Consider the following 61,058-nt stretch of genomic DNA (forward strand, 5'->3'; position numbering starts at 1 on the left):
AGACAATCGCCGAAAAATTAATGTACTTCCCCAATGTTAATAAACAATATTGCCCTTTCCGTAATAATTCATTTTAATGATTTTAGTCTACGTCAAGGGGTAAGAAAATATGTTTATTATAATTATTAATTACTAAATTAGTTCATGGTACCTTGTCTTAATGTTATCTCCTAGTAGGTTTATGTTAATTATAAGTTAAAACAAATGGATCATGGAAAGAAAACGAAGTAGTAACCCTGCGGGGCAATCATTTACATTTACCTAACATAACCTATCAAAATCTGCTGTGAAAATAAGACGAAATCTACTACTTCGTTTTCTTTCTATGATACAAACAAATTGACTGCTATAATTCTAATTTAAAATCAAGTATTAAGGTGTCAAATTATATTGATCGAATTTCATTTAAAGCAAAGCAAAGCTTTAAAAGCGTAACTTTTGTACATTTGAGGACGAATCGTCCGTCTGTACGTACTTAAAACATAGCCCTAATAGTATTATCTATTGTAAACTTTGAATGATAATCCATTTAATACATTCTGATTTCTTACTTATTTGACAACAACTTTTTGTACAATATTTTTTCGATAATGATTACTAGGACAACATTGTTCAATATTATGAGCGAAACACTCTATAATCAAATCCTAAAAATGAAAGCATGTCCTTTTACGGTATCCTGTCTTAAGACTAACAAATTAAAATTAATTAAGTTCTGACACTCTACAAGAGTAATTGTTCATTTGTCCTCTATTCGGATTTAAAAGCTTTTATGGATGTGGTCATTCTTTTATATATTTTTTTGTTTCAGATATGTTAACAAACATTTTTATTAATAATCAATAACTAGAAAAGAAATAAAGTCTTTAATTTGTAAAAATGGGTGTTGACTCCGAGAGAGTAAAGGTGAAGATAGAGACTGGCGGAGATGACTTTGAGGATGGTAGTGGCAGTGAGAATGGGGATGAGAGGTATCTATCTATCTATCAAGCTAACTATCTATCTATCAATCTAACTAATTACGGATTCGTGTTAAACAGATCTATAGTATAGATATATATACAGACAACTACCTCCCTTCATTTTCAAAGACCTCTTTCGTCTGCTTCTAAATTATTTTCTGCTACTTAGCTGTGTTAATATAAGCGATACCATTGGTAGATTTTCAATGACCCAATAGGAAGGTTGCACAAGACGATTGCGATGAGGAGATACAGTTATTTAACCCTTTCTCCCTCTAGTGTTTTACTCTAATAAACCAACAGCGAAATAAATTTGGAAAAAAAATCACGAAACATTTACACCTGTCGTCGGGGGGCAACACTTAATAGAATTGACGTTTTTTTATCTAACCCCCACAATTATTGTTTTATATTTATTTCGCTTGTTGGCTATACCTTATTCCTGTACATATCAAACTAATTATCTATTTAGCTGCTTGTTTAAGTTAAACTAATAAAGCTTGATCAAATGACAGAAGGTCAAATTCTGTCAAGATTTTCTGTCTTTTAAACTATGCCCAGACTTTGGGTACTTAAATCTGCTCATTTCTAGATATTTCAGGGATCTTAAGGGATAAGACTATGGACTACAAGACTGAAAGACAGACCGACGGACCGAGTATGTTAAATAATTGATCTGTAGTAGTTAGAATTATGTTCACAAAAAAATAGCAGAGAAAATCACATTTTTTTTTCTCCTTAGCGTTGACTTACAGACTGACATACGGACGTACATACAAAGTGAACTATAGAGTAGCTTCGCTACTAAAAATCTATTTTTCCATTTCAGAATGACCTGGGGCAGCCCGCTCCAATTTTTCTGCACAATCCTGGGGTTCTGTGTGGGGCTGGGCAACATCTGGAGGTTCCCATACCTCTGCCAGAAAAATGGAGGAGGTAGGAATACGAAACCGATTAATATCCGCTGGATTTAATCTTATAATTGTACATTTTATATCCGCGGAAATCTGTTTATAATATGATGCTAAAAATAACTATTCCAGCATGGCTTAGCAACCGATTAATATCCGCTGGGTTAGAACCGGTTCTCAGTCATACTAAAAAATCATGTATCGTATCGTATTATAGACAATTCTCTACGAATAGTAAAATGAAAAATAGTAATATAAATACCAGTTTAAAATCGGAATTAGTATATAATACGATACGATACATGATTTTCCAGTATTGATAACAAGAACCGGTTCTAGTCCAGCGGATATTAATCGGTTACTTGAATATGAATTATTAAAGTTGTAGTTATTACCAAAAAACTGCTGTTTTCTATACTTTCTTAGTATTATATGCATCTCTTCTTATAAATAGGCATGTCTATCTCAAAGGTTAGCTATACCTACTTTCTTGCCATTTAACATAGAATTTTAGATAACTAGCAAATAAATAATTATTATGCTTTCTAAGATGTACCTAACTATTACAGGAATCATCTTGCCAAGTTTAAAAACGAAGGGACAATTCTAACATGTCGAATGCATTAAACTTAAAAGTAGTAATGCTTCATTTAAAAATACTATACAGACTACCATAAATAATTAATATCAAATTATTTAATGGAAAGTTTCGTTTGAACCTGTCTGCTGAACTAAAATATGGAATTCAAAATGTACTATGCATGTAAATTATGAAACTAAATCGTTTAACGTGCGGGGAAAAATCAGAAATATTGGCATTGGGGGAAAGCTAAACATTTCAAATAATTCTAAGATGAAAAATTTACCACAAGGTCCTTATCCTATAATATAAAGTAGTAAGCTTTTTTTGTCTGTAGCGATGATCTCGCTAACCGTTGAACCGATCGGGTTCTCCTGAACAGGGTAGCTTCTCATAGGTCCCGGGAAGGTTTATAACTATTTTTAGGCGAGGATACCACCACCCTCCATAGAAAAATCGCCCCTAAAACCCCCACCCGAAAAAAAAATAAATGAGTTTTGGGATTCAACTCTCTCCTCCTCAAGTGCCCCTAGAGGCCTTTAGTTATCCTTTAAAATATGACATGAATTTTAATAAATGTTAAACGCAATGTGTTAGTTGTGAGAGGAGGGGGGGGGGGGAATATCCCATTGTGATCAACCAATCTATATCTAAATATTTTTCTAGTATTGCTTCGAGACTGATAAATATCCGCTGGGTTGAAACCGGTTCTTAGCCATATCGAAAAATTATGTATAGCAACGTATTACAAACGAAGAAGAAAATCCCCAAAAAATCAGCATGTTACGTCATAAAAACGATGGATTATCCATCCCTTTTTTTAAGGGTTTTCTTTCCCACTCCTCCTCTCCTCATCCCTCATTTTTATGACGTCATTGACGGACTTTCCTCGTCCTCATTACAAACAATTTTTCACTAATACTAAAATAAAAATCATAAGATTAATACCACTTTTAATTACCGTGCATTCGGCCCCTCAGGGCCTACAAAACTAGTTTTAATCATAAGTTTTTGATTTTAATATCCTCAGAAAGCTGTTCATAATACAATGCAGAAAATAACATTAAAATGTAATATTCTTAAATAAATCATGAAACACAATTTATATTTTTAAGTATATGCCTATAAACCTGGAACCTGCCAAGCCTTCAAGCTCCAGGTATGATCACGAGCAGGCAGGCAGGCGGTTGTCACATGACAACATTTGTAAATGTGAACGACACATTATGACGACAACAAAATACTCAAATTTCTCAGACTTACATTCTAATTCACAACAGCTTTCAAAGCTTATATACAAGCAGGGATGGAGGGATCATTTGGCTGTTTATTACACTAGTACCTAAAGTCTTATAATAACATTTTCCTATTCGGTGGCTTAACAACGACTTATTGAATTTTTATTGATAGGTTCATTTAGTATCCAAACATTTCAACCACTAGTTGTAATCTATGGAAGGGGTAACTTTTTGCATCATCATTGGGGATGTACATCAATCTATCAGTCATTGTCTTATCCCTTTAGATCCCTGCATGAAATATATCCTAAGAATTAAGTTTGAAATTCTAGGAATTCTGCTTTTGATGTAAATGTAATTGAATCTGCAAAAAGACTTTCTCTCTCTCTGTCATTTTCTTTTGTGTTTATTCGGAACTACTATATTAATTTTTTAATCATTTAGCTAGTTAATTAAATTATTGGCGGTTGTGCCCCTTGATGCCTCTAGAGTCACTCTAAAGTGGAGGGAAAGTGGATATGTCGACCCACAATCATAATTTTGTTGTGGGGTGGGTAGCAAATTTTGGGCGATTTCTCATGGGAGGGTGGAGGATACCTCTTTTAATACTAGATAAAATACTTTCTGGACATATGAAAAGTTTCACTGAGTCTAACCTTTTGTTAATAAGCTTTTTTTATTTAAAGTATTTTGTCTAAGACTTTTGAAATCTAGCATTACACAAAAATGTTATCCTTTTATAAAAGTAACTTAATGCCTGTCTGTAGAAAATGTTAGAAATAGAAGCTTACATTACAGCTTCTTATATGTCTAGAAATGGTTTATTACTATTTTGAGAGAAATCACTTTTAGAAGAAGAAAAAATTTATTGTCTTGATTCAATTAAAGTTTACCTCATCGTTGCATTGCAAAGTGTAGCCTTAAAAAATCTATTTTGTTACCAAGCACATTCCTTATTGAAGCTCATATGTAATGGACAATAGACAAAAAGAATAGATTGATTCATAACCACTGCAAATCTGATCTATTCACATTTTCTACTTTTCTACGTGTGTATGCTGTCATCCTTGTTATTTTATGGTTAAATAATGGATGTAGAAAATTCGTGGATATTATGACAGGGGAAAAATTGTCGTCAATTTAGTTTACTATTTCCAATGTCATTTATTGACCATTTTGTTTATCCAGTAGGAGGGGAGGGGATGGAGTAGGAAGGTGGGGGGATGGGTTATCATTATTTTATCCCACTACAAGTTTTACTATATAAGTATCATTAAAATCTGGTGCAAGATCCAAGTAGTTATAAATCAATTGGTTAAATATAGATTAATTCTATTTAAAGCCGCAAAATATTTCAAAGAGAATAATTCAAAATTATATTGATAGTGTGGTATTCGGCAACCGTGAGCCATGCCTATGGCAACCCTGACCTGGGTTCGGGGAAGGGCCGAGGGCCCTCCCCCGAGTCCTGGGGAAGGGGTCTGCCGACCCCCTCCCTATACCTAAAATTAATGATAGATTCTGACAGCCTTATTATGGTTAAGCTGTATTGTTAATTCCCCCCACCCTTTCCAGGGATGGGGGATCATTATTGCCCAAACTGACTATTGTATATGTATTATATTGATTCTGTTTATGATTACTTATTCCTATCTGTGTATTTATTGTTTGTTGTATATAACTTTAGTAAACCTTAGACCCTGAATAAAGGAACAACTGAATAGACGCTGTTTATTATTTAGTGATTGCTAGAGAAGCATAGCTTCTCTATAATATATGTGTCCACATCTGTTCGCACTGCCGTAGTCATTTGAACTCTGGTGTCTGCCATTTAACCTAGGCGGATACCACAACTTTTGGTGACAGCTGTGTGAGATTACGGCAAACCACAAGTGTAGAGCAGACGCGCAGCTGAGGCTAAGGTACTCCCAGCAGTGAAACTGGCAAAACTGACACAAGCAACCTGAATTACCCACCCTGGATAGCAAGGTCTAACTCTGTATCCGGCAGTTGTGGAAGCGAAACCTAGCGAAAGACCACTAAGTGTGGCGGAACCCGAGCTGCGGAGAGTAGCGAAATCGGACAAGAAACTGCGGAGAGCAGCGAAACTTGACGGAGAACCGCGAGAAGCGCCGACATCTAACGGAGGATTGAGCGCTCAAGGGCTGAAACAGGCCTGCGGACGGGCTGAAACAGGCCAAATAAGTGCAAACGGCTGAAAATAGGCCAACATTTACTGCAAGAGATAGCAGGATCCGAACCAGCGGCGCTGCAGGAAGGGACATTCCCTGCCGCCACCAGCCGGATTCGGATACACGGCGCTGCAGAACGGGACATTCCCTGCCGCCGACAGGCTGAAACAAGCCAAATAGCTGCGAGCTGTGAGCAAAAATACAAGTGTAGTGTACCAAGCAGAAGAAAAACTACGTTAACTCCAAGTATCCTGAGAGGCTACAGCGCAGCCACCCATCTAGAAAACAGATATTATATCACATTTTAGGGATTACCACCCTAGTGTGAAAGCTGAACAATAGATTTATGAGCAAGGCTTGGTAAACAAATTTGTTGTGTATTGTGATAAAGCCAAAAATAGAACAGGCTTGGTAAGCAAATTTGTTGTGTATTGTGATAAAGCCAAAAATAGAACCTAGATGTAATATAACAATGCATTGATAAACAATCTAACCCCCCAAGCCTTCAGCACAACAAATACACCCCTTATCCCAACGGAAGGGGAGGGGCCCACCATAAATTGAAGCAAATACAATTGAGGTGACATAACAATAAGCTCAGGATTAAGGAAAAGGCACAATTACCTCACCACCCAGTTACTTCAAACCTACAGCACCCCCCTCCCCATAGGGGGGAACGGACGGTTTTACCCCGTCCCCTCACGCGCTCCCCCTCCTACCCACACTTGAATAAGTCCGCCCACGGTGTGGAGATAGCGACTGGGAGAACAGAGCGCCATTTACGGATCGCGCAGCAGAGCTTGGGACGCACAAAGAAATTCAATGGACGAATAAGACAAAGCGGACCAATGAGGGAGCAGATTGAGGGATAGGTGCGCGTTTTACCTGTGTGCGCAAATCTGACGGCGCGTAGGCGCGTTGCAAGGAAAGGAGATTTCACGCACACACACACACACATAGGAGCGGAGCATAGCATCCAACAGAGATATTTTTAGAAAAAAAGACTTGCAAGCTCCTCCCTCCTATCTATAGTGTGATAAGGAAAACCAAATCAGTTCCTGACAGCAGTTCAGACCCTCAACAACTATCTACACCTACCAGCCTACTCTACAACTCAGAAGTTAGTGACAAGTACTCTAGGTACACCTAATTTAAATCTTTGTAGTTAAAACTACCAACCTAGTGATAAACAGTGTTGGCTGCTAGGCTAGAAAGCCTCAAGTGTAAACCACTTATAGTATTGACTTAAAACTTCGTGTCCCGCCGCTGAACCTTTGACCCGATGGAGCAGCCACAAGCGCAAGGAGGCGACCAGCTCCAAGGATGGCTCCAGGATGATCCCCAGCCGGCTCCAGCCGAGTACCGCAAGCTGATGCTGAGTAACCTGCCGGAGTACCGAGGACCGCCCAAGCAATCCTGGAATTCCCACATCCGGAGATTAGAAATGTCATGGGCGGCTTACCGTGTGCCCCCCCATGACACACTAAATCGCCGCAACGCCCTTTTACTATCCCTGGCGGGGCAAGCGGCGGAGATGGCCTCTCATCTGTTTGGCGAGGCAGGCCAAGCCTTGACATACGAACAAGTCAAGGCCGAGTGTGAATTGTTATTTCGTCCAGCCTATGAATCTCAGACCCTGAAGCAAGCCTTCAGAGATTATAGGCAGCACTCGACAGAACCTATACAAGCATACATATCCACAAAGTGTGCATTGTATAGGGAGGCCTATAGCCACGAGGACCTTGAATTATTGATAGACAAATTAAATCGTGGCATTCGTAACGCTAATGTGAAACGTGAAATGATGGGTCATGAGATCGCCTCGGTACCTGAGTACACAAGGCGAGCCATGTTTACCGTGACCATGATCACCAAGCAGCTGAAGGAGGGTGTGTGCCTAGTGGACGCCACCGACGGGCTCACGGGATCGGCCAGCGTCCAGTTGCCCCAATATGATGAGTCGGAGCCAATGGAGATTGGCGCCTTGGCTCCGGGTCTCCACCAGATGGGGAAGGTCGCCCCAGATGACAAGATTCCAGGCCGCTGCTATCGCTGCCATGGGAAGGGCCACCGAGTCCGAGACTGTCCTACGCCTATGGAGGTCAGCCTAGAAGAGAGACGCACCCAGCCACGCCGTGACCGTCCTGCCAAATGTGAACGTTGCCATTACGCAGGCCATACGGCGGCCGAGTGCAAGGCTGACTGGGACCAGGTAGCCGGCCGGAGACGCGTCGCTGACAAGGGCGCTCCCTCAGGAAAGCCCAGCAGAGTAGCCAACATGGAAGGGAGCGCGCCCCCAGCAACACTCCAGCAAGCAGCCGCCCCCAACGCAACGGGCCGAGCCGAAGGAATGCCGCAGTTTGGAACCATCCCAGCTAGGATCAACGTACTGGGAGAAGCGGCTGAACCCAACCGGGTTGGCCTGGGCTTCAGCCTCAACCACTTGGGACCGGAGTTCGTGCAGCCCACCAACATTGCAGAGCCAGAAGTCCTGAGGCCTCAACCCTTCAGCCTCAACATGATGGGGCCTGCCAGACCGAGTCTACCCAGCAAGAGTGGAGGGGCGCTACCAAGCGTCACTGAGACAGTGTACGGGGAGGCCCTGGCGGCCGCTAAGCAAGAGAGGCAAGAGGCGCTAGCCAGCGCATCGGAGTCGATGTATGGGGCGCCATCCGGCGCCGCCACCTGGGAAGGACAAGAGGTGCGCCCCCGCACCCCCAAGCTGATGTCTGGGGCGGCACCCGCCGCCGCCACCTGCGATGACTGGGGGGTGCTATCCAGCGCCCCCACCCTGGTGCCTGGGGCGACAACCGTCGCCGCCACCGAGATACCTGGATCCTGGAACGAGCCAGCAGCCCCAGAGGGAGGGGTGACATCTGTCACCCCCAGTCAGCCAGCGCATCGGAGTCGATGTATGGGGCGCCATCCGGCGCCGCCACCTGGGAAGGACGAGAGGTGCGCCCCCGCACCCCCAAGCTGATGTCTGGGGCGGCACCCGCCGCCGCCACCTGCGATGACTGGGGGTTGCTATCCAGCGCCCCCACCCTGGTGCCTGGGGCGACAACCGTCGCCGCCACCGAGATACCTGGATCCTGGAACGAGCCAGCAGCCCCAGAGGGAGGGGTGACATCTGTCACCCCCAGTCAGCCAGCGCCACCAGCCAGCAAGGAGGGTCCAGCTATCCATCAGCCAGCGCCACCAGCCAGCAGGGAGAGCCCAGCCATACACCATCCAGCGCCCCCTGCCAGCAGCGGGAACCCAGCTGCCCACCATTCCCAACTGAGCCAGGATAAGTTAAATTTGACAAATGTATTGTATCCAAAGTATTGTAACCCTCCAGCCTTGCCTGTGCCTCCCGCACCAGAGGCTGGGGAGACTGAGATTTGGGATTATAAGGACTTGCCTGTGCCACATGCACCTGAGTTCCTAGGGCAGGGGAGGGATGTAATACAGGGCGAGCCTGTGCCACACGCACTCCAGCCCCATGCCACTGGGCATGCCATGGACAAGGGAAGGGACCCCTTGGGGCTAGGGGAGCCGACACCCAGGCAGGCGCCAGTCGCCTGTCAGTCTGTCATTGGGGAAGGTATCGGGATGCCCCGGGCACCCAAAGATAACGCTCAATGGAAATTTATATCTAGCCAGGAGCAGCCTAGCAGTGTCCAGCCCCGAGAAGCAGCCGTGGCCCGAGCCGAGGATCCCCAGATGCGTGCGCGAGGTCGATGGCTGTCTGGTAGATTCTCACACTGGTGGATGGTCCTGTGGGGCCTACTGCTCGCAGCTGTGTGGCCTACCACTAGCTATGTCCTGGTAGGGTGGGACTGTGCCAACCCCACCCATGTCACTGCCTACAACAAGGAGAAGATGTGTAGCAAGGAGCCGCTACACCAGGAGGTGCCCTTGGGCCATGAGATACATGTCCTGCAGCAAGTCAAGATTAGGGAAACCACGGGATATAGCTGTCAACTCACAGTGTCCCAGTGGACATTTAGGTGTGGAGTATGGGGCCACCTCAAGGTGACCTCGGTCCCCACCCTCATGTGGCCAACCAAGATTGATCCAGAAACGTGCCGAGACCTGGCCAGGAACCGCGTCTACACTCTGCCAGGCAAGACCCAGCCATTGACGTTTCAGCTGAACCATCCCCTGTTCTTCACCCTCGATATGGTGGGCGCCTTGGTCAACAGCCCCGAGGGGGTGGGTTGTGAAGGGGAGGACGTCCATTTCAAGGGCCAGCTATACCGCAATGAATTAGTGCTCCAGGAGCGACGGCTGCTGGTCAAGGAAGAGACCTATGTAGTCGAGAATGGACGGGTGGAGTCCCAGTCTGACCACATGACCCTAGAGTGTCCCCATTCCGAGCTGTCCTGCATCACTGGAGAGGCCACCTACGTGTGGGACCACCTGGGGAGAGATTGCCCCTTGAGGCTGATCCGCAGCCTCCAGCCTAGCCTGGTGATGGATGCGTTTCTGGTTGACCATCAAGCCCAATTCTTCATCAACATGACTACCCCCACCTCAATAGTGAACTGCGACTTTGAGGCCCATGCCACCAACCACCCAGCATTGTTCGTGGCAGCCGACCCGGCCGCGGCAGCGCTGCCCAGAGTATCGGCCAGGGACGTGGATGTCCCCCTGCAGGCCCAGATACATGCAGGTTACATCGGATTTACCCTGGAAACTCGAATGAGAAGCACCGCAGCAGAAGAAGTAGCGGCCAATTGCTGGAAGCTCCAGCAGCTAGACCTGGTCCATCCGGTGCGTGTCCAGGGGAGCACGTTCTCTGTGTTGAGGGGAGATGTATTGCTCCAGCTTACCTGCCAACGCAATAAATATGTTATCAGGGAGAGCAATGAATGTTGGGACAAGGTGCTGGTGGAGCCCACAGGATTTGTAGATGCCGTGACAAAGGTGTATAGCGGCCACGCCACCAAAATTCCCTGCTCCTCCACCTACCCCCTAACTGTACACGCTGAGGAAGGATGGATAGAGCTAACCCCCGCACCTAAGAAGAGGCCGCCCCCGCTGGATACACCCAAGCAGCTGCTGACAGAGCCCTTGGATGACTTCAGTTCGGGAGGCTTGTATTCGCAGGCTGAGCTGAATGACTGGCAGCAGCTGCTAGCGTTCCCAGCGTATAAGGCCGCCATGCTGACCGGCCTGTCGTATGGCTCATGCGTCCAGCAAGGTAGCTGTTCAGCCACCGGAGACCATGGGATCGTGTCCTACGATATTGACCGACTGGCGGAGGAAGGAGAAGCAACCCTGGATGTCTGGGCTGCCACCTTTCCAGGGATGGGGGATCATTATTGCCCAAACTGACTATTGTATATGTATTATATTGATTCTGTTTATGATTACTTATTCCTATCTGTGTATTTATTGTTTGTTGTATATAACTTTAGTAAACCTTAGACCCTGAATAAAGGAACAACTGAATAGACGCTGTTTATTATTTAGTGATTGCTAGAGAAGCGTAGCTTCTCTATAATATATGTGTCCACGTCTGTTCGCACTGCCGTAGTCATTTGAACTCTGGTGTCTGCCATTTAACCTAGGCGGATACCACAATAGTTACGGATTTATTTAACTACAAAGCATAAAGGGTTTTTATATAAAAGCAGCGTGAAGGAAGGATTAATTGCCTAAAACCATACCGAAAGAAATAAACTCAGTCGCTTGCGTCATCATAGAGGACAGGTTTAAAAACCTTACTAATTTATATAATAGGATAAAAAAATTTTATTGAAATACTAAAATATTAGCTCAAGAGGATATATTCTTACTCCAATAGTTATTGTACAATGTTAGATTTGTATAGTTTAAATTTATTTTTAAACTAATATGGGGTGCTGCCACTTTTACCACTATCAAAAATACAGCCACTGTGTTTTTGACAAAAAGTGGGTGTGTTTTTGTCAATTTTGTTTTTAGTTGTAGTTTGACATTTTTTTTATCCACTGTAAAAATTACACCTTTACTACTGTCATAAACAATATATTTTTGTCGTTAAAAAGTGGGGGAAAATGTTTGCAATGTAACATGTACTTTCAAACAGGACTCGGCAGTAGCTCAGGTTTAAGGGCTGCTGCAAAAGTGCAGCCAAAATAGTAAATTAGTTTTGTTATATTAAAAGTAACAGGATATGTGTCTGTCAGTCTGTGTGTGTGACTACAGTAGGATCTTGGATCCCCGCACAAATTTACTTTAAAAAAATGAATAAAAAATGAATTAAAAATTGAGGGGGGGTGGGGGTTGGAGTCGACTCCCCCCTCCCTCTTCACGTGCTTCTTTATGCCTCTAGAGGCGAATCCGCTAGTATACATAAAAGAGGAATGCCTATATCTTCAAATCAAGAATTTAAAGAAAAAAATGCAAATATTCGTGTGTTGAAAATTAATGTTTTTTTGTGAACAAATATGATCAATAAAATATTAATCAAAATATCAAGTTACACTTAGACCATAAATCAGTGAAAACAACTTTATTACTACTGTCCAGCAGGTTGGGGTACAATTCATATTTGCATTTGCGCAGCAAATTTAATCTAATAATATAGAAAATTATTTTATTTTGTCTAAAAATCTTGGAAATTGTGGGTCTGAATGGGTTATACTTTTTAGAAATCTTTGTAAGTGTATTAAGACGTTTTTTTCTGAAATCCTCCGCACTCCCCTAGGTTAGGGGCGACACAACTATCTAGTTCTAGAATCTACTATTCAAAACACTTTGTCTGAACGTATGAAACTTTAGGGGAGAAATATGGTTTTCTTGGCTGTTAATTTTAAAGCCAAATGGAGGGAGAGGAAATAGCGCCCAATTTTATTAAAACAAAGAATTGGAATTTTGACATTTTAAACTTTACAATGTGTTTGATATTTATGAATAGATAATTTCGGTAATTTATGGGTAAAAAATGAATTAAGCTTCCAAATACATACCTATACTCAAATAATTTTTCTATAGTGTTTAAAATAAACCCAAAAGGTCATTCATCGTTTCTCATTTTTCATAAATTTCAGTATGCTATGTTTTGTGCTTTGAAAAATATTGAAGTTATTGAGCATTTTTGACCTGCGGTTACGAAACTGCTTATAACGCAAAAATGTAGCTTTACATTTAAACAAGGATGACAACATCCATAGGTAGTAAAGAACACTAAGATTATGGATTTTCAAAAGTTAAAATTAGTTTAAAAACAGATGTTTAGTGTATACAATAGGAAATATAGGAACCTTATGTACACATGCAGAATTGTATTTTGTAGCATAAACTGACAGACCAACGGACCAAGTAAATTAAGTGCTAGATACTCATTGGTGTAGGGAATCTTCACAAACAATTTCAGCCTTCTATCTCAAATAGCCACCGAAAAATTACGGACGGGCCGAGCGACCTAGATTATAGGTAAGCCTTGCTGTTTAAAATCAAACATAACATTCATGAATAAAATGACGCTTTCTAAATATGTATATACGATTTTAAAAAATATGTACAGCATCAAAAACTTTGTAAAACAATCATTATTTTGTCCAAAATTGCAAACTTAATTGAGATCAGTGATTTAAAAAGATTAGACAATGACCGATAAGTTAATGTACATCCCCTATGGTGATACACAAAATTACTACTTGTTTAGATGACAATTAGTGATTTTTAACATTTTGACACTCAACTTAATGAACCAACCAATCTTGATTCAATAAAAGTTCCCAAAGTTATTAAGCCAACGAATAAGAAAAGGTTATAATAAAACTTTGGGGATAAGAAAAAGTTAATTTTAAATGAAATTCTTTCTTTTTAATGGAATCAAAATTCCCTATAACATGAATGACATATTTGAAGCTCATTTCTAAATTTCTAATACTTTTAAAATGGACAAAATTCTTGAAAAAGGATTAGATTTACAGTGGTGAATTAAATTATAAGCGAAGCTTTTATACATTTAGAATGCATACATCTTCTAACGTTCAATTAGGATTGATTAGCGAAGCATCTCTATAATAAAGACTTTAAATGCAAGTAAATCCATATCAAGGTTTATATAAGTAATTTTGGTATAAATTTTCGATTTTTTAATTTGTTAAGCTCCGCATTTATGGATGTTGTCATCCTTGTTTTAAACTAAATAGAAATACGGCTATACGGCATGTTAAAATTTTATGCCCATCAAGGGCGTCCTAGCTTTTTGATTTAGGGGGGGGGGGGGGATTTTTTAAGGCGGGGGGGTTATTTGTATTTGGGAGGGGTAAAATGGTAAAATTCGTTTGGAGGGGGGGGGGGGGTTAATCACCTCTTTACCCTCCCCCATTGGACGTCCTTGATGCCTATAACTTCAGAAGTTATGTAAAGCATGATTCAATTTTTAAAACCGAAGCTTTTCTATAATTAGGATCTGTCCGTCCGTACGTCCGTCCGAGATAGATAGCTTTTATTCGTTAATTTAGGCATGTTAGAATTGTCCTATCGATTTCAAATTTTGCATGATGATTCCTGTAGTAGTTAGGTACGATTTAGAAACCGTAGCAACTCTATAATCATTACCAGAATGTCCGTACGTCCATTTTAAACATGTAGATTTTTCTACTTTTTTAACAACAAATTTTTATGTGATCTAATTATCCGTTTGATCTGATTTTTAGTATATTGATTCCTGGGACAACAAAGAACAATAGTATAAGCGAATCAACTCTATAATATTAATCAAGTCCTAAAAATGTAAGTATCAAGCAGTTTTCCAACAAATTTACTTAAATTTTGCTTCGACTCTTTCGATACTTTTATATTCTGATTATTCAGTTCAGACACTATACAAGTGTTAATGTTCGTTTGTCCCACCGTTTCAGTGCTTCGCTTTTATTGATGTTGTCATCCTTGTTTATCTTTGCCTTACAATCACAGGAGCGCAGCTTCACTATAACTAAGGACTGTCTGTACGTCCCTCCGTCAGAATAAACTAAGCAAACCTCGCTCTTTATGGATAACTATACACCAGGGATTTTAAGGGATATGTCAATGAAGGTAAATTGTTGCACATTCCCAATGATGATAAACAAGAATGCTCCTTGATCAAAATTATTGATAAAAAAGTTTGGACACTGCTAGTTTGGACCCTGCCAATAACAAGTCAATAACAGTACCCAAAGTTTTTAAGCCAACAAATAAGATAAATGCAATTACAAAATTATTGTTACCAGTATAATTTACAGTCCAATGTCTCCTCCCTCCCTGCTATACAAAGATTTTTATAGCTGCCCCTTTCTAAAGGGATTGTGCATGAAGTGCATACCATAAGTTTGCATGCAAGCATAAATTACAATAATTAATTTTGTATTACAATAAATATAGCAATCAGTTAGGCACCACCAAAATAGTCTTAAATCAGTTTATGTGAAATCAGGACAGCTATAAAAGTTGCATATATCCAAAAAAATATGATTTTTAAGTCTTGATATTTTTAAAACTAACTGGTAGAAAATTAAAATTCTTTCAAATATATGTCCTATAAATGTAATTTACACTACAGAACTTAAATATATGCAGTTCACTAAATTTAGGTTTAAATGCACTTCGTTCAACTACCCCTTTAACATAATAATATTCTTTCAACGTACTTTAATATTATTACATAGCAACAATTTAATGTTAAAACAAGGATGACAACATCCATAAAAGCGAAGCTCTGAAACGATATGACAGACGAACATTAACTTTTGTTGAGTGTCAGAACTGAATATACAAAATATGAAAATATAAGGTTTGACAAAATTATACGTAAATTTGTTGCAAAACTTCTTAAATACAGAATTCTGTTTAAGGACATACTGACATTTTTAATACTTGATTATAGAGATGCTTCGCTCATAATATTGTACCTTATAGTAATAGGAATCAGTAATCAAAAAATCAGATCAATCGGATGATTTTATCACATAAAAAATTGTTATTTAAAAAGTAAAAAAATCAACATGTTTAAAATGGACGTACGGACATTCTGGTAACGATTATAGAGTTGCTACGCTTTATAAATCGTACCTAACTTCTACAGGAATCACCATGCAAAGTTTGAAATCGATAGGACAATTCTAACATGCCTAAATTAACGAATAAAAGCTAACTATCTCGGACGGACGGACGGACCGACCCTAATTATAGAAAAGCTTCACTTTTAAAAAGAGTGAGAGTGACACTTTTATCTGTTCTTGTTTTCACTCTGCAAAACATATTATTGGTAAAAAATAAGCATTTTTGTAAGTTGACCCACATTACAATTGATAACAATCTATAATACAAAGCAGAATGATGTCTGTCCGCCTGTCCCTTAAGATCTCGGTAACCACTGAACCGATTGGATTCTACTCTTCAGAGAATACGCCTACTGGTCCTGTGGTTGTTTTAGGCTATTTTCTTGGAGGGTTGGAAAAAAAGAATTTTTACGAATTTTTCGAATTTTGCAAATATTGCGAATTCGCCATTTATTTACGAAAATTTGCGATCCATTCGTATTTTTTTTGGCTGGGTAGGTAATAGAAGATGTAATTATGCCTCTTGCGGCAAAGCCCCTAGAGGCTTGGGGTGAAGCCGCTAGTCCTTATATAAAGTAATAGCATGTCAGTATTCCGAAAATCAGATGAATAGGATGATTATATAACATAAATAATTGTTGATAAAGAGGTTAAAAAGCAACATGTTTTAAACGGACATAAGGACTTTCTGGTGACGGTTATAGAGTTGCTACGCTTCTTAATTGTATCTAAATGTTCGAGAAATCATCATGCAAAGTTTTAAATTGATTGAACAATTCTAACATGTCTAAATTAACGAAACAAACGTACGGACGAAACAACCCTAATCATTGAAAAGCTTAAAAACTACCCTAATTGACTTTCTTAATTCAAATTGTATAAAGTTACACTTTATTTTTAACAAGAGTAATTTTATACATATTGCATATCAAATGAACAATCAATTTTCGCATATTCAAAACTGGCTCGTACAGAGGATTTGCGTGGGATACACAAAGATCCCCCCCTCCTTGAAGTATATAATTATAAGAGGGTTGGATTAGTAATTTATATTTATTGAAAAGAGTCATTATAGAGGTTAATATAAACTGAAATATTATGTTTTTTTTCACCTCCATCTCCCACTTGTTTTTAATATATTATATTTTTTTAGTCATGAAATATTAAGTTTTGCCTTGAAAGAGTTATTTATATGTTTTTTTTCAGGGCACTTTAGTCCAGACAAAATAGTTATTGAGCGGCTTAAATCTTGTAAAAACTAAAAAGGAAAATGCTTCACGCATACTTCGCATGAAAGAATGTTTTCTTCTGTCTTGCCACGGATCTTTAGGGATAAGACAATGGACGATAAAATGATGAACATAATTACCCCTCTTGTTAAAATTAGGTTTGTATAACCCAGTCTATTCCCAAAGTAATTAAACTAATAAATGCAAAATCGGTTTTAAAAATCTGGTGGATAATTTATTGTACATTGTCCCCTCCCTGTGTCTTTGTAAATTAGAATAGAAACACAGCTTCATATCAGGCATCTAAAGGGATAATACAATGGCCGATAAATTGATGTATATCCCCAAAGATGAATCTCAGAATTACCTCTTCTGTAGATTACAATTAGTTTTGGACACTTAACTTAATGAACTAATTAATCCATACTTTATAATAGTCCCCAAAGTTGATGAGCCAACGAATGAGAACACGTTATTTTAACACTTTGGGGACTAGTGTAATAAACAGCCTAATGAACCCTCCCCCATTGTATTTACCCAGGGATCTAAGACAATGGCCAAAGTATAGATATACACCCTCAATAATGATAAACCAAATTACCCACTACTATTAAAATTATTAGTTTAAAAGGTTGGACAAACAAATTTTAAAAACATTCATTTTAGAGAACGTGTCTATAAATCTTTGAGTACCAGTATAATTTACAGTCAAATGTCCCCTCCCTTCCTGTTGTTGTAAATATACCTATTTCTTAACTTGTTCTCAAAAGTTAACAGAAATGGAATTTTCCTACAAGTTACGTCCTCGTTCGTCCTCCCAGGGATGAAGGGAGCATTGGACTGTAAATTACACTGGTACCCAAAGTTTCTTATTTGTTGGCTTCAAAACTTTGGGTACTTTTATTGAATTTTAGGTTCAAAAAAAATATTTAAATCTAAAGAAGGCGTAATTTTGTTTACCATCATTGTGGATGTATGTCATTTTAACTCCAATGTCTTATCCCTTTAGATCCCTGTGACCTTATGACAGGCTTTAGGACGAGTCGTTGTGTCATAAAGCGTCATAAAATATTTAAATAGTAGAAAATCTGCTCTATTCAATTATCTGTCCGTCTGGTGTATCTAGTTGATGATAAGTAAATGTATAAGTATAGATGTATAATCCAGACAACTACCTGAGCTGGATCTTTAAATCATTTAGTGGTGGGCTAGATCGAGGTGTGCCGAACCGATCTGGCTCACCACTAAAATGATTTAAAGATCCAGCTATGGTTCCAGTTGTCCCCACGCCGTTAACATACAGTTATTGAATCCCTGCCCCTCTATTCTTTTACTTTAATTGTTTAATAAAAGTAGATGAGTCGTTTTTGGAATGCTATTGCATATATAGGTTTGCTTTAAACAATCAATATAAGAGAATATTCATTTCTCGCATCGTATTATAAATGCAGCTTTCCGCGGATATAGAATGTACAATTATAAGATTAAAACCATTTTTTAGCCACAAAGGCCGAAGGCACGGGCTAAAAAAATGTGGACTTTTATAAAATCTTGATTGGGTAGTTCAAACTATCCGTGTCAAAACTGTTCGACCATTAATTTTAAACTACTAGAGGGGTTAATCTATATTTTATCTTAATTACATCTCTCATAGTTCATTGCCTTATTCCTTAAGATTTCCCTAAACTGTAAAAATATCCATAAGCATTACTCCTTTGGAACTTACTAATCCTTGTTTACAATTAAAATAAACTTTGATCTTTACACATGATTATGCATTAATCATTTCACATCATAATTAATCTTCAATCAATAAAAATTAAAATTAAAACTTGAATTGTCATAAATTGCAAAATTGAAATTTCAAGGAAAATTTTTCATTATTTTTTAATTGAAATGTTACAGATCAATTATGCAAAGAGAGGGATAAATATATTGCAAATAAAGTAAAAAATAGAAAATTAAATCTTTAAAATGATTTTCTTTTGATGTATTTTGAAATCCTTATGCACCTTTAATACGACTGTTTAACTTTACAGTGCCTATAAAAAATGACGTCATATAATACAAATGTTGAAATGACCAATGATAGGCCACTACACAGACTAAATTACAAATGGCAGACCAGTAAACATTTTAATTGGCCAATGGTAGGCCAATAAGAGTATGATGTCATTTTCTATAGGCACTATAAAAAGCTTCTCAAAATATTCCTGTATAAATTAATGTCTTTTTTTATTTTAGGTGCCTTCATAATCCCATTTATGGTGATGCTGTTTATAGTTGGTACTCCTCTGCTTTTACTAGAGCTTGCTCTTGGTCAGAGACTAAGGGTGGGAGCTGCAGCCGCTTGGCCAAAGGTAAGATTTCATACTTCTAGATAAAATAGTTAGGTTTCTTGTCTGTAGCTTATGGTTTCGATATTTATAATAAACTGATTGAGTTCTCCATTTAAGAAAGCTTCACATAGGTCCAAGCGTGGTTTCAGGCTATTTCAATTTTACAATGAGAACTGGCACTCTTTACAAAAACACTTAAATTGCTAGTGGTGTAGCCGCTTGTAATTTGACATACACAAGAATACCTTTTTAAAAAAGCTATTCAAATAGCAACATTGTATCTTTTTCTTTCTTAGGTGAACAGGAAATTTGAGAAACCTTAATAATTTTTATACAGTCACATTCTTAATGTTTCTAGCAAACAAACATATTTTTGTTTTTATTTAGTCTCATTTGATCAGGTATTTAAAGGGATGTGACAATCAATGATAAGTTTATTTACACCCCCAATAAAGATAAGCATAAATAATGTTGAACAAAATTAAAAGTGGAAAAGTTTTTCACACCACAATCAAGATTATTAAAAAGTGCCTAAAGTTTTATTAAAAATTGTTGCTTAAAAACTTTGGGTACCAGTGTTATTTTTATTCTATACTAACTAGATACACCCTGCCCTCTCTGGAGTAGGGTATGGTTCCAGTGTAGTAGCTACCATAGTTGTTATTTCTATATTATACTTAATAGACTCTCTGGAGTAGGGTATGGTTCTAGTGTAGTAGCTACCATAGTTGTTATTTCTATATTACTTACTAGATACACCCTGCCCTCTCTGGAGTAGGGTATGGTTCTAGTGTAGTAGTTACCATAGTTGTTATTTCTATATTATACTTACTAGATACACCCTGCCCTCTCTGGAGTAGGATATGGTTCCAGTGTAGTAGCTACCATAGTTGTTATTTCTATATTATACTTACTAGATACACCCTGCCCTCTCTGGAGTAGGATATGGTTCTAGTGTAGTAGCTACCATAGTTGTTATTTCTATATTATACTTACTAGATACACCCTGCCCTCTCTGGATTAGGGTATGGTTCTAGTGTAGTAGCTACCATAGTTGTTATTTCTATATTATACTTACTAGATACACCCTGCCCTCTCTGGAGTAGGGTATGGTTCTAGTGTAGTAGCTACCATAGTTGGTATTTCTATATTATACCTACTAGATACACCCTGCCCTCTCTGGAGTAGGATATGGTTCTAGTGTAGTAGCTACCATAGTTGTTATTTCTATATTATACTTACTAGATACACCCTGCCCTCTCTGGAGTTGGGTATGGTTCCAGTGTAGTAGCTACCATAGTTGTTATTTCTATATTATACTTACTAGATACACCCTGCCCTCTCTGGAGTTGGGTATGGTTCCAGTGTAGTAGCTACCATAGTTGTTATTTCTATATTATACTTACTAGATACACCCTGCCCTCTCTGGATTAGGGTATGGTTCTAGTGTAGTAGCTACCATAGTTGTTATTTCTATATTATACCTACTAGATACACCCTGCCCTCTCTGGAGTAGGGTATGGTTCCAGTGTAGTAGCTACCATAGTTGTTATTTCTATATTATACTTACTAGATACACCCTGCCCTCTCTGGAGTAGGGTATAGTTCCAGTGTAGTAGCTACCATAGTTGTTATTTCTATATTATACCTACTAGATACACCCTGCCCTCTCTGGAGTAGGGTATGGTTCCAGTGTAGTAGCTACCATAGTTGTTATTTCTATATTATACTTACTAGATACACCCTGCCCTCTCTGGAGTAGGATATGGTTCCAGTGTTGTGGCTTGTATAGTTGGATGTTACTACAACGCCATCATTGCCTGGTGCCTTTTCTACCTCTGCTCATCTTTTACAGTAAGTTAAGTTCTGAACCAGCTACTGAAGCACATTCGCTAATTGTCGGGAAGGTCATTCAATCAAAGGGTTGGTTGTCTGAATGACGTTTGACAATATAACCATAACCTCAAAAGCTAAGTTATAATCTGCAATGCATATTTTTTATATTAATTAAGATAACAAAATAAACTCTAAAGTTGATAACAATTATGAGTAGAAATGTTACCACAAGTTTTTAATGTCAGCTACTCTATGATTAGAGTAAAATCTTCCTTCCGTCTTTAAGTCCATCCTTTACAACGTAAAAGACCATTAGCTTACAAGTTAACATGATTTAGTGATTTTATGTTTTCTTGATTGCAGCTACATTTTTAAGTGTTAATTTTCTTGCTTTTTTCATCCAGGCTATATAATATGAGTGTTGTTTTCCTTGCATGTTGTTTATTATGTTAATGACCTTAACCTGTATTATTTATTATGTCTATGATTTTTTAGGAGTAAAGCTACTCAACTCTATAATTCACTTTGCCTGCCTGTCCGTCCTCCAACAGTCAGCCCGTAACTTTATAGCGGGAATAGTATTTTCTCGGCTGCTATTAATGATAAACTACTGATTTTTATGATCATCCAGGATGTATTTTACTTGGTCTGTCGGTCTGTCAGTTATACTACAAAATATTGATTTCAATATAAATATGTGAAAGCTCTCATCTCTTTAAATCACCTTAACCACATTCCCATTCATGATATTTTGTATACTTATGTATGTTGTCATCCTTGTTTGTGCAACATTTTGTTTACTACATGTTTACCACATAACTTTTTCTTATTTTTAGACCGAGTTACCTTGGGCAAAATGCCCCCATGATTATATAACAGGTGAGTCTATTTAGTTAAAAGCCTTTCTATAATCAGGGTTGGTCCGTCCATAACGGTTAGCTCTTTTTCGTTAATTTAGACATGTTAGAATTGTCCTATCTATTCTAAACTTTGCATGTTGATTCCTATAACAATTAGGTACGACTAGGAAAGCGTAGCAACTCTATAATCGTTACCAGAAAGTTCGAACGTCCATTTAAAACACATTGATTTTCAACATTTTTAACAACACTTTTTATGTTATATTATTATCCTTTTTATCTGATTTTTGGAATACTGATTTCTGTTACAACAAGGTACAATGTTATAACCATAGCATCTGTATAATCAATTCCTGAAAATGTAAGCAGGTCCATTAACAGTATCCTGTATTTAAGCAGTTTTGCAACTAATTAACTTACATTTTTGTCAGACATACAAACACACAGAAATCCTGTTACTTAATCATTAGGATAGCTAATTTACAATTTTTCCTTGTAATAGAATAAAAAGTATGTAATTTAAACATGAAAAATAGTAAAAGGAAAGATGCAGCAAAAAATTTATAATTTTTATCATTCCGTCATAAAATACGCATTAGTTAATTGGAAAATTTATTTTCTATCAAGAGAAATAAACAAGAAATACCAAAAGGAATGCTTAATCATTATTTTGGTGGTTTCCCTCAAGGTGCCTAGTCAAGCAGAGAACCCCCCCCCCCCTAAAATTTTTTAAAAATATGAGCAATATTTTTCTTTAGACATCTAGCGCCTGTGGAGGTCTAACCCTTTACCTGTGGTCCCCTAGCCCTGCGGGACTACCCTGTATACAATATAACCCTACCTAATCTGACCTAAAATAGTAATAAACAAACAAACAAGAAACATCTATCCCCCTATTTTAAATAATATAAAATAAGTGCAGGGGTAGCGTTGGGAAGGATTCCTGTGCTCGCTTGGCATTAGAGGGAAACCTCTAACATCCTAAGAAATAATTATTTGTTATTAATAATATTTCTGTTAATTAAGGAAAAAATATAACAGAATGTGAGATTTCAAGTGAAACCCAATATTTCTGGTTCAGAACTACACTAAATGCTTCTGCTTCTCTAGGTGGGTAATATTTCTAGTTCAGAACTACACTAGATGCTTCTGCTTCTCTAGGTGGGTAATATTTCTAGTTCAGAACTACACTAGATGCTTCTGCTTCTCTAGGTGGGTAATATTTTTGGTTCAATGATCTTACCCTCCCAGATAGTTTTCTTTAATTCAATTATTTTTTTTGTATTTAGATAATTTTGATGGTATCAATTGGAAGATCTTGGCAGCTCTGACAATTGCATGGGTTGGAATATATCTCATTCTTTGTAAGGTAGTTCATTTATTAATTTTGTCTCAATGATGATCATTAATACTTTTAAAAAATGACTCTATGCTTCTATGACTTCAAAACTTCAAGGGGGCTAGTTGAACAATAACCAACATCATGTAAAAAATAACAAATTAATTCGAAAAAGAAATCGCGAAACTTAAACGTGATTTTCAGTTGTCGTTTGTGGGCAACACATAGTAGAATTGACTATCTTTTCATCTGACCCCAAATATTATTTTAGCTTTATTTCGCTTGTTGGCTATACCTTATTCCCAGTAAAAAAAACTAGTTATAATGTCTACATAAGTATGATGCATTATTATGTCGACGCTAACCATTGGGTGTCAACCAATTTTGACAGCTTCCTTCCCCTGAAAGTCCTAGTATATATATATGGGTATTCTATAGGCCAAGCTTTATCTTTATAAAATTAAATTGACACTGCTATTTTGTATGACCAATCAAAATTCTAAAATAGTAACCAAAGTTAGTGAACCAACAAATAAGAGAATTTGATTATACAACTTTGGATACCAGTTTAACTTAAAACCCAATGTCGTCCTCCCCAATAAGATATGATTTATTGAACGTAGAATATGTAAACTTAAACATGTAAACAATGTAATTTAATTACTGCTATAATTGCAATTTTTTTGCAAGCTTTTAAAAGATAATATTTGTAATCAAATTTTTACTATTAATTATTCATAGTATTATTGTTTTAAATCATTTTTAACGAAAATTTGATTTCTAAATTTGAATTAGAAACCTCTCTACGTTAATACCAGGGATTTTCAGTGATAAGGCAGTTAACTATAAATTAATGTACATCCCTATTAATGAAATAATAACAGTATTACAACATCTGTAGATTAATATTGTTGGTTGAAAAGTTAAACATCCAATAAAATTTCATAAAATTTTTGGGATAACTTTGACGACTGTGACGACTATCAATTGGGTCTTTGAATATCAGCCAATGGCGTCGGAAATATTAACACAGCCAAGTCGCTGCAAAACAGCAGAAAGTAATTTGCTAGTAGACGAAATAGGTCCCCACCACTGGAACCAGATAGTTGTCTGTGTTGTACATTTATTCGTACGGCTATAATTTAGCACTGTTGGAAAGCCAGATGAAAAAAGTTTATTTTAATGTTATGCAAAAATAACTTTACAATTGTATCAGTAAGTAGGTCTAAAAACTCCCTTTGCTAATTTTAAAATCCACCTAAATCTAATTTTTGAAAAATTGAAGTTTCATCCAATAAGAGCTTACACTCATCCATGATAAGAAAAAACAAATATTCATACTTTTTAATTCTTTAAAACTTTGCCTTTATGAAGTTTTTCAAAAAACCACTCTATATATGATTTATTTAAGGCTGAATTTCCGTGACCTTAGCAAAGCAACTGATAAAAATTGAAAAGTCATTTTTGCCTAACACTAAAATGAACTTTTTTCATCTGGCCTTCCAACAGTGTTAGAGTGCAATGTCCCCCTTCATCCTAAAATTACTAAAAATATTTATTTTTCTAGGGCATCGCGTCATCGGGTAAGGTTGTATACTTTACTGCTATGTTCCCCTACTTGGTTCTCACAATATTCTTCTTCAGGGGTATCACACTCAAGGTATGTAGTAAGGTTTTCATAAGCAAGAATGACAACATCCATAAAAGCAAAGCCTTGTAATCAGAGAAGGAAGGACAAACGAACATTAACTATTACAGAGTTTTATAACTTATTGAGCAGAACATTAATTTCTAAGTCTCATCAAAATTGTACATAAATTTGTTGTAAAATTGATTAAATGCAGAAAAAAGGACATACTTTTATTTTTGGGATTTGATTATAGAGATCCCTTGCTCATATTATTGTACCTTGGTTCCATGGTAATCATTCCAAAAATCAGATTCATTAGGGTGATTATATTATTACGGACGGACTGACCCTAATTATAGAAAAGTTCATCTTTTAACGATAGGTTTCATGCCATTGATAGTCAATCAGTCTCAATAATCCGTACAACTTGAAAAGGAATTTCTAGTTTTTGTATTTATTTTGTAACTTATTAACAATTTATTGATACAAACTACAATTTTTTTTGTATATAATAAAAAAAACTGTCTTTTTGTTACAAAACTTATTTAAATTTGTAACAATTCAATAATGTAACAATTTTCCAAATATCACCATCAATAAAAAAATAATAAAGTACAAGGGAAAATTTATTTAATATCCATTCATCTACATTCTAATAAAATTTTGTTTTAGGGAGCTACCGAGGGACTGATGCACATGTTCACCCCAAAGGAAAAATATTTATCATTTTATTTTAAAAAAACAAGTGATATCAGCCCATGCATCTAGTGGGGAAGCACCGAGACGGATTGGAAGATATTTCCCTATATTAGTTTAGTTTGATAGTGTTTTTTTTAACCATATTCCTTTTGGGTATCACAACCCCTTGCACAATAGCCTAAATCCTGCCAAAACTTAACTAAAGTTTCTAAGCGACATGCCCAACCGTGTACAAGATCTTAGAAGACATACACATAACTCACTAAACTTAATGCGAAATAGACTAGAATATATTTGTCAGTAATATGAAAATACTGAAAAATTTGTTCGTAAAAGTCGTATTCCAAAGAACATAATTTTGGTTGCATATTAGAATAAAAGCTAAAAAGGGATATATTATTACTTGGATCTTGAACAGAATTTCATGTTTTCTAATAAAGTGAAACTTGCAGCCGGCTAAGATAACGATTCCCCCCTTCCACCTCCATTGCCCCATTCCTTCCTCTCCAACTGGATGAAGAACTGACCAAGAAACGAGATTCAGTTTAGCAAGTTAAATAGACGACAATTTTCCCCTGTCAAAATATTCACGTATATCATATATTATTTATTGGAATTACAACTTTTATTAAACATTACAATATTCTTATTAATAGAAATGTTAATAGCAAATATAAATTATTTGGGGCTGTAATAATTAAAGATAAAATGATTGTGTTAAATAAAGATGGAGAAATTACTGGAGCCGACAGTATGGCTTGATGCTGCTAACCAAGTATTCTACTCATTTGGTCTGGCTTTTGGTTCCATTATCAGGTTTGATTATTTGTTTCAGGTATCCCAGGGTTCTTAACGGATAAGACAATTGAGGATTCATTGATGTACACATCCAATTATGATAAAAATTGCCACCCTTTAAAGATACTCATTAAAAAATCATCAAAAAATACACAAAGTTTTTAGGCCATGGGTATAAGATTTTGTGTGTATAAAACTTTGGGTACCAGTATCATGTCCACTCATTACCTGGATTAAAAAGTATTCATGATTCCACAAAAAAAAAAGGTTCAAATGATAATCCTATAATTCATTTGTTGTTTAAATTTTATAACGATCTCTAATTTGTTGGACTAAATTTTTTTTTAAATCTTGGCTTGGTTGTACAAACCTTAAGTGTCATATAATTTCAACCAATAACTTTCCTCGGAAGAAGGGGTTGTTTTGTTTATTACAATTGGTGGTGTTAAATATACCTGGATTTTGGATGGCTCCTGTGGCCGCAAGGATTGATAGATAAAAAAATACGATATGTGGTTAAGAAATCTGATTCAACCTTAAATTAAAAAATTATTTTTGGATTATACAAGAATTATCTGCTGATCTAAGAAGTAAAAAATGCATTTTCTGAAAAGCTATTTTTTGATTTATTGTAATTTACATGTTATAGTTTTATGTTTTAATGAAAATTAAAATCATAAGATTAAAACCAGTTTTTTTAGCCGGCGCCTTCGGCACCTCGGGGCTAAAAAAACTAGTTTTAATATCATAATTGTACATTCTATATCCGCGGAAAGCCGTTTATAATACGATGCGAGAAATAACTATTCTCGTATTCATTCGAATCCGGTGGATAGGAACCGGTTCTCATCCATTCGAAAAAAACTATGTCTAGCATCGTATTATATCCAGCTTTCTACGAATATAAAATGTACAATCATAAGATTAATACTGGTTTTAATCTTATAATTGTACATTCTATATCCAAGGAAAGCAGTTTATAATACGATGAAAGAAATAACTATTCCTATTCATACCATAAAACTTGTATTTGATATTTGTTAAACTGTTTTTAACCTATTTTTTTTTATCATATATCAAAAATATACTATGACAACAGTAGAAACAGACTGCAGAGCCCAAATTTGAATTAAGTCCCCAATAAACTTTTTTGGGGGGATTTAAAAATTAATTTTATATGTTGCTGTGATCATTTTGACGGAAGCAAAAGCAACTTTTAGTTTGGGGTTAAATTGTTTCTTACAGAACAATTTTATATGATTCAGTTTATATCAATACAATAATAAAAAAACTCTACTCTGTTCGATGGAAATAATTTTTTTTCTAAAACAATCAATTTTAGTAAAAAATTTAACATAATACAATAAAACACATTTGCTAAAGTTAAACCAATAAGATTTCTTGTTTCATTTCAATTTTTTTATGATTTCCGAAAGAGTGTTTTCACAAAGTGACTTATTTACAATGTAGTTAAATAATTTTTATTTAATTAAAATGAAAAGAATGAAAACTATACACGTAAAAGATACATAATTTTTAAAAATATTTAAAAAAAATATGTTTGAATAATCTTATTTTATATCATATTTGTATATTTGTCAAAAATAATTTTGTTGTATTGCATAAACATTTGTTGACATCTTGTCATGTTGACATCAAATTTAACATTTACAGCCAATTTTTATGTGTTTAAAATAGGTGAACGAACACAAACCTGTTAATGTTAATTCATTGGTATATTGTAAAGATTTAACATTTTAGTGAATTTTTATAGTAAAATCATAAGGCCTAATTTTACTCTATACCAGAATACAATATTTATGAAGCAAAACACTCTAAAAGCTACGAATTTTACCCAAATAAAAAAAAGACCTTTTGCTTTGATCAAAATGACTACGGCAACAGTAAAAATTAATATTTAAATCCCCCCCAAAAAGTTTATTGGGGACTTAATTCAAATTTAGGCTCTGCAGTTTGATTTTACTGGTGTCATAGTATATTTTTTATATACGTTTTAAAAATAGGTTAAAAACAGTTTAAACAACCTTAATCCATTCTTATATTGTCAGGGAATTCAAAGGATAAGACAATGGACGATAAATGAATATGTACTCCCAATTATGATACACACAATTACCCCATTTTAAGATTAAATTATTTAAACTTGATGGAAAAGTTTTGCCACGGTTAGATTGTCAACCCAATCAAGATTTAATGAAATTCCAATATTTCCAAATGATTTATAAACACGTTCTTTAATTTGTTGGCTTAAAAAACTTTTGAAACTTAATTATGTTGTTCACACACTCAGTCAGTGCCTAAACCCTTTGATCAATGATTTTTACACCAGACAAATCCGAGGATCTAAAGGGATAAAACAATGAACGATAAATTGATGTACATAACAAATTGTGATACACAAAAATACCCCTTTTGTAGATTAAAATTAGTGATTGAAACGTTTGAACACACTTAACCTAATGAAGCAAACGATCAAAATTCACCAAAGTCCCCCAAGTCCCCCAACGTATCAGAAAACGTTATAATAAAACTTTAGTGACTAGTGTAATCAGGGGCGTCCAAGCTTTTTTTTTGGGGGGGGGTAAAAATTTTTAGGGGGGGGGTAATTTGTGTTTGGGGGGGGGTAAAATGGCGCGCGAAGCGCGCCGAAATTTTTTTTTACCCCCCCCAAAATTTTTACCCCGGGGGTAAAATTTGATTGGGGGGGGTAATTACCCCCCCTAAAGTCTGTTGGGGGGGGGTAAATACTCCCCCCAAATCTGTTGGGGGGGGTAATTACCCCCCCCAAACTAATTTACCCCGGGGGTAAAAATTTTGGGGGGGGTAATTTAATTATGTAAAAAAAGCACCTACCTAATCTATTAAGTTAATAAGTACTATCCTATAACATAAAGTAGTAAGTAAGGTTTATTTGACTATAGCTTCAGATTTCATTACTTTTAATACTAAGTTCTCCTTTTTAGGAAAGCTTCACATAGATCCCATGATGGTTCCACACTATTATAGGTCAATCCTTTGAGTGGTTTTAGGCTATTTTTCTCCTCCCTTTTTACCCTTTAGAAAACACGAGTTCTTAGATCCTAAGGGCGACACTACTATTCAAATACATAGTAGTATCTCATTCTTTAGAACATAAAAATACAATAATTAACTCACTAACCAATGAACCAATATGATTATACTTTAAAGTGAAGCGTCTTATAGGTCCTGGTAAGTTTTATAACTAGTTTTGAGACACCCTGACATCCTCCCAAAAGAAATCGCCTATAGAAATTCTTTTTCATTATTTAATGAAATATTTAATTTAGTTAGGTATCTATCTTTAGAATCTTCAGTGCTTTACAATTACATCATAGATCCCCGGGATGTTTTAGGGGGGGGGGGGGCGGGGATTACTCCCTCCCCCCCCAAAAAAAAAAATTTTCAGTAAAATTTTTTTTTAAGAACATTCAATTTGGGGGGGGGGGGGGGGTAAATACCCCCCCCCAAAATTTTTTTTTAAAGAACATTTATTTTGGGGGGGGGTAATTACCCCCCCAAAAATGGTTTGGGGGGGTAAATACCCCCCCTAAAATCGTTGGGGGTGCCTACGGCAACCCCAAGGTAGGGGGGGTAATTTTTTTTTGGGGGGGGGTATTGTTCAAAAAATTTTGGGGGTGCCTACGGCACCCCCAAAATCGTTTGGGGGTGCCAAATGGCCCATTACCCCCCCCCCCCTTGGACGCCTATGAGTGTAATAAACAGCCCACTTTCCTCTCTCTCTCTCTCTCTCTCTCTCTCTCTCTCTCTCTCTCTCTCTCTCTCTCTCTCTCTCTCTCTCTCTCTCTCTCTAATCTGGACTAATCTATTAAATATTTTTATTATTTAGTTTTGGATCGTACAACAACCCTAAGAAGAACTGTGTGAAGGATGTTCTGATGATATCTGTGGCCAACCTGATGACTGCTGTCTACGGCTGTGCGGTCATCTTCTCTATCCTTGGCTTCAAAGCTGTTCACATGTTCACAAACTGTATGGAAAGGTATAATAACACCTCCTAAAATAAGGATTTTATCAGAGAGGGAGGGGACATTGTTTTAAAAACGAAGCAGCATATTGTGCCGAATAAAAATGACGTCATACAATACAAATGACCAATGATAGGCCAGTATACATTGCAATGTACCAATGGTAAAATGTATACTGGCCATTTGTCATTTGGTATTGTATTACGTCATTTTTATCAGGCACTATAAGCTTCTTCTTAAACTTTGGGTCTTTATTAGGTTGGTTAGTAGTATCCAAACTTATTCATTCAGCGGATGTTTTAGATTTTTTGTGGAGATTCTTTTTACAAATTACGTCAGTCTGACGGTCAAGCTACAAAATATATTAATCTGTTCTATAAATAATAAATCTATAAATATAGATGTATATTTAGACAACTACCTGGATCCCTCTGTTGTGGACCTTTTTCGTCTGCTATCAAATTGCTTTCTGCTCTCTTGCAGCGACCTTGCTGTGTTAATATTCACGACGCCATTGCTTGTTTTTCAAAGATCCAATTGAAAGTCGGCACAGGGTCCTCGGGGTGGGAACATACACTTATTGAACTCCTTCCCCCTCTATTGTGTTACTCTAATATATAAATAACTTTGTCAATGTTAATGAATATTGTCATCCTTGTTTTTATTTAGGGACATTATGTTATTAGAACCAGAATTCCCAGAGTTTTCTGGCAGATTAATTGAAGATATTCCACAGGTAATTTTTTTGCCTGTGGCCAGGCAGCCGCTACAACTGCGAACGACATCCATATTCGGGATATTTTGCAGCTGCAGCCGAGAATCACCTTTTTTTACAATGTTAGGGAAGGAACATTTGGCTGTTGATTACACTAGTCCCCAAATAACGTTTTCTTATTGGTTGGTTCTTTAAGTTAAGTATCCAAACTTTACAAATATTAATTTTCAGAATAAGTAATTTTGTGTATCATCATTGGGAATGAAAATCAATTTTAAGGCAATCATCTTATCCCTTTAGATCACTGAAATTTAAGCCTTATGATATTTTTTCAAAGAGGCTCTGATTTAACTCTGGATTTTTAATGTTATATAATATCCTTTTAATTCACATGACTTTTTAAAATGGGTCAAAATATGATAATTAAAAACATGCATCAGTAGATATTAATTTACCCTAAGAAACATGACATTGTCAATTTATTTAGAAAATACGCTTCATAATGAACTTGGTCTGTCCGTCAGTACGTCCAGTATATAAGGAACGTGGTCCGTTGGTCTTTCAGTCATGCTAAAAAATATAAAGATCAAAACATTAAAAACAGTTTTGTAAAAGGTTTCGTCAATTTTTCTATAAATTCATTATTCATTTTTGACCACTGAATCAGTGAATATATCTTCAAAGTAGCTGTGTCTAGTGCCCTAGGAAAATATGGATAGATGTCACCGCTTTTGGCCTACCTATTCAATTGACGTCATAGTAGAGGGAATGAGAAAGGGAAGGGGGGAATACACCCCTGGAAAAGAGATGAGGTTTAGGATATTTCCTGAAGTCAAAAGAATAGGTAGGCCAAAAGCTTTGACATCTATCCCTATTTTGCTAGGGCACTATATACAGATACATCTTCAAATAACTTTGTATTTCCATCCATAATAATTTTGTGCTCCGCTTCTTATAGATGTTGTTGATGTCCTTGTTAAGTTTTTGATAATTTTCTTTAATTTTAGGAAGAGTATATGCTAGCAGTAAGTAAGAGTGAGAAGGCCCTGGAGCTGAGAAATTGTTCTCTGGCAGATGAACTGAACAGCGCGGCTGGCGGTACCGGCCTGGCCTTCATCGTCATGGCTGAAGTTTTTGTACAGGTATAAATTAATTGATCCCTGCTTTCCCTCAAAGTGCTTATCGACCACAGAACCCCCCCCCCTAACTTATTTTTCAAAATAAAATGAAAATAAGGAGGGTTTTATTATTCCATTTATCCATACTTGTTGATGTTTTAAACCTTTCTATAACAGCCCTTACGAAATGGAAAAGAAAAAGGTTTAAATTAATAATAAATAAAAACTTATTATTAATTTAATATTTATTCAAGTTTTGCTTTGAAACCGATTAATAACCTCTGGATTAGAACCGGTTCTAAGCCATACTGAAAATCAAGTATATCAACGTATTACAGAAAATTTTCGAAGAATATTGAAATGAAAATAATAAAATTAATACCCGGGCTAACAAAACTGGTTTTAATTCTATAATTTTTCATTTGATTATCCGTGGAAAGCTGTCTGTAATACGATGCGATACTATTTTAGATACCTGCAGCTCCTGTTTGGTCCATCCTGTTTTTCCTTATGCTTCTCAGTTTGGGAGTTGGATCACAAATTGGTAAGTTTTGAAAGATATTTAAAAAATTACATCAATGTTAGGTCAGTATGACGTTTTTTTTTTATAGACACTTAATTCATTAGACTAAATTATTGTCAAATCTAAAAAGGAATTTAAAGCAGACCAAGATTTTTTTTTTTGGTCAATTAGGATTTAAAACAAGTTTTAAAGAAATTCAACTATACAAAGCTGACTTATTATATGAATGAAATGAAAAAATACTTGGTTTTGTACCCAAATTTATTTGAAACTAGTTGTTGTGTATTTACATCTAGGGGCTCTGTATAAAAAAATAGCCTAAAACCATCCTAGAATCTGTTTAAAACGTCTTGAATATGAAAAGTTTAGTAGATAGCGAGCTCTGAACGTACAAAAAAACGACTATCCTATCATCCTCTAGGTATCCTTTAGGTAAGCTTCACATAGGTTCCGGGATGGTTTCGGGCTATTTGATTTTCATATTTTAGTCTTGGGATGGTTTTAAGCTATTTTCTAGACCATTTCTGACTCATTTATGTTAGGTGCGCAGCCACTATAAAATAAGGATGATATTTTTTAGGAATTCTGGAGGGTGTGATTTCAATGCTATTTGACCATCCGAGATTAAAATATGTCAAGAAACCAATTCTGGTCGGTGTCGTCGTTATTAGCAGGTAAACTATCTACAGCAAGAGAGGGATGTAGAATAGCTGCGCTTCTAATTAGGGATCTGAAGAGATAAGACAATGGCCGATAAAATGATGTACATACCAAATGGTTCGGAACCAACCAATTAAAATTAAAGAAAAGTATTCAAAGTTTAAAGCCAATGAGTAAATGATAAGATTTGTGGCAATATGACTTTGGGTACCAGTGTAATTTACAGTTCATTGTCCCCTCCCTCCCTGCTTCTAAAAGTACTTGCAGACGTCATACTTTTTTCCTTCAAATATTTGAATTAGTGCTAATTAATTTTTTATCTTCTTATTTTACTTAAGTTTTTATACTGGCCCAAAAAATGTTCAAAATGAACAAAAAGTTGACAAAATACTTATATATTATTTGATTAAAGTCAGGGATCTGAAGGGATAAGACAATGGATAAAACGAGGCTTTAAAATTTTGGGGACTAGTTTTTGTTTGTGCAATGTCCCGGGTTTTCATCCTTTAAAGTTTGTTTATTAATAATGAAATTGATATAATTAAGTTTTATCGAAAAATATTATGACTTTAAATGATTGAAATATAGATTTTCAAATAAGGAAAATATTGATAAAAATTTATTACGTAAAATTAAATCCCATAAATATAAACGTATATTTCTTGTATGATTTTCATAGACAATTGACCGCGTATACGTAGATGAAAATGGGGGATTAATTTTATATAAATTAAGATAGTTACAATTATTTTTTTGACAAATTGTCGCAAAATTTTTTATTACTTTAAAAAACCTATTTGCTGCGCCCCTAGCATCTAGGGGCTCTATGTACAAATAGGTTATGACTTATGAGGTCGGGGACAGAAAAATAACCGAAACCTATCCAAAGGCTTAAATTCTAAAATAAAATAGCCTAAAACCATTCCCGTGACACCCATGAAGCTTCCCTGTAAGGAAAAACTCGATCAGTTCTGTAGTTATAAACTCTTAAGCTTCAGACAAAAAAACCTTACTACTTTATATAATTGGATATGTTTTATCTTTCAGTTACCTGGTTGGTCTGCTGTTTGTGACCGGCTCCGGCGAGTACTGGCTGACCTTGTTCGACACATTCGGCGCCACTGGTCTAACCATCATTGCCCTGGTAGAGATACTCTGTGTCATGTACGTGTACGGGCATAAGAGGTTTAGTGATGATATTGAAACAATGACAGGTACGGACATCAAAGAATATAATTATTACCCTAGGTAGTAAATCATACAAGATAATCCCATTCTACTTAAAGGAAGCCTGTAAGAAATACGCCGCACTAACAGCTGAAATTTTGGGTCTACTTGTGGCAGTCTTTCAGCAGTTAAAGCAGTGAATTTCTTGAAGGTTTTCGTCAGAAAACTAAATGTAGAAGACGATTATTTTCCTAATCTAAATATGTACAACACTTCCTAACAAATAATGTGTTCGGCTTGTTCCTTCTTCTTGTTCCTAATGGTTTAATTAATAGATTAATCATCAACACTTTCTATATTTTTTATTGGTCAAAGATTGATATATAAATATTTATAATATAGTTTAAACATTAGTCAAATAGTCTGCTCTTTAGGGATCTAAGGGGATAAGACAATGAACGTTAAATTGATTTTCAGGTTCAATGATATTGATTGTTAAACAATTATTTGCCTATTTAAATAAAATAGAATTTTCGTTATTATTAAGAAGTTTTTAATTATACAGCTTAAAAAATTATTTAATTAACAGATTTATGACATATTTATAAAACTCTTTAGCTTTTCTAAAATTAAGAAATGATATAATAGTTATTTCTTTCATCGTATTATAAACCGCTTTTCGCAGATATAGAATGTACAATTATAGGATTAAAACTAGTTTTTTTTAGCCCCGAGTTGCCGATGGCACGGGATAAAAAACTGGTTTTAATCTTATGATTGTAATTTCTATATTCGTAGAAAGCTGGATATAATACGATGATAGACATAGTTTTTTTTCGTATGGATGAGAACCGGTTCCTATCCACCGGATTCAAATGAATATGAGAAAACCAGTTATGTTATATGTCTTTTGTAAAAGAGAGAAAAGTTAATAATTTTACAATACATAATTAAAATATTTGCATCCGTTTCTAAAGTTGACGTAAATACAAAAAAAGCTTGAATAGGCATTGAATAAAAATATTAATTATTACATATTATGATAATTTTAATTAAAAATATTTTACTTTAAAGAAGGTGTATCAACTTTTTTTTTTATAGCTAGCCGGTTCTTTTAGTAAGTAGTAGATGTAAAATTTTTCATAGAATTCAGATATGCAATCGGTTTTTTTGTAGACCTCTTATTTTTAAGTAATTTAAGTTAAAAAAAAAAAAAATTAAGTCGATTTTAAGGTACTAAAATGCAACAAAAAAAGAAAGAAAATGGCCATTATGAACAAAAATAGTAAGATCTTTAATTTGACACCTTACTTTTTCAATTCTGTCTGGTAATTATTGAAAAAATCGATTTTTTTAAACACACGAGAATAAAAACTTTGACATTAATTTTATTATTTCACAGGTAAAAAAATATGGGTTCATATATACCTTTAGAATCAGAAAAATATTACGAATTCATTGTAAGCAAAATTGAAAAAAAAAGTTTACAATATAGTATATAAACTACAATAAAAGGAATTATATGAAAATATCATATTATATTGTACAGGCAACGTCTTAATTCTTGAATTGAGTATAAAAATGGGAAGGGGGTAAAGAGGGGGTAAAGAGGGGGTAAAAAAGGGAAGACGATAGTGTTGCCTGAACAAAAAATACAATTGGCCATTTGTTTAATTTTTATTTTTTTTACTTTTTTTCAATTTTGCTTACAATGGATTCGTAATATTTTTCTGATTCTAAAGGTATATATGAACCCATGTTTTTTATGTCTGTTTGAGAAAATATTTAGGTCTAAAGTTTTTATTAAACCGAGGTTAAAAAAATAGATTTTTTCAATAATTACTCAACAGAATTTTAAAAGTAAGGTGTCAAATTAAAGATCTTACTATTTTTGTTCTTACTGGCCATTTTCTTCTTTTATTTTGTTGCGTTTTAGTACCTTAAAACCGACTTAATTATTTTTTTAAAAAACTTAAATTACTTAAAAAATAAGAGGTCTCCAAAAAAAACGATTGCATATCTGAATTCTATGAAAAAATTTACATCTACTACTTACTAAAAGAACCAGCTAGCTATAAAAAAAAGTTGATACACCTTCTTTAGAGCTTTGTGTAAATTGTATATTCATATCACCTATTAAGCAAAAAAATTAACCCAAAAATATTTTATGGCTTTCGTTTTATATCCGTTGGATTAAACCCGGTTCTCAGCCATACTTAAAAATCATATATAGCATCAAATTACAGACAATTTTCCACGAATATTCAAATAAAAATCAGATTGTTTTAGCAGTTAGCCAAAAACACAGAAAGAGATTTAAAAAACACCCAAACAGACAGACAAACAACTTGCTACTTTTCTATAAAAATGACTTTTTCAGGTCATCGGCCAGGACTGTACTGGCAGTTAATGTGGAGGTTCTTCTCACCTGGAATCATGACAGTCATTGTTGCCTCCAGTGTTTACTCCATGTTTACATCATATCCAACATATACAGCTTGGAATAAAACAAAGGTAGTGTATTTAAAAAAGAGAAGCTTTTCTATAATTAGGGTCGGTCCGTACGTCCGTTTTTCTCACCTGGAATTATGACAGTCATTGTAGCCAGAAGTGTCTACTCCATGTTTACATAATATCCAACATATACAGCATTGAATAAAACAAAGGTATCTATCTGATTACTATCCGCAAGATTAAAACCGGTTCTTAGCCATACTGAAAAATCATGCATCGTGTCGTATTATATCCAGTTTTCTATGAATGTAAATTGTACAATCATAGATATTAAAACCAGTTTTGTTAGCCTGGACCTGGACAAAACTGGTTTTAATCTTATTATTGTACACTTTAATATCCACGGAAAGATGTCTATAATACGATGGAATAAATTTATATCCTTTCTTTCATTCATTTTAAAATAAGGTTGGTGTTTGTGTGTGTGGGAGGGGGGGGATTGGGGGTCCATGCTCTACTTAAGACTTTTAGGGAAACCACCTCTGGTGTTTAAAAAATATACAAGAAAAAGAAATAGGTTTCGTGAATTTTATTTTTATAATATTATATTTTCCACTTACTTTAAAATTAAATAGCGTTTATGCCCCTAGAATCTAGGGGCTCTGTATTCGAATGGGCTTATAGGCTTGAGAAAAAGCATTAAACCATCTGAAAATAGAATAGCCAAAAACAATCACAGGAACTATATGAAGCTTAAGGTTGAGAACCTAATGAGTAGTTGATGAGATCTTACGCTTCAGCCAAGAAACTTTTACTACTTTATAAGATAGAATAGGTGTATTTCTTGTTTGTTTAGGCAGTTACAGAGGAGCTTCATTACCCTGGCTGGACACTTATTATTGCTGCGCTACTCTCGGTTGCTTCACTTATTCCAATTCTTATTGGTAAGTTAATTTCATTTATTATTGTTTGTTAAAAACAATGACAATTTTTTAAAAATGTGGGTATAGTCCCTTTCGTGACAACGCCTCTTTATCTTATTTCTATACCCTGCGTGGTCATTTGCCTAACCCTTGCGGGGCAATCACCTAACTTAACCTAACCTAAAACAATCAAAAGCTACTGTGAAAAAACGACGAAACGTCCCTTAAGAGGCGTTGTCACGAGAGGGACAAAAAGGTCTTGAACTAAATGTTTCTTTTCTTACGTTTTAGAAAAATAATGTAACAAAATAAATATATTTATAATGAAACGTCATTTTATTATAAAATGCATAGAGGAAACAAGGATGAAAACATTTGCTTGAAAACGAAGCACATAAACGTTATAGATAAAAAAATAATGTTTTTTGTTGCATTGTTGCTTTTCCTCAAAGGACCTGTAGTGCACTGAAAAACCTTCCTCTTTTTTTGGAAATAATTAAAAATTTGAGGGGTAGTTTTTTTTCCTTATGACTAACCCTTTATAGGACCTAACCCTGCGGGCTAGCCAATAATAAAGGAAACCTACCCAAAATCAATAAACAAATTCTTATTTCATTTTTTACCAAATAAAAGTGGGCGTAGGGTTTTGTGATTGACTAAGTGATTTGAGGAAAATCACCTTAAAGCTAAAAACAATCAGACTATTCTTTCATCCATAAAATATTTCACATTTAATTATACGCTCCATTTTTGACGTTCAGACCCAAATTGTATAAACGCTTCGCTCCTATAAACGTTTCCCATTTACCTAAGATTTTGTTGGAGACATTTCTAATTTAAGATTTTCTTTCAAGTTGAATTTTCCAAATTAAAATGTTGAAACTGCCATCATCATAATACTATTCAATAGATATAATATATCTAGATGAGCCGTTTGACCTTATTTTTCGTCAATCTCAAAAAAGGGATATTTTGCAGACATAAACTATCGTTTACTATTCAAGAAATAGCGCAATGAATTTTTATTGACGATATAATTTTAAGAAAGCTATTTTTATCCTAAAAAATTCAACGATTCATAACTAACTAATTTTGTGGTATGTCATATGCTTCACATTATACGAGGGATAAAATTTTACACAAAAAAATAAATTTACCCAAAAAAGCTCTATCCTAAAAAAAATGCGACAATTCTTAGCTGACTAATAATGCATATGAAATGAAAAAATTATATCCTTACTTAAAAGAGTTAAAGACTCTAGGGGGCTAGGTGTCGCTTCGGGTACTAGACCTCTCCCCACGCATCTTGGAACATACATACAATACTTATGATTGCAGTGCAAAGCGTCCAATCACCCATCAGACAACCAACTCTCTGAGATGCACGACCTTTGTTTGAGAAGTCCCAACTGTGCATGGTAGCGAGTTGCGCCTGTTTTGGGCCAAGGCATTCCCCCACTCTAACTATTTACGTCGCACATCTGACATAGTAGCAGTGGAGACCATTTTTAACGTCTTTAGTTATGACGCGGTGTCGGACCGAGATTCGAACCTATCACCTTCCCGACGACGAGCAGATGCGCTTCGTGTTGAGCCACGGTCGCGGGTTATATATACCCTTACTTACTCAAATCTGTAAAATGTTTGAACCAATGACAGGTCTGGGATGTACCTTTACTGTTCTCCTATTGGCTGATTTAGACATTATTTCTCTAGATTATCTCTATTTGATATTAAAAGTTTTTATGCTTGCTAATCAATCCTAAAACTTTGCGGTAACATTAATTTTCAATGAATGAAGATTTATCATTTAATAGAAATATTGTTGGAATAAAGTTTTTTTTCTAGGGAACTTTTATTATGATATATTATGCTAGTGACTTCGCCCCTACCAACTCGGGGCTCTGTATTCGAATAGGCGGAAAGTGGCTAGAAGTATAGCTCAAAACCATTCCAAGACTGAAAATAATAGGGCCTAAAATATTACAGGAGTTATGTGAAGCTTTCCTAAAAATTAAAATCAATCGGTTCCGAAGTTATTGAGATCTTAATCTTAAGACAAAAAACCTATACTTTATATAAGAGTACTTCTGAACATATTAACCTTTCTCACAATTTGATCAGCAAAGCTGTTAAAATTGCCATTGTCTGTTGGTCTTTACTAGCAGTATATGCATTCAGAAACACATCCTATTGGACATATTTGTTCTTTTTTAAAAGCGAAGCTTTTCTATATTTAGGGTCGGTCCGTCCGTCCGTACGTCCGTCCGTCCGAGATAGATAGCTTTTATTCGTTAATTTAGGCATGTTAGAATTGTCCTATTGATTTCAAACTTTTCATGGTGATTCCTTTAGTAGTTAGGTACGATTTAGAAAGCGTAGCAACTCTATAATCATTCCTAGAATGTCCGTACGTCCATTTTTAACATGTTGATTTTTCTACTTTTTTAACAACAAATTTTATTTGATCTGATTTTTGGTATATTGATTCCTAGGACAACAAAGAACAATATTATAAGCGAAGCAATTCTATAATCAAGTCCTAAAAATGTAAGTATGTCCATAAACATTATCCTGTATGAAGCAGTTTTTACACAAATTTACATACAATTTTGCTTTGACTCTTATACTTTTATTTTCTGATTATTCAGTTCAGACACTAAACAAATGTTAATGTCCGTTTGTCCTACCGTTTCAGTGCTTCGCTTTTATGGATGTTGTCATCCTTGTTTAAGTTCACAGTGACAAACCCCAACAATATTTTTTAACAGAGTAACTATACCATGCTAGCGGGCACTTATACTCGTCTAAGGAAACCCTAGTCCAGCTTGAAGGCACTTAGAGACCCGTAGTCTACCCTACTGGCGCCCTTTACCAAGTCTAAGTATCCTTAGTCAACCGTAAGCAAGCCTAGAGTAACCCTTGTCAAGCGGGAGAAGGTTGCCTTACTCTATCCTTAACCTCCGTCTACCTATCCCTACTTAAGCGCCCTTAGACTGCCCTCTACTAGCCTAAAGACAGTCTCCCTTAAGCCAGGACACCAATACCCAGCTAAACAACTTAAGTTCACGGTAAAATGTTCCTTTGTGACGAATAACTCAAAAAAATCGATGAACTTTAAAGGCTTCTAACGGCCAAACGGTTAAACGTAAAGATTTTGCACAAAATTTTAACATAATCTGGAATAATCATTAATCAATAACTCGATCACAGTATCTAGCAGTGCACATGCGCAAAAAGTCAAATTTTTTCTTCAGTGAAGCTTTCCCTGTGCATCATTGGATCTTGGCTATTCTTGATTATTTGTAGGCCTTCTTATGCCGCTTAAAACGGTGTGTGGGCATGATATGTACGTTCAGCCGTTTGGCAGCTAACAGCCTTTAAAATCAATAGATTTGGGGAGATTCGTTAGTAGGAACATTTTGCCGTGAAATGCATTTGACCCTTATTTTTTTTAACAATTTGCTATGACGTAAAAAAAGCTTTTTCTTTTGATGCATAAATTATGTATATTTTGAAAACAAAACATATTTTTAGAAGCGAAGCTTATTTAATAATTTACTTTTTCTGTCTGTTCGTAATGCTATGAGGGGAAATTGATATTTTCGGCTGCTATTTGAGGGAGCTGCATTTTTTGTTAAAGATTCTCTGTATTAACGAGTATCCAGTATATAACTTTCTTGGTTCAAAATTTTAATCCCATCTGTTATAGCACAATTTTAACCTAATGCCTAAATTGACGCTGCAAGCCAAGCAACTTTAAAATTCTACGATTTTAACCAAATCTGTTGGTGGAAACATAGACAGCTTTAAGTTCCAAGAAGTTTTTTAAAAAATTGAAACAATTTATTAATCTATTTGAATATGAAATTAATATACAAAGTTTGTACCTTATGCATCATAGATATTTAGAAAATATTTCGATTTTTAAAAGCGGAGCTTTTCTATAATTAGGGTCAGTCCGTCCGTCCGGAACGGATAGCTTTTTTCTTTAATTTAGGCGTGTTAGAACTGTCCATTTGATTTTAAACTTTGCATGGTGATTCCTGTAGCAGTCAGGTATAATTTAGAAAGCATAGCAACTCTATAATCGTTACCAGAATGTCCACACGTTTTTATGTGATTAAATTATCCGATTGTACTGATTTTTGGAATACTGACACTCTGCTTCGCTTTTATGGATGTTGTCATTCTCGTTTCTTTTTGGTTAGTTAAAACTTTCCAAGAATTAATGAAAATAAAGAATTATAAAAACTTAGACTTTAAAGTTTCTCAATAAAAGTTATTTTAGATACTAGTAATAATTTAATGACGTCTTTTTTATTAAAATAATTTGCCTAATTTTGCATATTTTAAAAAACTGAAATTTAAAAATAGATTTAATTTTAAACTTCAAAAATCACAAAACCTCGTAGGCTAAAGCACGTCTACATTAAGACGGACGCAGGGACGTACGGGTGTATCCTAGTGATAAGGTTTTTTTGCTACTTATGAAATTATAATACAAGGTTATTTAATGTTGTGTAGGAATCTTAAGGGTTAAGACAATAAACGATACATTGATGTATGTGTACAACACCCACAATATAGATATACATAAACCTCTGTAGATTATGATTTATTAATTGAAAAGTTTAATTAGACATTGCAAGTTTGTGCCACCCAATCAGGACGTAATAAAAGTCCCAAGGTTTTTAAGCCATCAAATGAGAGATCGAGCTTAAATTCCATTGTCCTGCCTCTGCATTTAGTATTAATATATATATATACTAGGAACTTCGCCCCTAGCCTCTAGGGGCTTTGCCCCAAGAGGTGATTTATAAAAAGATAAAAAAATGAGGCGAAATTCGTAAAAAGACCAAGGAAATCTTAAGCAAGTTCTTTAAAAAAAATGGGGGGGGGGGGATTTTTTTGTTTTTTTGGGGGTTGAGCTTAAAACCATCACAGGACCAATAGGTATATACGCTGAAGAATAGAATCCGATCGGTTCAGTGGTTACCGAGAACTTAAGGGACAGACGGACAGACAGACAGACAGACAGACGGACAGAAATCAAGCTACTTTGTATTATAGATTTGCACACAGTGGTCAACATAGTTTGATTAAACATGTTATCTTTTTTTTTGATAAGTCCAATACTCAGTGTTTCATTGTTTGATTTTTAACAAATTATCAGCTGTTTTGTAAGTAATAGTTACTTATCACATCGTATTATAGAAAGCTTTCAGCAGATAATAAAATAGAAAATCGTAATTATGCTTTTCATTTTAATATTCGTGGAAACTTTTGAGAGCACAATGCTACACATGATTTTTCAGTATGGCTGAGAATCGGTTCTTATCCAGAGTATATTAATCTGTTTCGAAACCATACTGGAAATAAAAAGACATAAAAATATATATTTTTATGATAATTTGTTTAGGTTTGTGTATGTGGGGTGCCCGCGGGTTCAACAGGACAGAGATGCCAGGTGACTATCAGCCTGGATTCTTCCACAGGGTGGACACCTCTGCATCTACAAGACCAATGCTTGACTCGTTTGATGTAAGCATTTTAGTTTTTAGTAGTTTTAAAATCAGAGCTCAGCAGCCACGCCTCAGCTGGGCATAAGTCTCAAATTTGAATCAGCTTGCGGGCATAAATTTTTTTAAAAAAAGATGGTTTGTCTTTTTAGTAACAGGTTTAGATATCCAGCTGAATTTGTAAGTTATAATATGATGATTTAACTGAGGCTTTCACGCGGCTGACGCGGGGCTGCTAAGGCCTGTTTTTTTTGTAACTCAACTTTGCATTTCTTTCCCGTTTTATAAACTAGGCAATTAAAGTTGTGTCATCTTGGTTTTCAAAAACTAACAATAGAAAGAAAGAAAAAAATTATGTTCTTTAGGACATTCAATCATACATAAAGATTTTGTCTGTCCGTTAAGACCTCGCAGATCATTGAATGTATCCATTTCTCCATTTAGTGAAGCTTTAGTGGATAGTTGCTTTGGGCGTGGTTAGCCTGTTTTTCTGCCCCCTCACTCCTTGGATAAAGAGCACCTAGATGAGAGGCGTTTAGTCGCTATGTTTTTTTACGAGGGAAAAGGGAATGTGATTTTGACAAACAATTCTGAGTGAAAATTTCCCTTATTTCTCCCCTTCATACCCGCTTCCCTTCATTTACACCAAAAAAACTCTACGCCAACAAAATATTTAATTTTCGGCAATTTCAAATGGATTAATTGGCTGATTTTTACAAAAGTGCTAACAACTGTTAATGACATAAATCATAATTTAATTATTAAATAGGAGACGTGCGAAAATAAAACACTCTTTCATTAAATTTCAGTTAAAATTCTTTTTGCCAATTCAAAGAATGACTTTAACAAAATTTTCCTATTACTCTCATGTATGTAAAAATCATTAGTTAGCCCTCCTAACTCCTGAGAAAATCGTGTGCACGCGCTCGAGGGTCTCAGTAGTATATTCTTACTCAAGGATAATTAAAGCTCCACCATCTGACTAGATCCAAGTTTTATAACAGAGAAATAAGTCGCAATTAATTCCAAATCAAGACATTAACAGTTGAGGATCTGAAATGCATGTCGTCCAAATTTATCTGAAACTTTGATACTCAACTTTCAGTTTAAAATTAGACGCTGATCATGGAAAGAAAATGAAGTAGCTGATTTTGTCATATTTTCACAGTAACTTTTTTATTTTTAGCCCCTACAGGGGGCTTCAACCCTGCATGGCCAATTATTTAACCCTGTGGGTCAATCGTTAACATTTACCTAACCTAAAATAGTATAAAAAAATATACTATGAAAATACAATGAAACCTGCTACTCCGTTTTCTTTTCATGATCCTTTGGCCCTCAAAATGAACCAATAATTTGTCTCCTTGTCAAATAACATCAAATAATAAAGGCAGGTATTTTAAATTTGAAATGCTTTATTAGTTCATTTTCAGCAGAAAAAACCTAAATTTATAATTTCAATGTTGTGTAATCAAAATCCTATATTAACAACCCCTAATACAAGAAACATGGAATATGACACACAGACCAGCAATAAGTTATTAACTTTAAAAATAATGCAAATTATTAACAGAACATTTTCTTTCGGTGCGAAATCCCATTTTTCTGCATGATACAAAATTAACAATTTTTCTTTAGTGATTTTGTTTTTCTTTGATATCACTTACAAGGGTAATGATAATCTAGGAACTTTGTACTGGAATTGGTAGGGAGGGGGCAGAAAAAGATTTGAATAAAATTCTAATATAAAATAAATTAGTCTAAAACACTCATGGGACTTATGTGAAGGTTCCCTAAAATGGAGAATTAAATCAGTTCAGTGGTCCGCAAGATATAAATTCACTAATGACCATGAAAAGTTACTACTTTATGAATGATGGTTCTTTTTAATCAAACAAAAATATTGCTTTTACAATTTAATTTATTACAAGATAGTGTAATTAATAGTAAAAAAAATCACAATTTTTTTTGTTTGCTGTGCCTATTTTGTGTATTTTTGGTAGTTGAACATTTAAAATTTATTTTAGACATTTAATTTTGGTTCAAATGGTAGACAAAACAAATAATTTTGTTGAAAAAATATTCTTGTAATTTTATTTGGTCTTAATCTATCAATATTATAAAAATTCATAATTTGTAGAGATTGTGTTAAAATATTTTTTTTTCTGTTATAACAGTTCTCAAGTCAATGAAGGGAATAAGATATTATTTTTTTATTTATATCAAAGGTAACTGGGATAATTAAGCAATACTTTTGTTCCATTACAAATAAAATCTGTGTTATAGAATTGTTCAAAGTTTGTTATAGTGCCTATAAAAAAGGGAATACATTTAAAAACTTTTGGCCAAAGTATCTCAAATGACGTCAAATTAGAATAGTCCATTTGGGATTTATCGGCCAAAAGATTTTAAATCTATCCCCTTTATTATAGGCATTATACAGAGCTTTGAATTGTTCATCACACCAATTCTATCAATTTATACAATTGATTCACGCAAAAAGTCTTTTCCCCTTCCCCAACTGATACCAGGAAAAGATTTTGTTTAATATTTTGTATTGGTAATGACATTTATCATCAGGCGTACACATTAATTTATTATCGATACAGGATAAAGGTTTATTTATATATTTAGAAAGACAAAATTAATGTTTAATGTTAGACAACTTGCAGAGAATTTGCTAAAAATAAACTTTCTTTGAATAAAGGCAAATTTTGGATATATCCTTATATAAAACTAAAAATATGTCTGTACCAAAAGATCTTGGTTTCCTCTGGACCATTACGGCTCTCCTTCTTCATTGAATCTTTTTATGTGACCTGGAAATTTTATTTTGAAATCTCTTAGGGGCGAGTGTTTCTCAACCCTCCCAAGAGAATACTACCCCCATAAAATTTTGTCAACATTTCTTTTCAAATGAAGTTTTATTGAAGTAAGTTATGTAATAAAGGAGAATATTTTTTCCTTTTTCCCTAATTTTAAAAGCGAAGCTTTTCTATAATTATTATCGGTCTGTCCGTCCGTTCGTCCGTAACGGATAGCTCTTGTCATTGATTTAGGCATGTTAGAATTGCTTATCAATTTCAAACTTGACACGGAGATTTCTGTAATAGCGATTTAGAAAGCGTAATAACTCTGTAATCGTTACCAGAATGTCCGTACGTCCATTTGAAACTTGTTCATTTTTAACTTTTAACTTTACAAATGTTAATGTTCGTTTGTCCTACCGTTTCAGAGCTTCGCTTTTATGGAAGTTGATATTCTTGTTACTAAAACTAACAAACTTGTCTATTTCTGTTTAGATATTTCAAAAGGATGAGGATAAATACAGCAGAAATTCAGATTCTAGCTCAGATGCTGGCATTACCACTCAGGAAAAGTTTTGCACATTTTATCAATACAAATGATGCTTTCCCTCAAATGCTTAGCTAGCAAATAAAATGACCCTCCCCTCAGGGGCCAATACCTGCGTTACCAATACCGTAACCTAATAACTTTATCTGACATAGCCTAAATTAAAATTTAGTTCAAACATTCTTTTAAAATGAAATCTAAAACCGAATACCTGGGATATTAGGAATACCTTGCCTACTTATTCCAGTTTGGGTAGGTTGCCTGTAGGACGTTTTGCCGCGTAATCATGCACGTCATTAGCAAGATTTGGTTCTTATGGTGTATCCCGTTTTCTAGATATGCCAGCTTGTAATAGTTATTCATTACATCATATTGTAGACACACTTCTGCGGAAAGTAAAATAAGAAGTTTTAAGATTATGGATACTTTAGTTTGGGCAGAGCTGGTTCTAATCCACTGAATTGATACTGGGATAGTTATTTATCGCATCGTAATATAAACAGCTTTTCGCGGATATAAAAATGTACAATTATAAAAATAAAACCTTCGACATCTCGGGGTAAACAAAACTGGTTTTAATATTATGATTGTACTTTTTTATATTTGTAGAAAACTGGATATAATACGATACAATACATGATTTTTTAGTATGGCTAAGAACCAGTTCTATTCCAGCGGATATTTATAGGATTCTAAGTGATACTGGATAAGGTATTCAAAACTTGCTGCACCAGGACTCCAATTCTGACAACAAAAGTTTCAAGCTAGAAGTTGTGGACTCATAAAAGACACAAGGCAGACAAGACAAAACATCTCTTTTTAATCCAGTTTTAACTCAAGGTAATATTTCTTATTTAGCAAAACCATTAGTTTCTACCTTATACTATATTATATGATAACTAATCCCTTTAAAAATCAATAATTTATCAGAATAAATCTTTAAAAGAGAAGATAAGTGAAAACAATCATTTTTCCGTTGATTTATTTTGGATTTGCATATCTTTTTGGTTCACCAGTTTTCCCCCAAATGCTGTTTTTGAGATCTTGTCCATCATTGGTACTGATTAATAAAAAATTAAAGGTGGAAACATGTAACCAAAAGCTGCATCTACATTTCATATTTACAGTAAAATCATCATCCTAAATGAATAATAAAGCTGCTATTCTGAAAATTTAGATTTGCCTATTTTTTTGGTTCACAGTTTATATACTGAAATAACAGGATGTCTGTTTGTCCAACTGTACATCAGTTTGTTTGTTTGGAAAGATCTTGTAATAGCTATACGATCGACTGTGTAATTAGCGGCTGCAGCTGTAGATGTATACAAATGTTCGGATACTGCAGATAAACTTAAGGCTATTCTATAGACGACTTGACGATAATGAAAATATTCATTTTCTCTTTTTAGATTCAATTAAAAACAACTAAGATCTAACCTTTTTTCTTCATTGAATATGAATGCATTTTTTTGCATGATATGCAAAAATTCTTGATATTAAAATCCAAAAATATCTTGATTTTCATGAAATTTCAATGAAATTTTTAACCATCTCATTAACATATTTACAAATATTTTGGAAAATTGATACCTAACCAAATATTTTGGCGTTTTCCTGAAGTGCATAGTGAAAAACAAAAATACTTCCCCTTGATTAAAAAAATGAAAGGGGGGGGGGGATAAATAATAATGTTTTTAGATCAGGTTTGGTTACTGTTTAGTACTGTGCCCCCTTGCCTGGTTTTAGGCATAGGAAAAAACTTCAATATATTTTAGAGATAATGGGGTAGGGGTTTTCTGCGCTTGCCAGGCTTTTCTAGGGAAATCCCTAAATAATTCTACAGAAATGTTAAATAATTTTTGTTGCAGGTTTAACAATGAATTCAAGGAATCTTCGTCAATGGAGTTATATTAGACAAAATAGTTTTACTTTACATACATATTAAGATATATAAGTTTTCCGGAATTTTAATGTTAGGGGGAGATTTGAAATCTGCATCAAATTTTAAGGATTTTTTTTATAAAACTCGTTTTTTGTATAATTCTTTATCTAAAAGCGGAAAAGCATTTTAAGTTAATTAATTTTGACCAATAGGATAGGTGGATTTTATTCTACCTGCGCTCTAATTGGTTGAATGATGTACGCCATCCAATCAGAGCGCAGATTTTTTAAATCCACCAATCACAGATGCCAAAATTAATTAACTTGCATTTCCGCTTTTAGATAAAGAATTATAGAAAAAACGAATTTTATAAAAAATCCTCAAAATTTGATGCAGATTTCAAATCTCCCCCAACTTTAAAATTCCGGAAAACTTATATATCTTAATACATATACTGTAGTTATGAAATATTCTTGTTGTTCAATGTAATATTAATGATAATCAAATTTTATAACTTTCTATGCTTTCATTGCATGTTATAAAGAACGTGTCCCAACTTTTGTGATTTTGTTTTAGCCCATTCGTGACGAGCAAACAAAGTTCAAAGTTTTGATTCCCCGGGCTTCAAAAAAAAGAAGATTTTTTCAATAATTACTCAACAGAATTAAAAAAAAGTAGGTGACAAATTAAAGATCCTACTATTTTTGTTCATAATGGCAATTTTCTTTTTTTTTGTTGCGTTTGAGTACCTTGAAACCAACTTAGTTTAAAAAAAAACTTAAATTACTTCAAAAATAAACGGTCTACAAAAAAAAACCGATTGTATATCTAAATTCTATGGATCATTTTACATCTACTACTTATTAAAAACTAAAACTAGCTATTTTTTAAAAAAATCACAAAAGTTAGGACGTTCTTTAATAGAAAATTTTGCCATTAAAAATCTTAAATATTAATGCAATCAATGAAAACATTTTTTTCAGCCATAAATGCAGCTTTAATAAGTCTTCCAAAAGATTTAGCTCAAAATTGTACCAGCTTATTTTTTTATACAAGAAACTTTGATATGAAAAACTTTATTAGGGCAAGTGAATCTCTTATCCAGCATGGCTTTGAATCCGATTCTTTTTCTCTGGATTAGAACTTGTTTTAAGCCATACTAAAAAATCATGTATCGTATTATAGACAAATATCCACAAATAGTAAAATAAAAGTCTTGTTTTAATAGCATTAATAATTAGTTAATCCTATAATTTTTCATTGTATTATCAACGGAAAACTGTCTGTAATACGAAGTGATAAATGACTTTTATTTTGATTTTAAATGTGGTTGTGAATTTACTTTTAAAACCAAAGAAAATTCTATTTTAAATTTTACTTTTCAATTAAAAAAAACTATGAATTTTGTTAATTGATAAAAATCAACTCCAATTGAATTATACATGCTTTAAAAATTGCATTTTCAAAGAAAATTGTCTAAAAATAACTACCTATTACATTACTTTTTTATTGAACCAAAAAAAGTCTTTAAACAATGAAAATATTAAATTATTACTTCAATTATAATTACCTAAGTAGTACCTTAAAGTTTTTAATTGTATATTTAATTTAGTTTCAATATTTTATTACTTTATTAGTCCCAAATGTGAAGCTTTTTACAGTACCAATAAGAAATGACGTCATACAATACAATTGACCAATGATAGGCCAATACACAAACTAAATTAACCATGGCAGGCCAGTATTCATTTTAATTGACCAATGTTAGGCTAGTATGACGTCATTTTTTTGGCACTATAAAAAGCATTAAAATGTGTATGATGAGAACTTGTGTCTAATCGCTTATATTCATTCTGCTTTATATCCTTTAAAACAAAATTAAGTCAGAAAATTGCTGTGAATTTAAATTGATTTTAAGTTTTATTGATTTACAAATATTGAGTTTATTTTACTTAAAATCCTTAAGAATATGTCAACTTTACATCTTTTATGGCATCTTTACAACCAGCAGAAATACAACAAGATGTTTTTTTTTCTGGATGATTTTAGGATATAATTTATACCAACTATTTATGACATTTTTAAGATGTAGATTTGGCACCTTTGACAATCCTGGGTTAACTTTTGACACTGCAGAATATACACATAAAAAAATAATATTGACGAAAATACATCCACCGTATCTCTGCTGGTTGTAAACATGGCATGTACCTATAAATAATGGTGCCATGTTGTATGTGTAAATATTATATTGTATAAATGGAAAGTAGTTAGCATCATCTTGTTCAGTTAGGAGGTTGAAAACATTATTATAAAAGCATAAATATAATATATGATTTCGGTTTTCCCTCTTAAAAAGGTAATGTAGGATTCCATTTTCCCCTCTCTTCATAATGATAGCATCTTTGACGATATAATTTATTTATTAGTAAGTTTGTTCATCCAGTAGAAGGGGAAGGGATAGGATTAAGAGTGAGGATGGGGGGGGGGGGGGGTTCGTTATTTTAACCAGCTACAAGTTTCACTTTTTTTGAGTACATGATAATCTGGTGCAAGATCTAAGTGATAATAAATTCAATACATAGCGATAAATTTTAAAAAATTGTAAAATGAATTAATAAACAAAAATAGTTTAGTCATTTTAGCTATTTGCCTTTGCTGGACAGACAGACAGACTTGCAAACGTACCCTGACACTTATCATTGTAAAGGTTGTGTAAAATGGAATCCTACATTACTTTTTTAGAGGGAAAATCCTAAATCATAGATTATATTCATGCTTTTTATAATGGGGTTTTATCCTCCTAACTGTTTTAGTTTTCTTCTTGTACTAATTAATAATTATTTTGAATAAATATTAAAATCATTTTAGCTTGTAGTGGCATAGCTACCTTATAATTATAATTATCCTTATGTATGTCTGTCTGATTTGAATTCCTTTGCTGCAAAGATTTTACCTTGTCGTTGAGCAGGTTTGAAAACAATAGGTCGATTCCATTATGCTTATATATTTTCCAAAATGCATTAAATATTTCTTCTCAAATATTAACTACACATTGAAAGAAAAAATTTCACGTCATTTTTATTGAAAGTAAAAATATCTTTTGCTATTTATGAAAAAACTAGTGTGACAACATCCATAAGTAGCGAAGCTCTTAAATATTTAAACAGGGACATAAAAACAAGAGCATTACCGACAGACTGCTTAGAGTCAGAGAAAGAGGGGGCAATGGGCTGTTTATTACTCTAGTACCCAAAGTTTATTTTCGTTTTCTTTTTAATTGGTGGAACAATTTTGGGACTTTTTACGATATTTGATGGGCTGGTCAATTAAGTTGAGTGTCTAATAGTTTCAATTACTAATTGTAATCTACAGAAGGGGTAATTTTGTGTATATCATTGGGGATGAACATCAATTTAGCGTCCATTTCTTATCACTTAGATCACTAGTTTAGAGTAGACGTGTCATTGTCGAGAAATTACCCATTAATGAACACAGTAATAATTAGCCAATGAGAGGCCACTATAAATTTTACCATTGGTCAATAACGGCCTCTCATTGGCTAATTTTTTTTGTTACGTCATAATCAGTCAGACACTATTACTGTGTTCCCCATTAATGGTCGAAATTTAGAATTGTAGAGTAGCTTCGTTGTTTAAAAGGTTTATTTATTCGGGATATATATTTTCTATATTATATGTTGCAGATAAATGCTTAGCAATAACTGATATGTTAAAACTTATTTCTACACATTTTTCTTCTTTTCACTATACACCTTTTCATATACGCGAGAGAATGGTTATTTCTCGCATCGTATTATAAACGGCTTTCCGCGGATATAGAATGTACAATTATTAGATTAAAACCAGTTTTTTAGCCCCTAGGTGCCGTAGGCACGGGCTAAAAAAACTGGTTTTAATCTTATGATTGTACATTTTTATATTCGTAGAAAGCTGGATATAATACGATGCTAGACATAGTTTTTTCGTATGGATGAGAACCGGTTTCTATCCACCGGATTCAAATGAATACGAGAATAATTATTATAATCTATTGCTGTAAACATTACAGAAATAGATCTATAGCATAGATGTAAGTTTTTAATACTCTCCTTTGCAATTTTTGATATCCTCTATCATAATTTTTGATACGCTGTACAGTATGAAACTGTTTTACTTTGAATGAAAGATCTGTTTATAATATATGGTTATTATATGTACATATACATTTTGTTATATCAACAAACATACCAAGCAGAACAATAAAACATTAATTTAAATGTAAATTTAGTAAAAAAATGACTTTAAAGATGTTTAGGACTAAACATGATCCTTAAAAATAAAAACTATGGTCAGTCATAATTACAAAAATTAAAACTATAAATGTGAGCATAAACAGTAACTTTTCATCTTTGTCTAAAACGAACAAGCATTGAAACACTTCCATGAGAGGTGTGCACAAATGGTGTCTGTTTCAATTATTCTTTACAGTACAGATTCGTACCCTAGAACATATGAATAGTTACTATCTTAATAAACCATTCTCTTGCGTATTGTCTGATACACTACAGCGTATGAAATAGTACTAAATCAAGAAACATTTCTACAGCGTATTTTCCGATACCCTACAACGTATAAAATATTACTATTTTTATAAACTTTTCTACAGCGTATTCTATAGTACCCTAGAGCGTATCAATCGATACTAAAAAAATGTATGGGTTCTGTATAGTAATAATTATTGTGTTATATAGTATTACATAGTGTTATATATTAATTATATAGTTGTAGCGTACTTACGGTTCCAATACTCTCCAGAGTATCAATTGATACTAAATAAAAAAATTATTTTTAACAGTGTATCACAGAAATTTAGGGTTCTTAAGGATACGAAAATGGACGAAAAAACAACTACTACAAAAACAACCATAAAAGCGAAACTTGACAAAAATTGAGTAACATCTCATATAATAAATATTCAATATTTTTTAAAAGATTGAATAAAATTCCTTATTTTCACAGTTGAATAAAGGAATAAAGGATGCCTAACATTTTAAGAACTGATTATAAAATTATACCTAATAGTCCTAGGAATCCATATTTAAAAATAAAAGTAATTATGTTTAAAATGATATGCTAACTTTCTCGTATTGATTACAATTGCTACACTTTTTAAAGCGAAGCTTTTCTATGATTAGGGTCAGTCCGTCCGTCAGTCCAAAACTGTCAGCTCTTTTCGTTAATTTAAACAGGTCAGAATTGTCCTATCGATTTAAAAATTTGCATGATGATTCCTATAACAATTATGTTTGACTTAGAAAGTGTAGCAACTTTATAATCGTTACCAGAAAGTAAGTTCGTCCATTTAAAACATTCTGATTTTGTACTTTTTTGACAACAAGTTTTTGTAGGTTCAAATCATCCGATTCATCTATTTTTTTATATAATACTGATATTAAGTATTAATATTCGTATTATTCAGTTCTGACACTCTACTCAAGTGTTAATGTTCATTTGTCCTACCGTTTCAGAGCTTCGCTTTTATGGATGTTGTCATCCTTGTTTAAATTATACATTTCTGAAATAAGATTCAATATACCATGTTTGTAATTGTTAGGACAATTCTAACATGCCTAAATTGATAAAAAAGGTCTATCCTATACGGACGCAGAGACAGACCGAAAATAATTTTTAAAAAGATTTGCTGCTAAAAAGGTAAAATCTAGTCCTGTAAAATTAGAGTTCCAAACGAACGTTTTGTGTACTTGCTTTTTAAACGCGAAGCTTTTCTATAATTAGGGTCGGTCCATCCGTCCGTCCGTAACGGATAGCTTTTTTCGTTAATTGTTAGAATTGTCCTATCTATTTAAAGTTTTGCATGGTGATTCCTTTAGTAATTAGGTACGATTTAGAAAGCGTAGCAACTCTATACTCATTACCAAAATGTCCGTACGTCCATTTTAAACATGTTGATTTTTTTACTTTTTAACAACAAATTTTTATGTGATCTAATCATCCGATTGATCTGATTTTCGGTATATTGATTCCTGGGACAACAAAGTATAATGTTATTAGCAAAGCATCTCTATAAAGTCCTAAAAATGTAATGTCCATAAACATAATTCTGTATAAAGCAGTTTTTCAACAAATTTACTTACAACTTTGCTTCGACTCTTATACATTTATATTCTGATTATTCAGTTCTGACACTATATAAGTGTTAATGTCCGTTTGTCCTACTTTTTCAGTGCTTCGCTTTTATGGATGTTGTCATCCTTGTTCCCCCAAAATAGAAAAACATGTATGTTTTACCCTAAATCATAAAAAAAATTTCCGGAATCATATTTAAAATTTCCAGTAAATATGGTTAAAAATTTTACGTATTCTGTTTTGTTGTGAAAAAAAATTTAAAATCCGAAAACACTTAAAATTACTCAGAATTTTTATTCATGTTTAGTATCAGCGAAGCTTTTCTACTACATTTAATATGTGTCGGTTCATCCCAGAGATATGGAGTGTTTAATCTGAATAAATTTATTAGTTAGTTAAGTGACTGCTTCACGCTAATGTACGTTCTTTTTGTAAACTCAAAAGCGAAGCTTTTCTATTTCATCCAACCATTTCTATAATTATGCTGGGTCCGTTCGTCCGTTAGCTTTTTTTCATGTAACGGTTAGCTCTTTTCGATTATTTAAAAATGTTAGAATTATCCTATCAATTTCAAACTTTGCATAATGATTCTTGTAACAAGTAGGTACGATTTAGGAAGCGTAGCCTATAATCGTTACTAGAAAGTCCGTACGTCCATTTATAACATTTTGATTTCTTACCTTTTTCCAACGACAATTTTTTATGTGTTATCATTATCCTATTCATCTGATTTTTGGAATATAGATTTCTGCTTCCGAAAAAGTCATATACGCTAAACTTATGTATATTGTATATCTCCAATGATGTTAAACAAAATTACCCCTTCTGTAGATTTAAAGTTTAAAATGTTGGAAACGTCTAGTTAGAAACCAACAAAATTAAATAAAAGTTTTCAGGTCAACGAATGCGAGAAATGAATTTTTTTAAATTTTTATGTAGCAGTATAATTTACTGTCCAATGTCCCCTCCCTCCCTGGAAAAAGAACAATGAAAGTAGGTCAGCTGAATTTGAGTTTCCGATAGTGTACATAGTTTCTTCATCCTATCTCAATATTTACGACTAGCTAAAAAAGCTTAAAACTTCAAAAAAAATTTAATTTTGAATGTAAAAATTGAAAATGGGTTTTGCAATATTTGGGTTATCTGCTGTACAACTTTGGAAATTAGGGAAGAGATAGGCAATCTATTTTCAGTTGACCTGAATGCAAGTTAGTTAGTCATACATGTTTAGTAGTATTGATAATGTTAATTATCTGGACCCTTTGTTTAACTATATCTGTAGTTTCTTGTAGTTTTCAGGTACATCAGGAGAGGTAAATCAAGATGGTGCTTTCCCCCCAAGGTGCGTAGCGAGCACCAAAGCCCCTACCTATATTAATTGAAAATAAGAAGGTGGGGTAGTTGTTTAAAGCGAAGATTTTCTATATTTAGGGTCTGTCCATCTGTCAGTCTGGAACAGATAGCTTTTTACGTTAATTTAGGCATGTTAGAATTATCCTATCGATTTCAAACTTTGCAAGGTGATTTCTGTAATAGTTGGGTACGATTTGGAAAGCATAGCAACTCTATAATTGGAACCAGAATGTCCGTACGTCCATTTTAAACATGTTGATTTTCAACTTTTTTAACAACAAATTTTTATGTGATAAAGTAATCCGACTGATCTGATTTTCTAGATACTGATTCCTAGGATAACAAAGTATAATGCTATAATCGAAGCATCTCTATAATCATGTACTAAACATGTAAGTATGTCCTTAAACAATATCCTGTATTCAGTTATGACACTCTACAAGTGTTAATATTTGTTTGTCCTACCGTTTCAGTTGTTGACACCATTGTTTTATTCTGAATGCTCATGACTCAACCGTTGACAGATATCTGCAGTGCAATTAGAACCTATACCCAATGAAGCTTAACCTAATTTGCATACAATAAACTTTTCTCGTATTTATTCGAATCCGGTGGATAGGAACCGGTTCTCATCCATACGAAAAAACTATGTCTAGCATCGTATTATATCCAGCTTTCTACGAATATAAAAATGTAAAATCATAAGATTAAAACCAGGCGTTTTCTGAGATGGGCGTTTTTTGAGATAGGCGTTTTCTGAGATAGGCGTTTTTTGAGATGACCCGCAAGAAATAACTATTCTCGATTAGGCGAAATTATTTTCGTCTTATGTCATATAGCTAGATGTATGTATATACAGAAGTATTATTCTTATAAAGCATACATAAATTAAATTAACACTGATTTACCCTTATTTTTTTCTCCACAATAGTATATGCAATAAGTAGGTATGAATATAACAAGTCTAGATGATTAATTCTCTCACTGGACCTATACAAACACAGCTTAGGCACAAGCCGATTACATTATTGGTTGTACAAATTTGTTTCAAAAGTGCACTAATTTTCTTTCTCGTAATTATTCGAATCCGGTGGATAGGAACCGGTTCTCATCCATACAAAAAAACTATGTCTAGCATCGTATTATATCCAGTTTTCTACGAATATAGAAATGTACAATCATAAGAATAAAACTAGTTTTTTTTAGCCGGTGCCTTCGGAACCACAGGGCTAAAAAAACTAGTTTTAATCTTATAACTGTACATTCTATATCCGCGGAAAGCCGTTTATAATACGATACGAGAAATAACTATTCTCGTATTCATTTGAATCCGGTAGATAGGAACCGGTTCTCATCCATACGAAAAAACTATGTCTAGCATCGTATTATATCCAGCTTTCTACGAATATAGAAATGAACAATCATAAGATTAAAACTAGTTTTTTTACGATGCGAGAAATAACTATTCTTGTAATAATTCGAATCCAGTGGATAGGAACTGGTTCTAATTGATACAAAAAAAACTATGTCTAGCATCGTATTATATCCACTTTTCTATGAATATAAAAATGTACAATCATAAGATTAAAACCAAGTTTTAGCCGGTGCCTTCAGCACCTCAGGGTTAAAAAAAATAGATTTAATCTTATAATTGTACATTCTTCATCTGCGGAAATCCGTTTATAATACGATGAAAGAAATAACTATTATCGATTAGGCGAAATTATGACACAACCCAATCTTTCCATTTTTTAAACGGCCATAGCGTCAAAACTACTTGACCAATCAGGACGTTTGACCCCACTATAGAAAGCTTAGGTAATGACCTTTTAGCACAAACAAATCTTTGGAAGAAGAAAGACACCAAGCTGGCCGCGCATATGTTCAACAAGGCAGATTCCAAATGCACCGGTGGTTTAATGCGCAAAATCACAAAACGTTGGATCCGATAGGGAAGGAGTTGGAATCTATACCCCAAATTTTGTGGGTGTCTTAGGCTCATTGGGACACATATTTTGCTGTGTTTAAATCCATTTTAGCTCAATCCTAGCCGAAATGAGGTCGATTTTTCAAAATTTTGACCCTTAGGAAATCACAAACAGTAGGGCCCGACAGGGAAGGAGTTGGAAATTTGACCCAAAATTTTTTGTGTGTCTTAAGCTCATCAAGACACGCATTTTGAGTACTTAAAGTCCACTGTAGCTAAATCCCAGCCCAAATGAGAGCAAAAACATGGATTATGTCAATTTGGCGGTTACTCATGTTCCTAAGGAAATGTGGCCTCCCAGCAGCCCAATCTTAATTCATTGGACTTTTGGGCCTAGGGCTACTTTGAAGCATGCACCAATAGACGTGCCCATACCACAAAGACCTACCTCATTGCCACTATCAAGGAGAACTACGCCAGCTTGGACAGGTACATTTTGACCTGGACCTGCTGGTGGTTGAGGAGGCCGGTAGAGGCGGTGATTGAGGCTTGCGGCGATTTTTTTGAATAATCTACTAGTCATATACCTATTCTGCCTCTCAGTTTTTAAAATTCAATAAAATCTTTAAAATTGACGATTTTATATTTATTTGTTTCAAAATTAGAATTTGTCCGGATTTATGTGCCACACCAGGGGCGTCCAAGCTTTTTATTTTTTTGGGGGGGGGGGGTAAAATGGTGCGCGAAGTGTGCCACAAATTCCCCCCCCCCCCAAAATTTTTACCCCGTGGGTAAAATTTGCTTGGGGGGGGTAATTACCCCCCCTGAAATCTGTTGGCAGGGGTAAATTTAGTTTACCCCCCCCAAAATTTACCCCCGAAGCGAGCAAAATTTTTTCTTATTAGAGATTTTTTATTTTGGGGGGGGGGGGGTATTTACTCCCCCAAAATTGTTGTGGGGGGGGGGGTAAATACCCCCTCCTAAATGGTTGGGGGTGCCCCCATGGTAGGGGTAAATTTTAAATGGGGGGGGTAAGCGCCCCATTACCGACGTCTACGTGCCACACCCTGTATATACAGAAATATTATTCTTATAAAGTATACATAAATTAAATTAACACTGATTTGCCCTTCTTTTTTCTCTACAATAGTATATGCAATAAGTAGGTATGAATATAACAAGTCCAGATGATTAATTCTTTCACTGGACCTATACAAACACAGCTTAGGCACAAGCCAATTACATTTTTGGTTGTACAAATTTGTTTCAAAAGTGCAGTAATTTTCTTTCTTGTATTCATTCGAATCTGGTGGATAGGAACCGGTTCTCATCCATACGAAAAAACTATGTCTAGCATCATATTATATCCAGCTTTCTACGAATATAGAAATGTACAATCATAAGATTAAAACCAGTTTTTTTTTTCCCCGAGCTATTTTTTAATCTTATAATTCTACATTTTATAATACGATGCGAGAAATGACTATTATTTCATTCAAAAGTCAACCATAATTGATTTGCATAGTTAATTTATGTCACCTAAAAATTCCGTATTATGGGATTGTAATTTTTGGCGGATTACTGTGACTGAATGAACATCTAGGGCGGCAATAAGTTTATTACTTAAGTAAGTAACATGTAAGCCTAGAAAGTTATAAAAGCATCTCTCACCATGAAAGGGATAGATAAAACTCATAATGAGGCTAGTTAAAGTGTTTTCCAATATGGCTTCAAAATCAATTAAGATCCGCAGGATTAGAACGGGTTCTCAGCCATACTGAAAAAAATCTGTATCGCATTGTATTTTAGACAATTTTCTACTAATAACAAAATAAAAATCATTAAATTAATGCCAGTTTTGTTAGCCGGGCCTTTTAACATCCACGGAAAAAATTCTATAATACGGTACATTAAATAAGTATTATCAACGTTAGCTTGAAGATTTCATGGAACTACACAAATTTCTTGAGCTAAGAAATGATAGATTGTGTTTATAAAACAATATAAAGCAGTGTCCCCTTCCTGTCTGATTAGATACCTAAATTAAGCAATCAACAAAGAAGATAATGTCTAGAGATAATTGAATGCTAACTGTTAATAATCATTGCTTATTAGATAGGTTATTAGGTATATTGGGGTGCTGCCACTTTTTTTTTTGGGGGGGGGGGATTATTTTTTTTTATAGGGTTGTTTCTCTTGAGAAGTTGTTTGTAACCTCCCCCAATATAGGTGGGTTTAGTGGGGTGTACCCCTTGGATGATGGATCCTCTCAACCCCCCTTAATATTGCCAAGGGAGGGATATAACCCCCCCTCAACGCCCATTTTGCACGCCTCTGCTTTTTAGCCTCAGCATTGAAACTGCAGAATGCGAGGGGCGAAGTCGCAAAAAACATAATTTGCAAGTTATTTGAAATATCAAAATTATTATTTTTTTATGATACGAGGCATGACGTTTGTTTTGTGCAAAGATTGCATGAAAAAAATATTTTTTTTCATTTATCCAAACAAAGGATTAAACTGTAGAAGATGGCTTTTTAATTTTTCTTTATCATTTTTTTTCCATTACAATGATTTTTTACAAAGATAAAAAAGATGTTCTTTTTTTTCTTAACAAACAAAAGACTTTTTTTTGTCTTTTATTGTA

General features: G+C 34.5%; 1 protein-coding gene across 1 annotated transcript; it reads left to right on the forward strand.

The window, feature by feature from the left end:
- Positions 1-809: 809 nt before the first annotated feature.
- On the forward strand, positions 810-49,108 carry LOC145312198 (sodium-dependent neutral amino acid transporter B(0)AT3-like). The gene is made up of 22 exons (XM_080151402.1): positions 810-971; positions 1,792-1,898; positions 19,382-19,497; positions 21,214-21,330; positions 22,149-22,191; positions 23,199-23,282; positions 23,462-23,541; positions 25,079-25,171; positions 25,814-25,848; positions 26,564-26,656; positions 30,528-30,680; positions 31,336-31,402; positions 32,389-32,523; positions 32,971-33,043; positions 33,603-33,696; positions 34,730-34,896; positions 37,230-37,363; positions 38,160-38,247; positions 43,649-43,770; positions 47,051-47,119; positions 47,834-47,942; positions 48,971-49,108. Exons 1-21 carry the CDS (start codon positions 880-882, stop codon positions 47,885-47,887), a joined length of 2,016 nt encoding a protein of 671 aa, XP_080007528.1. The 5' UTR covers positions 810-879; the 3' UTR covers positions 47,888-47,942; positions 48,971-49,108.
- Positions 49,109-61,058: the final 11,950 nt, after the last annotated feature.

Source organism: Acartia tonsa, chromosome 2 (genome assembly GCF_053477335.1).
Source record: "Acartia tonsa isolate MP-2025a chromosome 2, ASM5347733v1, whole genome shotgun sequence".
Taxonomy (NCBI): domain Eukaryota; kingdom Metazoa; phylum Arthropoda; class Copepoda; order Calanoida; family Acartiidae; genus Acartia; species Acartia tonsa.

Bases quoted from the DNA above. Each gene is read 5' to 3' on its own strand.
- LOC145312198 (XM_080151402.1), top strand. From the start codon at position 880: ATGGGTGTTGACTCCGAGAGAGTAAAGGTGAAGATAGAGACTGGCGGA. The intron at 972-1,791 runs GTATCTATCTAT...TTTCCATTTCAG, and splicing joins AGTGAGAATGGGGATGAGAG to AATGACCTGGGGCAGCCCGC. The intron at 34,897-37,229 runs GTACGGACATCA...TGACTTTTTCAG, and splicing joins TGATATTGAAACAATGACAG to GTCATCGGCCAGGACTGTAC.